Source organism: Phyllobates terribilis, unplaced genomic scaffold (assembly GCF_046119375.1).
Source record: "Phyllobates terribilis strain yellow unplaced genomic scaffold, ASM4611937v1 Scaffold_11__3_contigs__length_659146591, whole genome shotgun sequence".
NCBI classification, from domain to species: domain Eukaryota; kingdom Metazoa; phylum Chordata; class Amphibia; order Anura; family Dendrobatidae; genus Phyllobates; species Phyllobates terribilis.
The window spans coordinates 97,248,384-97,320,472 of record NW_027362771.1 but is presented as its reverse complement, the minus strand read 5'-3'; positions in this window follow the sequence as shown (position 1 = coordinate 97,320,472).

Below are 72,089 nucleotides of genomic sequence, written 5' to 3'. Positions count from 1 at the left end.
TGGAAGGCGGAGACAACACTGGGAGAAATAGTGGCGGCTGGTCACCGAGTATGGACACCCAGCTGCCGCTATGAGGATTTGAAAAGCTCCCGTCTCCACGAGCCTAAAAGGCCACATTTCAAGTGCAAGCAGCTGCCCAGAAATCTGGCAGTTTACTATTGTGGCCTGTGGGTGGATGGGTGGCTGGCAGCATACTTGCGCTTGCATTCCAAGGAATGGGGTACGGTCAACTGAGCGCTGCGCTGGGAAAAGGACGTGGGTGGTCATTGTTGCAAGTCTGCAACGACAGGTGCATGGCGTTAGGCATCTTCGTATGTGCCAAGGATCACTTTTGATGGGTACACTTTTAGCCAGTGACCTGGGAGTCAGAGATGCTTCCAGGGGTCTTCCCATGATGTTCCCATGTCTTTTCAGCACTGTATGCATGTGTCTTATGATGTGTCACACACCACATGGCCAGATAAGGTTGTAAAATGTTAAAATTACATTTCCCAGTGAATGCATTTGTCTTGGTTGAAAGCAATGCAAAAGTGCAAAAACACATCAAAAACGCTAGGTGTGAACATAGCCCAAGGTGTTGAGGAGCATTTTTGTTTCTCTTTATTTATTTTGCCTTATATTCAAATCATTACCCTTGAAAGGAAGTTCCTTAACATATTTCCCAGGAAAATCTATTTTGGTTTCAATTTTGCACGTTTTATTGTGAGTCCGTAAAAGTGGTGTAATACCTCTGACAACATTGTTGATAGCAGTGACTTGAGCAACAGAAATGCTTCCAGGGGTCTTCCCCATCCTGATCCCATGTCATTTGAGCACTGTTCCCATCGATTTGGGCAATTTTTAGACCTTCTGCAGATCGCCGGGGGGAGTCCCCTGAAAAATGCTCACGTTTCTCAAAGACTTACATTGGGCTCATTATTCGGTCCGTGTAGTGATGATCAAGCATGCTCGTTTCTCGAGAGTTAAGAGCATGCTCGGGCGAGCACCTATTATCTTCAGCGAGCTCTGCCGTTAAGTTTTCGTCATGAACATGATTTTGCGACTGTTTGACAGCTTTAATTCATGTGAGAAATGCCTGTTTTTCAGCATTCCTCACATTAAAGCAGTCAAATCATGTTCACGGAGCAACGAAAACTTAACGGCAGAGCACGCTGAAGATAATAGGTGCTCGCCCGAGCATGCTCATAAATGTCGAGCAACTAGCATGCTCGAATATCACTAGGTCCGAGCACTCGAGCATTCCAATTTGCTCGACTCGAACAACGAGTTTCTGAGCATTTTAGTGCTCACTCATCACTACTAGGGACTATAAAGGTTCCATAAATTCTTGGAATCCTGGGGTAACGTTATTCAGGGCGACCACTGATTGTAGCTTCCACAGTCAGGAGATGCATTAGCATTCAGGCACAGACACGCTGACAGAGTCTTAGAGAATAGTTAAACGGTTGTTTAATGAAGGTGCAAGTCCAGCACATAAAACAAGTCTTTTTTGCATCAGGCTTTCAATTAAATTATGAGTCTCTTCACAGGGGCACAGTATTTACACAGTATGCTTTACCCTGCAGTGAGATGAAGGGGGAGGTTTGTTGAGGGAAATGATTTCTGTGTGACAATCTTCCCAATCTCTTATCTTCCAGTCAAAGAATCTGATTCCCAGCTGCCAGTACAGGGTCTCTGACCTTAGCCCAGTTTAACTCTCTACTTGAATCTTGTTAACTTCACTTGCCTGGATTTTTGTGAGATTTAGATAACACTAATCCTTCCGGCTGCTCCCAGGACAATAAACTGCTTCCCCACAATCCCCTTGGGGTTCTGCTAACCCATGTCTCCTGTTGCTGTATTAACCCCTTTAGTCCCTGCATGCTTTTGAAACACATATATATGTGACTGACATGTTTCTATCTATCTAATCTATGTGTGAAGCTCTATTCTTTCTGTTCTAAATTGTTGGGTACCGCTGCTGAATTGCCGGCCGGCTTTTTTAAAGAGACGGTGCATGAAAACACTATTATTTTTTTTAATAAATCCTTTAACTAAATGACAAGTACAGTAAGCAACACTGTCACTGTACTTCATATATATGTGACTGACATGTTTCTATCTATCTAATCTATGTGTGATTCTCTATTCCTTCTATTCTAAATTGTTGGGTACCGCTGCTGAATTGCCGGCCGGCTTTTTTAAAGAGACGGTGCATGAAAACACTATTATTTTTTTTAATAAATCCTTTACACTAAATGACAAGTACAGTAAGCAACACTGTCACTGTACTTCATATATATGTGACTGACATGTTTCTATCTATCTAATCTATGTGTGATTCTCTATTCTTTCTGTTCTAATTTGTCGGGTACCGGTGTATGCCGCTGCTGAATTGCCGGCTTTTCATGTTTCACTGTGAGCACTGTTCCCATCGATTTGGGCAATCACTGTAATGCCACAACCAACATGGTTGTGGCATTACAGTAAGTGGCAGACAATCCCTGCATGATTGATGCTCTAAATAGCGCCAGACATGCAGGACACGCTTTTGGTGCACGAACAGTTATTGAACATAACCTCGAACAGCCGAATTTTTTGCAAATTGTTCGGGTTCGTCGAACAACTCGAACACCGCCCAAAACAGCTCGAATTTGAGATTGGCGAACAGTTCTAGTCGAACACTGCTCATCTCTAATCATATGTCAGCATCACTGGCCTCCTCACTTCTTGTGTTGACACCCTCCTGCTGGGTTGTTCCTGAGATACCATGGGTTATTCTGTCACAGGAGTTTCTTCCGCCACACTCAATTCCAGTACTTCCTCAGATGCCCTTGGAACTGCTTCTGTAAGTTCCCGTCCTTCTCTTGAATCGTCCATTTTTGCACAGTCTGGTAATTCCGCTACTCCTAAGTGTCGATCAGTCTCTTCAGCGACTGGTGTTCGATCGTCAGATCTGAATTGGACTGCATCTGTATATCTTGGTACAAACTCTGGGGCTTTGGGGCTTAGTTCACTCTGCTGAGGGTGGTACATTATTCTCCTTGCCAGTCCGAGAATTACAACAATCTGCTTTTCTTCATCTGAACTCTCAAGGTCACTATCCACCTCCGGAGCTTCAGTCTGTGGTAGTCCCTTAACCGCTCTTGGTCGGTGTCGATCTCCCTCTGGGAAGTCTTTTTGTGGTGGGAGATAATCACAGGGTAGTAGTAAATTCCGATTGACTATTCTTGTTTTCTTGTCCCTCGTTTCCAGTCCGATTTCATACACTGGAATGTCATTGGCTGTCCTCTTTATAACCACATACACGTTGTCTTCCCAGTACGAACAAAGTTTTCCTGGACCACCTTTTTCACGTATGTTCTTGACCAGCACCCAACTTCGCGGTGTCAATTCTGCTCCATTATATTTTCGATCATAGTATTCCTTACCCTTGCTTTGCCCCTCCATGAACACTTTGAATGCTATGTTGTATGCCTCCGCCATCCGTTCCTTCCATTTCCGAACATACTCAGGTCTCTGACACCGGAGTATCGAACATTATGTTGATTGGCAATCTTGGCGATCGTCCATACAATAGGAAGAAAGGTGAATAACCTATTGCCTCTCTCTTTGCACAGTTGTAGGCATACACCACTTTTTACAGAGAACTCTTCCAGTATTTCATCTCGTCAGCTGTTAAAGTGCACAACATCAACAATAATGTCCGGTTGAAACGATCGACTTGTCCATTACCTTCTGGGTGACAGGCTGTTTTGTGGAATCTCTGAATTCTACAGTACTTCTCTAGCTTGGCAAAGAACTGGTTCTCACATTCTCTTCCTTGGTTGTAGTGTAACCTCATAGGGAACCCAAACTTCAAAGTGAAATCATTGAGGATCTTCTCTTCCACTGTCATACCAAATATATTGGTGGTGACATATTCTTGAGCAAATAGAGTAAAATGGTCCATCACTACCTAAATTTATTGGTAACCCCCCTTGCATGTCTCAAGATGTAGAAAGTCTATTGAGACCATCTCAAATGGGTAGGTAGTTTAGATGTTGCCCATAGGTGCCCGGGTTGACATATTGGGACATATATCTTTCAGACAAACACCTCTCAATATCTCTCTCCATGTACGGCCAGAAGAAATGAATGGTTCTCGAACCAAGCTCATTGTTCTTTCCACTCCCAGATGCCTCATGTTTTCATGGAGTTCTTTGAAGACCGACCTATGGAATACTCTGGGTAGTACCAACTGTTGGTTTTGTCCTCCTTTACGATACAGGACTTCGGCCAAGTCTGAGGTCCAGAGCACTCTGGAAGAGGTTTTCATCCAGGATATCTCTGTACTTGGCCACATTCATGTTTCCTTCAATTGCAACCCATTATCCTGTCCCTGCAGCTGAAAAACACCTCCGTAGCATGATGCTGCCACCACCATGTTTCACTGTTGGGATTGTATTGGGCAGGTGATGACCAGTGCCTGGTTTTCTCCACACATACCACTTAGAATTATCACTAAAAAGTTCTATCTTCATCTCATCAGACCAGAGAATCTTATTTCTCATAATCTGGGAGCCCTACATGTGATTTTGAGCAAACTGTATGCGGGCTTTCATATGTCTTGCACTGAGGAGAGGCTTCCGTCGGGCCACTCTGCCTTAAAGGCCCGACAGGTGGAGGGCTGCAGTGATAGTTGACTTTGTGTAACTTTCTCCCATCTCCCTACTGCATCTCTGGAGCTCAGCCACAGTGATCTTGAGGTTCTTCTTTACCTCTCTCACCAAGGCTCTTCTCCCACGATTGCTCAGTTTGGCTGGACCGCCAAGTCTAGGAAGACTTCTGGTGGTCCCAAACTTCCATTTAAGGATTATGGAGGCCACTGTGCTCTTAGGAACCTTGAGTAATGCAGAATCCTTTTTTTCAGTCAAGATGGGATGCAGAGTGTACTTTAATGAGAAAAAAAATATCTTTTTAGAATTTACCAAATGGCTGCAATGAAACAAAGAGAGAAAAATTTAAAGGGGTCTGAATACTTTCCATACCCACTTTATTTCCTCATAAATAGGAGTCATTAAAAGCAAAACATTTTATCAAAATTTGTATAACGGGAATGTATACTGTTCATTTTATGATTGAATAGACTAATGTTCTTTTCTCTGCAAATATTGTACTGTAAGGTGCAATTGGTTCAGTTGACCTTTTAGGTATATGTTTTTATTTATGTTCCTTTGTCCCCCCTTTTTGTTTCACCCTTTCCTTTTCATCCCATTTTTCTTGTTACATATACTATTTCTATGTATATTTCCTTATGTGTCTATTGTAACCCTTTCCTTAAAAAGTAATAATTAATAATTTGAAGAAGAAATAGAGTACAGACCAAAAATTTGGACACACCTTCTCATTTAAAGATTTTTCTGTATTTTCATGACTATGAAAATTGTACATTCACACTGAAGGCATCAAAACTATGAATTAACACATGTGGAATTATATACTTAACAAAAAAGTGTGAAACAACTGAAAATATGTCTTATATTCTAGGTTCTTCAAAGTAGCCACCTTTGGCTTTGATGAGTGCTTTGCACACTCTTGGCATTCTCTTGATGAGCTTCAAGAGGTAGTCACCGGAAATGGTTTTCACTTCACAGGTGTGCCCTGTCAGGTTTAATAAGTGGGATTTCTTGCCTTATAAATGGGAGTGGGACCATCAGTTGTGTTGTGCAGAAGTCTGGTGGATACACAGCTGATAGCCCTACTGAATAGACTGTTAGAATTTGTATTATGGCAAGAAAAAAGCAGTTAAGTAAAGAAAAACGAGTGGCCATCATTACTTTAAGAAATGAAGGTTAGTCAGTCCGAAAAATTGGGCAAACTTTGAAAGTGTCCCCAAGTGCAGTTGCAAAAACCATCAAGCGCTACAAAGAACCTGGCTCACATGAGGACTGCCCCAGGAAAGGAAGACCAAGAGTCAACTCTGCTTCTGAGGATAAGTTTACCCGAGTCACCAGCCTCAGAAATCGCAGGTTAACAGCAGCTCAGATTAGAGACCAGGTCAATGCCACACAGAGTTCTAGCTGCAGACACATCTCTACAACAACTGTTAAGAGGAGACTTTGTGTAGCAGGCCTTCATGGTAAAATAGCTGCTAGGAAACCACTGCTAAGGACAGGCAACAAGCAGAAGAGACTTGTTTGGGCTAAAGAACACAAGGAATGGACAATAGACCAGTGGAAATCTGTGCTTTGGTCTGATGAGTCCAAATTTGAGATCTTTGGTTCCAGCCACCGTGTCTTTGTGCGACGCAGAAAAGGTGAGCGGATGGACTCTACATGCCTGGATCCCACCGTGAAGCATGGAGGAGAAGGTGTGATGGTGTGGGGGTGCTTTGCTGGTGACACTGTTTGGGATTTTTTCAAAATTGAAGGCATAATGAACCAGCATGGCTACCACAGCATCTTGCAGCGGCATGCTATTCCATCCAGTTTGCGTTTAGTTGAACCATCATTTATTTTTCAAAAGGACAATGACCCCAACACACCTCCAGGCTGTGTAAGGGCTATTTGACCAAGAAGGAGAGTGATGGGGTGCTATGGCAGATGACCTGGCCTCCACGGTCACCAGACCTGAACCCAATTGAGATGGTTTGGGGTGAGCTGGACCGCAGAGTGAAGGCAAAAGGGCCAACAAGTGCTAAGCATCTCTGGGAAGTCCTTCAAGATTGTTGGAAGACCATTTCCGGTGACTACCTCTTGAAGCTCATCAAGAGAATGCCAAGAGTGTGCAAAGCAGTCATCAAAGCAAAAGGTGGCTACTTTGAAGAACCTAGAATATAAGACATATTTTCAGTTGTTTCACACTTTTTTGTTAAGCATATATTTTTCCACATGTGTTAATTAATAATTTGATGCCTTCAGTGTGAATGTACAATTTTCATAGTCATGAAAATACAGAAAATCTTTAAATGAGGTGTATCCAAACTTTTGGTCTGTACTGTACATTGCCAGAATATTAAATGTTTTTTGAAAAACCTAACAGAACCTAAGTGTTGACATTTTGGAAATGTTAAGAACATATGGGCCTAAAGTGCCTGAGGAAAGGTCTTGCCCATGAGGATGCTCTAAATTTGACTATGTGTGTTTATACTGTACCGTGTGTTTATATCATTTGATACCTGAAGACAAATAAAATAAACATATACAATATCTGATTATTTTCATTGTATTAAGACTTAGTACTGTGGGACCAATTTAAGCCATGGTGTCATCATTCAATTGTATTTGTGGACAACATCATAATTTTTAAAGCAGTACTGTATTTGTTGGCAGCAACCTTGGCTGCGTGACTCAGGGTATGTAGGCCAACAATAATAGTCCCAGCATTAAAGCATTATATGTCTGACCTTGGCAGGGGCAAGAAATTGTCATGGATGGTCAAAAACAAGTAGAAAGCTTTGATTCCTCATTGTGTTTAAAGAAACAGTGGAGAGAACACTTCAAAAAGTTAAAATAATACAAAGGGGTAGTATTGGGTAATTTTTGGCATATGCAGAGTTAACAATACCAGGCAGCACCTGCCTGGTCACATAATGGTAGATACATGTATTTTTGTGAAATATGCAATATACTACGGGTAACAAATCTAATTCCTCTTTCACTTTAAAGCTAAAAATAGCATTTAAACATACACTTAACACATTGAAAAAGCCAAAAACATAGTTATGCATAAAGGGCAAAAATCTGAGGCATCACTATACATTTAGTACAATGCAATATTAATAGCTGGAAGAAATTCTAGCAGTAAGTTACAAGGCCGTTCAGGTTTAATCTGAACAATATTGCAGTTTGTGTTGGTCAAAATATTGTAAGAGTTCTGTGCATATACATACACACATACTGTATGTGCACATGGCAGCTAAGTATCCCTTTATTAAACATTAATGCCCTAACACTTTATTATAAGTTTTGTATTTAAAGGCTGTAAATAACACTGGCATGCTAAGATGCCAACATATCAGCTATAAAATCAGGCCACAGACACACTGCATTGTATATTACATGTTAAAAGCAAGGTTGGTTACTAACAATGCTATTTTTTAAAGCAAATTGGGCTTGGAAACAGAGTGATCACATTAATATATTTGTCATTAATTAGACATGGTAATTTGCTTAACCTACAAAGAATCTTAACATGTCAGGTAATGTGTGTGTTGTTTAGACATTTAACATAACAAAGCAAAGAGCACAATGACCATCCTATTTATGTTTTAAAAAAGTCCCTTTTGGTATGATAAAGGAACAGCTATGGGCTAACTTACCAAACTTTGCCTGCTTGGCTGGTAAATATGTGGCCCATCCTAGTCTTGGGAAGAGCTGTGCAGATACAGCAAGCCAAGCCAGCTCTGTTGTCAGCCTGTCATGGTATCCCTCTGTTCTGGTGTCCCAAAGCTCAGGGTGCTGCTCCACAAGACCTATTAGCCGTGCTGTGTCCACTTTGGGGGCCATTCTGTTGAATAATTTCACCACACTTCCAAAACACCATCACTCTCCTACTACTCCAGTTTCACCTCACACAGAATGCTGCCAAGATTAGCCAAAAGTTTGAGACAATCAAGGTCTAGACGCCTGGCTAAAATTGAAACCATTTGTTTCTATGTTAACCCTATAACCTTAAAAAATGCATGTGGATAGCACAGAGATAGCACACAGATGTCATCTCTGTGCGGTTCATGTTTACACGGACCCATTGACTTGAATGGGAACGTGTGACCCGTGCTGTCATCACAAAATGGACACGTCTCCGTGTGGGCAATACGGACACATGGTCCGTGAAAATACACTGACATGTGCACAAAACCGATTGACTACAACACATCTGCGTGTGTCAGTGTCTCCAGTACATGTGAAAACTGTCTCCACACGTACCGGAAATACTGACATGTGAAAAAGCCCTAACTATAGTCCAATTACAGCTGACTCCGGCAATGGAGAACATAGAGAAATTACTTTCTTCATCTCCTCTGCACATGTGCTGCGATTCTCTTATGCGAGAGAATCGGAGCCCAGCGAACTGACACTTGGCTCAAACTCTGACAGAGTTTGAGCTGAGCGTCATTTGCATAATTGCATGAGAAAATCGATGGTGGTGTGACAAAGGCAGGTGTGACAAATGCATTAAAGAGGTTATCAATAATAATTGAAGGCAGACGCGAAGAGGTATTCTATGAGTGGCAGCAGATAAGGCTGCTATTTTAAGACAGGCAGGGCCAGTTTTAGACAAAGTAGGGCCCTGGGCAACAGTTTAAAAGGTCTCTTAATGCTAACATATTGCACCATCACACTCAAATTTTAGGGTCATACAGACACAGGCATACAAAGAGGACATACAAACTGACACATTTATACCTACCAGGAGGTCATACATTCTAATGTTTTCACTAATACAGTATATACCACCAGGAGCCCAGATATTCTGATGTCCTCAATAATATCTACCACCAGCCTAGAATGTATGGACTCCTGGTAGGTATATATTAGTGAAGACATTAGAATGGAAGGTGATAAGTTTTCTTCAATGGACAACTCCTTTAAGTGTATTATTGGTGTAGGTTTATGAAACATTCTGCTGTTCTATAATATCTTGTGCATGGTCGTGTGCCCATTAACATGCCCATCCTTTTTAGTGAAGCTGGTAGAGATGTAAAATATATCTTTTTATAAATAGCAAACTATTTGTAAACAGGTCCCTGGATGCAACACAGAAACAAGGACTAGGCGGAAGTAACCACTTAACTATTTATTTTCCTAAGTCGGAAGTGGTATAGGGTGTTTCTTTAACAGTAGGGAAGGGGTATGATCATAGAGTATTTACAGCATACATTCAATATACAATTCTGTTTTGAGGCACCATATAGCTTTTATGTCCCGCTCTCTATGGTATCCGACTAACTTCTGCTAAGTGCAGCTTTAAAAATCTCCAGGGTGTGAAAGGCAGGTTTCTCTCTCTTAATCACAGACCCTAGAGGGGGTTTCCGGTTTTCCCCACTATGCCACAAGTCCTTCTGACAAAATCCATCAGCGCTCTCTGGGCGAAGCCTCACTCTTGTGGCCCCAGTGGCTCCCGGTACCCGTTATACTACTGCTAAATGAGACAGTTGTAGTGTGGTAGTAGATTTATTCCATTGTGTTCTGAGTTAGGGGATATAATATATTGCATTCTAAATTGTACTTTCATTGCATTGTAAATTTGTACTTTCCTGCCATCTACCGATCAATGTGTGTATATGAAAGTAAGTGATTCATCTCCACACAACAAGCTGCCATAGCAACGGGTGGGAGGAGTCACCCAGCTCAGGGCACACACTGACTGAACGCTGGTACAAACCAGTTGTGGGCGGTTCCAGCTGCCTAAGGAAAAGATAGGAGAGACACTATTCTCTCAGAGAAGTGTTTTCAATGCCAGTCTATGCTGAGGGGAAATTTTTCCTCACATAATCTCCTTCACAAAAAGAGTGACGTTTCTTCTAGTCAGGAGAGATAATACTGTACATGGACTCTCCTGCTCTCGGGTTATTCTGATAATTTCTAGCCAGGACCAGATCCACGTGGCTGTCACTCCACCGACTTTGATTAAACCTACCCCCTGCCAGAGGGAACGGTGGGCTAAAAACTGTGAGTACAACCACACTTCAGTGTGTTTCCACAGAGAGACAATCTGTGAAGGTCCCTCCATCAGTGTAACATTTCCTGGACTGTGCATAGCATTTCCTGTACTAGCAAGGGAAGAGAACTCTGCTCCAGCCACCCTTAGAGACCATAACCTCGCTTGTCTCATGAGGAGAGAACCATTATTCTCATATGCACAATATACTGTGAACTTTGCCTGTAAGAGAGCCTGTACTCTGTTACCTTCTTCAGCAAAAAAATGATATGTTTACAAGTTCATCTGTGTGTCTGGCTGCTTGAGATTGCACAAACATCAAAGGCACTCCAAAACCTGCACCCAGACACTACTGCTACAGGTGTGCCCCCGGGGGGTCCTATACCATCCACAAGTGCCACCTCCAACTTTTGAAATTGTTGTGGACACGAGGAGTGTTGAGGGGTCCAGCGACACACTTCAGCTACCGTGACATCATTATCTGCTGCCAGTGAGACCAAACAACCCAGCTGGCCCTTCTACAACATCTGGCACCTCCCCAGTGGCCCACCACACTCTGGCCAGTCCCCGTCCCATCTGCTGCACCACCCCAGACTGAACCCTGTACCGATTATCAGAGCTGGAAGTGACGATCCATGTTAGTTTTGACTCCGGTCAACCACGGTGGACGTCCACTTCCGGATCAGCATCTTCATTACGTCTTCATTGCTTTACCTGCGATGGTGATCTATTGAGCCTGGACGAATGAGGGCTGGGCTCCGAGCCTTGACTGGTATAGTCTGGTTCATGGACCTTGACTTGCGTGGATCTAGGCTTTCGGTCTTGACCTGCGTCATCTGATTCACGGATCTTAACTGGCTTCACCTGAACCCTGCTCACAGGCATGCAACAACATGCTGATTCGGCTCTCCTGGCAATCTCTGGTGTCTCGACCTCAACATCCTTTTTTGCGTGATTCCCGCTCATCTCACTCATTGTCATCAAATCTGTTCCCGCTTTGCCTCTTCAGCTTCTTACATCAGGGAACTGCATCACATAGGTCACCTGACCCACTTCTTCGTCTAGACCAGTGTTTCCCAAACTCCAGTCCTCATGGCCCCCACAGGTCACGTTTTCAGGATTTCCTTAGTGTTACACAGGCGATGGAAGTATCATCAAGGCATCAGGAATTCTCTCATCTGTGCAACACTATGGAAATCCTGAAAACGTGACCTGTGGGGGCCGTGAGGACTGGAGTTTGGGAAACACTGGTCTAGACTCTTCCTTTTGAAATCCTCCCCCTTTCTGTTGGTTCCAAAGGGTCCTGCTTGGTCAGCAGATGGCAGTCTTCAGACATACATGCCACCCAGCGCTAAGGAATCTCATCTTCTACGGCATACCCTCTTACATATTCACCATGTAATTCAAGATTCAAGTTTAAAATAACAAGACTACATTTATTTGCAACAGCAATTCCAAGTGGTTTCCCAAATTTGACAGGCAGACAAGTAAATAGGTGATATCAGTATTCTCTTCACTAATATATATCTACCAAGAGCCAATATATTCTAAGCTCAACCACACACACACAGAGACAGATACAAAGACAGACAGAGACATATGCAGTGGAGAAAAAAAGTATTTAGTCAGCCACCAATTGTGCGAGTTCTCCCACTTTAAAGATGAGAGAGACCTGTAATTGACATCATAAGTAGACCTCAACTGTGAGATACAAAATGAGAAAACAAATCCTGAAAATCACATGGTCTGATTTTGCAAGAATTTTTTTTTCAAATTTTGGTGGAAAATAAGTATTTGGTCAATTTGCACAATTGGTGGCTGACTAAATATTTTTTTTCTCCACTGTACACACAGACAATAGAAGGACTTACCACCAGTTCATCTTCTCTTCAATTCTTCCAACTCCCACACAGTACAGGACCTGTGGTGACATCACTGTCACATGGGCAAGTTTGTGGACCAAAAAAAAAATAATGGGGAGAAGCTCCTTTAATAACCACTTTATTGGAAATTGTGGATTTGTGCTCCCACCTGGGAATTGATCGGGTCCGGTGCTATGCTACTATGGTCATAAGCGCTGCCATTGTTCTGACCCTGGAGGCGGAGCTGCCACGCACACAGGGAAACTGTCCCAATCTCATGGAGCATTGTGTTCTGGAGTAGTAGAAGGGAGACCTGATAATTTCCTTCAGCATTTGGCGGGCATTTTCATTACCCCCGGGTTCACCCAAATTCTCATCATTGGATGAATTTTTAAAGGCTATAGGGCAGATTCATGATGGACCAGACTGGGTGGCTTTAGTTGAATGTTACCTTACGTCATTGTGCCAGTAGGACCTCAGTGCGGAGGACTACTGCTCCCAGTTTCATAGGTGGGCCATAGAGACTTTCCCCTTGGTCTTTTTAGGCTGCCATGACATTAGCTGTGTGACTTGCTTGGAGAAGATGGGAGCTATGTCGGGAGAAATTTTCCCTCAGGCGGAGTTCATCCATACCCTCCGCCGGTCTTGAGGCTGATGCAGAACCCATGCAGTTTGGTGCAGTTGCCAGCTATTGAGAGTTAAGGCAGCAAAGATGGGGACAGTGTCCTCTCGCGACCTGGTTTGTGAATGTCCATGTTTGGAGCATGGGCGTACAAAGGAATCATGGTGCCCTATAGCAGAAGTTGTTATTGGGCACCCCCCCCCGAAAAAAAGATCCCTCTTTCATTGCCCCATAAAGTGTGATGCCAACAAAAGTGTCCGCCAAACACAGTATGACACCCCCATGGTGAATTCCTTCACATGCACAGTATAATGACCCTACTGTAACCCACCTCGACTCCCAGGGCAAAGTATGCTCACCCCAACATAGTATGACCCCCCACCTGTGACCACTTAGAGCTAGAGAGGATGGTACGTAATAAGGGAGGGTGTTATACATAATAAAAGATGAAACTATATAACTAAGGACGGCGCTATACATAATAAGTGAGTACACTATATACTAAGGGACTGTGCTATAGATAATAAATGAGTACACTATATACTAAGGTTGTATGCTATACATAATACAGCTACATTCCGGCATCTGTGTGCAGTGTCGGTGTGCTGCCCTGTTTTACAGACGCATTGAGCATGTCCTATTCTGATCCTCAAAATCGGATCAGAACAGGACATTCTCTGACCCTCACAGATCTCATTCTCAGATCCGTGATTTTCATGGATGTAGGAATGAATCTATAAAACTCTATGACTCGAGGACCATCGGATAAAAAAATCGGCCAGACCACGGACATTTCACACAAATGTGAGAATGCAGCCTATGGGATTTTACAAATAACATTATCACTCCAAGTCACACAGTGCAGATACAGAATAATATTTACATCAGGCACTTACCGTTGACGTATCATCTGATCAGAGTGAGTTTCTGCTGCTTCTCCATCTGGTCAGACCTTATGTCGACATCTCCCAGCCATGACTCGTCTTGTCAAGATGATCTCCAGCCTAGAAAATAACAAGGTCACATATATTGTATATATACATGTGTCTCCCCCACACTGCGCCCCTGGCTACAGATATGTACCCCCCCCCCATTAATATACTATTAGCCACTTAGTAATCAAAGTATAAAGTGATAGCAGCACTGTGACCCCATTAACTATAATCTCCACCGGCTAATAATATAAATTATTCAGTCTTTGTGACTCTCCCCAATTACCTGTTAGGCTATGTGCACACAGAAAATATACAAGGCTTTACAGTACAAGCAAAGAGACCCCCATCATTGCTCTCTCCCAGCACCCCCATCATTGGTCTGCCCCAGCACCTCCATCATTGCTCTCCCCAGCCCCACCATCCCTATCATTGCTCTCCTCATCCCCACCATCCCCATCATTGCTCTCCCCAGCTCCATCATTGCTCTCCCCAGCCCCATCAGCCCCACCATCCCCATCATTGCTCTTCCCAGCCCCATCATTGCTGTCCCTAGCCCCATAAGCCCCATCATTGCTCTCCCCAGCCCCATCAGTTTCAGAAAAAAAAAAACGTAACCTCTCAGCCTGCTCCCCTGCAGCATCCTCCTCGCGTTGCCGGCAGCTTCCTCCATTACCCAGGCGCCCGTTGCATGATGATGTCATCAAGAAGCGTGTGCCTGTGTGAGGGAGGAAGCGGCGGGCTGGAAGCAGAGGATGGATCCCTCCAGCTCCACTGCCATTCTCTCCTGTCAGCAGTGGGGTTTTGGATGGACCTCGAGAAGTAGCAGGCGGTGTTGGAGTGGGCACAAGATGTTAACCTCAATGCATTGCAGAGTTTTTTTGGGTTTTGTCAATTATAATCAGAAGTTTATTAAGGGCTTTTCTAGGGTGGTGAAACCTGTCACTGATCTTACTCATAAGAGAGCAGATGTGTGTAATTGGGGACGGGAAGCCATTAAAGCCTTTAGTACACTTAAGAAGGTCTTTTCCTCCGCTCTAGTTTTGGTCCAGCCTGATGTCAATAAGCCTTTTGTGGTGGAAATGGATTCCTCTGAGGTAGGGGTAGGGGCTGGGCTCTCCCAGGGTTCCACCACCCTAACATATTTGAGGCCTTGTGCATTTATTTCTCGAAAATTCTCTCCTCCAGAGCTCAATTATGACATCGGCAATCATGAACTTCTTGCCACCAATTTAGCTCTTGCATAGTGGAGTCATCTCCTTGAGCGAGCTATGGTCGATAAGCACCCATTCATTCACGGCGCTTACTGACCATAAGAATTTGTTTCTTTTAGAGAATGCTAAGAGATTGCACCATCCAGTACACCTCACAATAAATTATTCGCTCCAGTGCAGTTACGGTTGGGCTTACTCAGATGGTGTCATGACTCGGTCTCTGCGGACTACCCGGGCATTAAGGGGACTGTTGAGCAGAAAGTATTGGTGACCGTCCATGGGTAAGAATGTTGAGGCCTATTTTAAGGTATGCAAGATCTGTACTAGGAACAAGGTGCCTGGCATCGTCCTGACAGGGAAATTTCTCCTTTTGATCATTCCTGTAAGTCCTTAGTCCCACAAATCCATGGACTTCATTACAAATCTTGTTACCTCCAAGGGTTTGACTACGGTGTGGGTTATTGTAGACTGATTTTCTAAACAATGCCATTTTTTCATTTGGCTCAGTTGCCCAGTTCTCAGGACTTGGTAAATTTTTTCCTTGTTAAGGTGGTAAGATTACATTGGATTCTTATGAATATTGTCTCCCATCGTAGGTACCAGTTTATTTTCAAATTCTGGAGGGCTTTCTGTAAATGCCTCGGGTCAGAACTCTCGTTTTTATCCTCGCACTGTCTTTAAACTAATGGGCAAATGCAGCGAATCAACCAGTGTATGGAGTCCTATTTAATATGTTTTTGCTCCCATAATCAGCATGGTTGGAGATCATACTTAGCCTTGGCAGAGTTCTCCTTAAACAATAGACACCACGAGGGCTTGGGAATGTCTCCCTTCTTCTGTAATCTAGAATTTAATTCTAGGTCTCCATGTTTGAGGGAGGGTCGATGTACTTCTGGCAGTCTCTGCAACTATCCATTGCATCCAGAATGTCTGGAGGAAGGCCAGAATCCATCTCAAGAAAGCAGGGGAGAGCATGAAGAGGAAGGCTGGTAAGTGTTGTCTGCAAGGTTGCAAACTGACAGTAGGAGACAGAGTTTGGGTGTCTACTAATGATCCCAAGATCAAGGTACCATCTCCTAAGCTCGCACCCAGGTTTATAGGACCATTTCACATCATCGAGGTTGTCAATAAGGTGACTTTTCAGGTAAGTCTGACTTCTTCTATGCGAGTTCCCAATGTTTTTCATAAGACATTATTAAAGAAGGTGGTTACTCCGCTTGTGACCCAGGATCCTCCTCCTCCAATTCTGGTAGATGTTACTGATGTTTTTGAGATAGAAAATATTGTGGACTCTCATAGAGTTGAGAACTCCATTCAGTATTTGATTAATTGGAAGGGGTACGGTCCTAAGGAGAGGTCCTGGGTCTCGAGAGGTAATATGCATACCAACCGTCTCATCGCTGAGTTCCATAGTAGGTTTCCAAACAAAGTGGGTGATGAGAGCCCGGATGTTTCTCTTAGGGAGTGGGGGTAATGTTATGAATTGTGGTTCTGTGCTCCCACCTGGGAATGGATCATGTCCGGTGCTACGCTACGCTGGTCGCAAGCGCCACCATTGTCCTGACCCTGGAGGTGGAGCTACCACAAACACAGGGAAACAGTCCCAATCTCCTGAAGCATTGTGTTCTGGAGTAATAGAATGTGTGCGCACACGGGATGCAGTGTGTTCCACCGAATTTCACTGACCAGGGAATATGGGATGCTGTGTTACCCGGTTATCAGGCTACGCAAGATGCTGCTTTGTCTGCCACTAGGCAGTAGTGTGGTTGAGTCCATTCTGCTGTGCAAGTTAGCAGGGAGTGGTTGTCTGGGAATGATTGGTAGATATTCAACACCTGATCATTTCCTTAAGCATTAGGCGGGCTATTTAACCCTGCTCCAAGCTCAGGCCTTTTCTGTTTATTGCAATTCCTATGTGCTGTGGTGGTGAGTGGAGCTAGCAATAGTGTTGCTAACTTTCCAGGGTTTTTCTTAGGAGTTTTCTCCTCTCTTCTTGCTACACTTCCAGGGGTTCCAGGTACCCACTGAATTTTTGACTAGGCACTGGCCGCATCACCAGATGCCAGCTGCACGGCGACAGTGGACCTGTTTACAGGGGGCTGGATGAAGAGTATTCCCGGCCATCAAGGGCTCGCCCAGCTGGACAGCTTGCCAGTCTTGCTGGGTCTCTCTGCATTAGCACATAACACAGTTCAACCTTTCCAAACTTTTGAATGCATAGATCAAATGGTTATAACTTTTTTTCAATATATTTAGATCACTTATCTGCTAATTTAAAAAAAATAGGGCTTATTGTGTTACAAGTTTGTACCAAACATTTGAATTGGTGGTCACAGGTCATAAAAGAGGTTTTCTCAAGATCATGAATGGATGCAATTTCAAAGTGTTTAAATATACAAAAGTGTCTAAATAAACAAGCAATTATGCAACATGCACCAAGAATAAAAAGGATTTTTAGTTTTATAGTGTATACCCCGTTGCCTAGATTACCTACAACCCTATAATACCAGCCTGGTTGATTACCTAGGCAAGGAGCATGTGGCATGAGTAAACTCTATGCTTCACAGACTGCTCGCCCTGCTCTAAAGTTGGCCGGATCAGTGGATTTGACCAAGCTCAGTGCCCCTACACTTCATTCATTCTGCAGAGGCAATGTTGCTACTACTAGCAAACAGTCTGGGAGAGATCCCTGGTCAGCAGCAGCACAACAAATCTGCTGGTATAATCTTTCTATCTTCAGATGTGCAAAGCAGAAAGTCGGGGGCAGGAGCAGTGTGCTCTTGAAGCTGCACCCTGAGACAACCCCTTTAAACGATTAATATTGGTTGCACTTGTAAGTGATAAAAAACTATATTTTTGTAAACCCTTCTAACTTAAATATTGAGTCAATTAGTGGCTGCTGAAGGGCCAATTTTCTCTCACTGATTTTGGATGAAAATTACATCTGGAAGTGACAGCTGCTACTGACTTCTCAAAATTCTTCCTTTAAGGGACTTTAAGGCAATCTGATGAAATTATGATTCAAGTTACCCTTTTAGAAATTGCACAGTGAAAACAGTAACTTGATTATGAAAAATAATAATAGATTGAAAAAATAGCAAAACATTTCATATTTTTAGAAGAGACAAAATTCCACTCATTACTTCAGGATATGGAAGTTTAAATACAATAAAGCTACGTTCCCATTAACAGTGTTTTTTGAGTTCTTGACAATGCAGAAATTTCTGCACCATTTCTGCACCTATTATGTAATTTAGGTTAATGTGTTTTTTCATTGTGTTTTTGAGTACATTTTTTGTTACATGTGTTTTTATCACGTTTTTTACCTTGCGTTGTTTACGCTTCATTTTTTGTCTCTGGTGTGTCATGCTTTAAAGATGTGCAAAGATAGAGATAGATAGACACGTAGATATAGTGTAAATAAATAGATAGATAGGTAGATAGATAGATATGGTGTAAATATATAGACAGATATGGGGTACATAGATATCCGTGAGATATATGATTAGTGTCTTGTGTGTGTAGCTTACTGTATATGTATTAATCTTATAAATAAATAAATAAATGAAAAAAATAATTTGAGGCCCTTTGTATTTTTGATAACCAGCAAAGTTAAAGGAGACAGCTAAACCCACTGCTGCCCAACTCACAGTTGTCTGCTTCACCTTTGCTGGTTATCAAAAATATACACTGTTTTTTTCATTTATTTATTTATTTATTTATTAGCTTAATAAATGCACAGTGAACTACAGAATATTTCTACCTCATGTCTATGTATTTATCGATCTATCTACCTATCTATCTGTCTCTCTATCCTACTCTTTTTTTTACATATCTTTAATCCTGCTTTTTTTGCTTTGACAAAACTTTATTGACATACTTAGGTGCGCATTACATGCGCTTTTTATGTGTTTCCGCCACGTAAAAGTTCTAAATACGTATTCCCATTTTTTTACCTGCAAAATCTCTGAATCTAATGCAAGTCTATAGGGAAAATCCGCAGAGAAGACTCAGCATACCCACAAGAGAAATTGGCATGCTGCAGATTTGAAAAACGCACCGCAAGGGAGTTATGCAGTGCTAAAAAGAAGCACAGTGGCCATGAGATTTTTATAAATCCCATCTACTTTCCTGGTACTGTAAAATACTGCATTTTTGCCGTGTAATATTTAAAACTAAAAAAGAGTTGAAGAGAGTTTTGTTTATATTCTTGCCCATTATTAATTAGTAAAACTTTCTTAATAAGTTATATACTTAAAATGATGCCTCTGAAAAATAGAAATCGTTGCAAAAAAACAGGACCTCATACATCTACACTGTAAAAAAAAAAGAAATGTCTCTTTTAAGTCGACAATAAAAAAGTAAAAAAAATGCTTTGGTGTAAAGGCCAAAAATCCCTTTGGAAGTCTTGGAAGTAAAACGTCTATGATACTTAAATAAATATTTGATTGGAATTATATGTATATATGATATAGGAAATTGTAATCTTCTGGCATCAAAACACATGCATGAAAAAGAATACCACTGCGTCATATGTTCTTATGACAGGAAATTTGAGAGGCATCAAAATGGTAAATTTATGACAAATGGGAACATTTCATAACCTTGGCTGATGTAAAGATCATGTTTAATGTCAGTGGGTGGAGACAAAGGTCTCATTCAAAGGTATTAATACAATGAGTCCTCAACATTGTCCACACCATTCCCAAGAAATCTTCAGATATTCCTTCTGAATAACCTACATTGACCATCATCCATAATGAAGATTGCAATTGCCTTTGCATTGGTGGCTCTGAGCTGCCTCTTTGGTAAGTACTTTTCTTAAACAGCAGGGATTCTTCTAGCATTACAATGTTGGAGAATCCTATGATATATTCTTAGTGGAAATTTAGCCAAGATATAAACACTGATATGAACCTATTTTTCATATTAAATAATGCCACCAAATAATATAGTCTATATATTAATATTTTATGTAAAAATAAAACTCAACAAAATATGTTTAACATCTGTTGTGTAGATTCAGGAAATGCAATCCTCCCTGCTGGTGGAAAGAAAGGTGAGTAATGACTTCAATGAGATATTCTTATTTAGGTTTACAATTAGAAATTTTGTTTTATTTTTTTGTGGATTTTAAGCCTAAGGCAGGAAGGGCAGTTAGTGGGAGGAGAATGATAGTTTAAAGCTTGATTTATATATATATATATATATATATATATATATATATATATATATGTATATATATATATATATATATATATATATTTATGACTTTGTCATACATCGTAATTAATTATGCTTCCCTAATCTTCTGAATATATTAATTACTTAAATAAAGACCTGCGTGTCTAGCTTTCTTGAAAAGGAAAAAGCATTAAAAATAGACAACGTACATAAGAAGCTAATGCTTGTTTGGAAGGCCGTGCCCTGTAATTTGTAACACCGTTTCTAAAGTTCCTCCTATCCGTTACTCCGTTTTCCAAGCACAGTGACATGGGGAGTTTAGTGGTAAGTCTAAGCCAAGCCTTCCTTGGCTTTCCTGTGATGGGGGATGTAAAAGCAGAGAAAGTGTGGGTTAGACTTAACAATGAAATCTACATGCTGCTGTGGTGACCATCTTGAAAGCAGTAGGAAAGGAAAGCTGGTCTGAGTGGAGGCCGCAGCAGAGACCAACAGAGGCCAATAAGAAGGGTGACGATACATGAGAAATGTATACTTACTTTGTAGTCCCAAGGTTGAGGAAGGCTTTAAGGCTCACATTTTTAGATACTCGCATGTTTCATATATCAAAACAGATAATATTTTTTGTCCAGTAACCAGAGTGATCCCTTTTCCTTATCTAAGAATAAATAAAGCAAGGTAAAAGGATGGACAATGGAACTATTTGCATATATACAGTATGTATTCTATTCTTTTATTTATTACATCTTATTTTGCTGTTTCATCAAAAGGGCCCATTATCCCAAGAGATTGTCTTAAAGACTTAATTACTGTAAGTATTTAAAAGCGTAACCTTATTTTCTCACATGCCTTAAAAATTTAAAGAGGTTGTCTGGGCGTGTGATATTGATGAGTTATTTAGTGGATAGGTCAGTAGTATTAGATCAGTGAGAATCTGCCATCTGCCTCCCACACTAATCAGCTTATCCAGTAGCTTCCGGATGTAAATATTGTATTATGCTGAAAAATGTATCCATTTCAGAAGCCTAAAGCTAAGTGCCCATGATGCAGAAATACTCCGGATTTTTCCTGAACGTTTCTGCATCTCCCTGGCAGAAAAAACGCATGCGGATTGTACATGCGGATTGTACATGCGGATTGTGCATGCGTTTTTCCTGCCAAGGACAAGCATAAGTGAAGCGTTTTTCACATGCATTTCCGCATGCGGGTTGACAACCACTTTCCAAGCGATTTTAGCATCACTTGGAAAGTGCTTGACAACTTGGTCACACTATATAAATCCATGCAACCGACATAGATTTATATAGTGTGACCAAGTTAATAGTTGAAAAAAAAGATTAAAAATGGTAAAAAAAAAACCCACTATACTTACCTTCTGATGGCCCCCGGTCTTTTCTCCGCTGCGTCCGGTCTTTATACGGCTCGCTGTGATGTGAAAGGACCTTCCATGACGTCATTTACTCATGTGACAGGTCATCAACATCAGCGGTCGCGTGACCCATCACATGACGAAATGACGTCATGGCAGGTCCTTTTAGACCATCGCGAGCCGTACAAGAGACCGGACGCAGCGGTGAAAAGACTGGGGGCCATCAGAAGGTAAGTATAAGGTATATTTTTTATTTTAATTCTTTTTTTTTTAAAAGATACTATGGTACCCAGGTCTGTAGGAGAGTCTCCTATTCTCCAGACCCGGGTACCATCTGCACATTGAATCGCTTAACATCCGCATGACTACATGTGCACATGTGGATATTAAGCGATTCAATGCAAGTCAATGGCGGCGAAAACGCCGCGATTACACAAAATAATTGGTAGTGCTGCGGACGTTTCCACAATGATAATCCGCAGCGGAAATTTCCGCAGCATGTGCACAGCACATGCTGATTATCATTGGGGAACATGGCAGACCTTCTACCAAGCATTTTTTAAGCGTTTCTGCAGCAGAATTGCCGCTGCGGAAACGCTTAAAAAACGCATAGTGGGCACACAGCCTAACGGGGGTATACAAATCATAGCTAGTAATATAGATATAATCCGTGAATGTCCAACACCGATTACCTCTGCCAATCACCTAAATGAAGGGACAGCAGCCCCAATATGTCCATATAGTTGGGGCCCACTAATCAGGAATTGATGGTTTACCAGATACCGCCTCACTTCTAATGGTGGAGAACTTCTTTTAATGATGAAAGTCTAGTATTAACCAGCTTCATGTCATGTAGTTTGTACACTGCAAGATGATTATAATGTCTTTCTACTAATATGTATCATTATTTTTAATAGAAATCTCTACCCAAGTCCCTTTGGAGGCTCCAAGAATTGCTTTGCTTGTTCATGAGTGGGAGGGTATGTGATTTAAACACATCATCATAACATCAGCATTATATATCTTAAAAATGGTCACTTGTAACAGACATGCTAGAAAATAGACAATCTAGGTGTCTAAAAACAATTTTTTTGTATATTTTATTAGCTCTTATTAAAGTTTTTTTCTCACAGCTTCTTCTTTGGGGAAATCCCATTAATTTGAGTACATTCACATGTTGTTACTATGCAAAAAACAATGAAAGTCAATAGGTAGAATGTATCAAAGCTAAGCATAGAAAAAGTCCAGCAATGCAGAATTAATCCCAGAAGACTTAATGGGAACCTAACCTAATGGAAATAAGATGCTGAAAGCCTATGCAGGGGATCATGTTGTCCCCGAGGACCTGTGTCTAATCAAAGGCACATGTGACTATATTTAGTCTTCTATGAGGACAATGTTAAAGTTCAGCAGAGCCATATTGAGATAGTATGTTGCCATATTGAGATCGCATGTCGCCATATTCAGATAGCATGTCGCCATATTGAGATCGCATGTCGCCATATTGAGATACAATGTTGCCATATTGAGATAGCATGGCGTCATTTTGAGATATCATGGTGTCATATTGAGATAGTATGGTGTCATATTCAGATAGCATGTCGCCATATTGAGATAGTATGGTGTCATATTGAGATAGCATGTCGCCATATTGAGATAGCATGGCGTCCTATTGAGATGGCATGGCATCATATTGACATAACATTAACATGACATATATAATTGAATCGTTTTGAATTATGTTTCCCGTTATACCACAAGAAAAGTAAAACCTACAAATCAAACTTTCTTGTGGTGCAATAATAGTAATAATATTGCAATAATATATATTTAATATATAATAATATATGTTAATTAATAATAATAATAATAATAATAATGTTTAAGTAAAAAAAAAATGTCATTTGATATGTCATAGTAAAATCTATATTCTTATATTTTTTATATAATCTTTATCTGATGATTATGATGATGACCATGATTATGTTTTTAAGAAAATATATTTTTCCCTTTTTTGCAGAAAACTCAAAATAAAGAACTATACAAGAAGTTCTTATGTGAACTGCACCAAGCTCTGGTGATGTTCTTTAATATTAATATATTATTTTTCATGATAAGTTGCACGACATAAAATGATGTAACAACTCTTTATTATACTTTTCCAGATCGATACAGGTTGTGCCGCTGATCAAATCCTGAGCCTTCCCCAATTCCTGGTATTTCAGTTACAAGCAATATCATGATTATTATTGTTATTGTTTTAATAGTAGCAGTTGAAAGTATAAGTAAATCTTGCTCATCATAATCACTTTCACCATATTAATATTAGTTTAATTGCTTTTTTTGTTTATTTTTTTCTTTTAGGAAAAAGTTGGTGATGAAGTCGGAGAACTAGCAGAACAGATTGGATGTGAAATCTTTAAACTATTGGTAAGGTTTTACGAATATGATTTACTGATTAATGTTTATGTAATGAAGCAAGCATATGGTTATAGTATAATTATCCAACTAAATGAAGATGCTTTCATTATAATTATCTATATAACATGACAGGTTTCTTGTGAAGGTAATATTTTACCTATATGCTGCCACATAATACATACAGTGTTTCTCCCCTCCCTGACATTAGCTGTCCATGTATGCCGCTGGTCAGTGGCTTGTGTATATAGGGAGATATATTCCCAGCAGATGACGGCTGTAACCATTGGCATCTAATGACTCAGACAGGACTCCCGCTATCATTCATCTGAGATGTGATCGCTTGATGCTTATAGCTTATCAAGGGTCATGGTATCTGGGGCTTATTGCCTACATGTCGGCCAATGTTGTGCTCTTAGGTCATAGTAACATAGTAACATAGGTTGAATAAAGACCTCGGTCCATCCAGTTCAACCTTTCTCCCCCAATTGTACTTCCTACACTAACATACTAACTTACTGGGACTAGGCTTCACAAATGTATTATTACCATTTTTATTATGTCTGCACTATTACAATTAAAAATGAACAAGGTTATCATTTTTAATCAGTTTTATATTTTGCATTACTCTTATGATTCTAGTAATAGTATTACTAAAATCCCTATGCCTAAATCTGTTGATCCAGAAGAAGACAAAAACCCCAGGAAACATTCAGCCAATTTGCATCACGGGGAAATATTCCTTCTTGACCCGAGAAAAGGCGATCAGTCCTAGAACCCTGGATCAAACCTAATTATGATACTAGTTATGTAATTACTATTATCGTGCTAAATGTACTAATATAGGTGTAATATTTTGTCTAATTTCACTGTAGCCCACAATGTTATGTGTATCGAGGAAATTGTCCTGCCCTTTTTTGAAAACTCTTATAGTGTCTGCCATTACTACCTCTTGGGGTCGGGTATTCCACAGCCTGACTGCTCTGACTGTAAAGAACCCTTTCCTGTTTAGGTGCCGGAATCACCTTTCTTCCATCCATAATGAGTGCCCCCTGGACCTTAGTATGGTATTTGGAAGGAATAAGTCATGTGCTAGTCCTTTGTACTGACCACACATATATTTATACATGTAAATGAGAACCCCTCTGAGGCGTCGTTTTTCTAAGCTAAACAGACACAACTTTTCCAACCTCTCATCATATGAGGCCTTCCATCCCTTGTAATAATCTAGTTTACCGCTTTTTTGACTCTAACTTCTGAATATCCTTTTTAAAATGTGGAGCCCAAAACTGGATCCCATATTCCAGATTTGGCCTCACCAGTGATTTATAAAGGGGTAACAGTACCTTGGGGTTGCGGGATTTTATTTCTCTTTTTACACATCCTAAAATCTTGTTTGCTTTTGCGGCTGCTGCTTGATATTGAGTACTGCTGCTCAGCTTACTTGTAACCAGAATACCCAAGTCCTTCTCCTGTTCTGTAGTCCCGAGTATACTCCCATTTAATGTATATGTAGCAATATAATTTCTCCATCCTAGTTGCATTACTCCACATTTATCTACAGTAAACCTCATTTGCCAAGTGCTTGCCCATTCAGTCATCTTATCCAGATCGTTCTGCAATATTGTAACGTCAAGATCAGATTTTAATATCCTACATAGTTTGGTGTCATCAGCAAAGACTGACACTTTACTCTTAATCCCATCCACTAAGTCACTAATAAAGAGGTTAAAAAGAATCAGTCGTATGACAGATCCCTGCGGTACCCCACTGCTGACTATATCCCATTTAGAGATCGTACCATTTATGATAACTCTTTATTTCCTATCATTTAGCTAATTCCTTACCCATTTGCATATACAGTGGGTACGGAAAGTATTCAGACCCCTTTATATTTTTCCCTCTTTGTTTCATTGCAGCCAATTGGTAGATTCTGAAAAGTTCATTTTTTTCACATTAAAGTACACTCTGCACCCCATCTTGACTGAAAAAAAAGAGAAATGTTGAAATTTTTGCAAATTTATTAAAAAAGAAAAACTAAAATATCACATGGTCATAAGTATTCAGACCCTTTGCTCAGTATTGAGTAGAAGCACCCTTTTGAGCTAGTACAGCCATGAGTCTTCTTGTGAATGATGCAACAAGTTTTTCACACATGGATTTGGGGATCCTCTGCCATTTTTTCTTGCAAATCCTCTCCAGTTCTGTCAGGTTGGATGGTGAACGTTGGTGAACAACCATTTTCAGGTCTCTCCAGAGATACTCAATTGGGTTTAGGTCAGGGTTCTGGCTGGGCCAGTCAAGAATGGTCACAGAGTTGTTCTGAAGCCACTCCTTTGTTATTTTAGCTGTATGCTTAGGGTCATTGTCTTGTTGAAAGGTGAACTTTTGGCCAAGTCTGAGGTGCAGAGCACTCTGGAAGAGGTTTTCATCCAGGATATCTCTGTACTTGGCCGCATTCATGTTTCCTTCAATTGCAACCAGTCATCCTGTCCCTGCAGCTGAAAAACACCCCCATAGCATCATGCTACCACTACCATGTTTCACTGTTGGGATTGTATTGTGGCAGGTGATGAGCAGTGCCTGGTTTTCTCCACATATACCGCTTAGAATTATCACCAAAAAGTTCTATCTTCGTCTCATCAGACCAGAGAATCTTATTTCTCATAGTCTGGGAGTCCTTCATGTGTTTTTGAGCAAACTCTACGCGAGCTTTCATATGTCTTGCACTGAGGAGAGGCTTCCGTCGAGCCACTCTGTCATAAAGGCCCGACTAGTGGAGGGCTGCAGTGATAGTTGACTTTGTGGAACTTTCTCCAATTGCCCTACTGCATCTCTGGAGCTCAGCCACAGTGATCTTGGGGTTCTTCTTTACCTCTCTCATCAAGGCTCTCCTCCCACGATTGCTCAGTTTGGCTGGACGGCCAGGTCTAGGAAGACTTCTGGTGGTCCAAAACTTCTTCCATTAAAGGATTATGGAGGCCAATGTGCTCTTAGGAACCTTGAGAAATGCAGAAATCCTTTTGCAACCTTGGCCAGATCTATGTCTTGCCACAATTCTGTCTCTGAGCTCCTTGGGCAGTTCCTTTGAGCTCCTGATTCTCATTTGGTCTGACATTATTATTATTATTATTATTAATAATTTATAAAGCGCCATTGATTCCATAGCGCTGTAAATAAGGGGTTACATACAAAATAAGAATATCACTACAGTAAACAGACTAACAAAGATAGACTGGTACGGAGGGAAGAGAACCCTGCCCTTGCGGGCTTACATTCTACAGACATGAACTGTGAGCTGTGAGGTTTTATATAGACATGTGTGTGCCTTTCCAAATCAAGTCTTATCAGTTTATTTAAACACAGCTGGACTCCAATGAAGGAGTAGAACCATCACAAGGAGGATCACAAGGAAATTGACAGCATGTGACATCAGTATGAGTGTCTGAGCAAAGGGTCTGAATACTTATGACCATGTGATATTTCAGTTTTTCTTTTTTAATAAATTTCCTAAAATTTTGACATTTCAGTTTTTATTCAGTCAAGATGGGGTGCAGAGTGTACTTTAATGAGAAAAAAAATGAACTTTATAGAATTTACCAAATGGCTGCAATGAAACAAAGAGTGAAAATTTAAAGGGGTCTGAATACTTTCCATTCCCACTGTAGTTCCCCCAAGTTCTTGCTTCTGTAGCTTCAGTATAAGGCTGTTATGTGGTACAGTATCAAATGCCTTTGCAAAGTCCAGATAAATCACATCAGCCGCATTATCAACATCCAGATTTGCACTTACCTCCTCATAGAACCCAAACATGTTGGTTAGACATTACCTATTTTTCATGAATCCATGTTGATTATCATTTATTACATTATTCTCTGTGATATAACTCTGCAGGTCATCTCTTATGATGCTTTCAAAAACTTTGCACACTACTGATGTCAGACTTACCGGGCGGTAGTTACCTGGATCCACCTTTTTACCTTTCTTAGATATTGATACTACATCGGCTATCCTCCAATCCTGTAGCGCTACCCCTGTTACCAGAGAGTCTAAGAATACGAGATACAGCGGTTTGTCAATTACTGAACTTAATTCCCTCAGTATCCGTGGATGAATGCCATCTGGGCCGGGGGATTTGTCAATGTTTAATTTGCTCAGTCGCAGGCGTACTTCTTTTTGTGTTAAACTAGTCATCTTGCCTCACATAAAAATGGAGAGAAAAGCAATCAAAAAGTTGTATGTATATCAAAATAGAAGCCATAAAAATTAGAGACTGCCCCTGACACAGCTCCATTGACTGAAGAAAAAAAAAAGTTATGGGTCTCAAAATAGGGCAATACAAACCACATTTCTATGATTTTTTTTTTACGTAAAATGCTGTATGAATATTGTATATAACATATAGGTTGTGTTCACATGTCGCATTTTGCAGCTTTTTGTCAATTCCTTCAGCGGTTTGCAAAGAAAAAAAAATTGAAATAAAAGGGCAGGCATTTTTGCTGCTGTTCTGTAGACAAATGACACACATAATCCTCACCAAAAAGCAGCAAAAATGCATCAAAAAACTTGCAAAAATGCAGCAAAACCTGCCAAAAAGAGAACAGATTTTAGATGGCAAAAAAAATTCTTCACAAACATAACGTGTGAACAGCCGAAATGTGTCACATCTAAGCAACAACAGCAGAATTGTGTTTTCTCTCCATTCCACCCCACAAAGAATATTTTCCCATTTTTCAGTGCATTATATGGTAAATTAAATTGTGGCATTCTGAGGCTCTAAGAATACTGAGAGGGAAGATCGAAAGCAGAAAAGCTGAATTAGATGAGGCGTTATAGGAGTAAATCACTCTTCGATCCCTACATAGACAGCATGCACATCACTGAGCTGTGGGAACAGAATTTCTGGATGGCTTATGCTTCATATATTGCCATATGATGCTCTGTATACATAATGTTATGGACATAGGGCTCATGTATATGGATATATTTTAGCTCTGTTTTAGATTGTGACATGGGACTACAATTGAGGTTTCATATTGATTTACATGTAATTTTTTTCCTCTTCAAGTAAAGAAAACATTTTTGCCATGTTCCTCCGTATGCCATATGGAACAAATAAATGCTTCTAAGGGAGAGTATGTATGTAGGCATGGCGTCTGACAATACCTGCGTGGCAATACACTCTTTGTGGTGCTGTAATAAGGGGCCAGGCTGGGTCAGTGCACGAGTCCATATGCTCCCATAGAAAAAAGTCTTCTAGAGGAAAAGATCTGCACGGTATAATTTAGCATTCAATCATGTCACCTTTTTCTTATTCCTTAGTATGCAAAGGCCTGAAGAGGTAAAATGGAGCCCCATAGATTTCTATGGGCACAATATCATGGCACTCTTTCACTTAGAGGTAGCACTGGGGTTTAAAACAGTAGTATGCATAATGAACAGAATAGGAAGGGGACATGTGCTCGTATAAACTACCTCCTATTCTGCCACGAATGGTGGCTTCCTATCAGGCCATCAGGACAAACATATGAGTGATTATATTAGAAAGTTTAGGTAGATCAGGGATGTTTTTTAATACCCAGTGTGCATTTTTATTGAATATTTAATAAAAGTTACATTTTATAGTCTTTAGTGAGGGGTATTATATTGGGTTTCCCCACTTGGTAAATATTACCAGTCCAGTTACCACACAAGTTTAGTGATAGAAAATATCACAGAAAACGTCTTACCCATAGTAATAGTGGAGATTAGAACTTTGCGGTTACGTTCCCTAATGCGCGTTTCGCGACCAATGACTTCATCAATTCTACATAATTGTATTATAATGTGTCCTATTGAATATTATATTAATTTCATTAAAATAAAGCTGATATACACACTACAGCACACCGTTCTTTTATTATCTATCATTATTATTATTATTTTCATCACCACTGTAGTATATAACATAAATGACTCAATCACATGCTGTAAATTTAAAAAATGTTTCCATTGGCTTCCAGGAGGATCTAGGAGTAAGCAAATTAGTGCTGAATACTTTATGTGATCTTTTGGTAAGTTATTATCAATAACATGAAAACATTTGCAGTGTAAATATAAATGACCATCTTATTTGCAATCAGGTTAATTATTGTTTTAATTGGATATATGTATACATTTCTAGGGAGAAACACTTTTAACCTTGAGCCAGTCTCTGGTAAGTAAGACATTCATTTAAATCTTAAGAAAATGCAAAAACTACAAAATTAGTGTTCATGATTCTGGTCTACAGACCTGTAATTTTTTCAAGCAATTTACACTGCATGTTATATCTTTCTTAACAAAATGTCGGCTAATTAGGATTCTACTCTAATCCAGCCCTGTAAGAACGCATGATATAGCTGACTTACTGTACACTAAGTGTAATTAATCAGAGCCATCACTGAAGCTTCAGCATTTTGACTTATTACAACTTAAACCAACTTTTTTACTCATTCATTATAAAATAAAAGTTAATGAAAAATGGCAAAAAGAGACAATAAATTGTATTTATATAGTTGAAGTTAAACTCTTAAGGGAGATACCATACATTAATATAGGCTATGATTAAATTCTAGAAGTAAAAAAGAAACTAAAGAAATGAACTGGAATGTAAATTGGTGTACATGTAGCTTTTAAGAGCATGTTCACATCTGGCCACTAAACAGAAAAGAAAACAAAGACTGAAACACAAAAGACTGAAACACATTAAGCAAATAGCCTGCAATAAATAAACAGTAATAGTGCATGAAAATAATATAGGGCACTTAGTTAATATAATTTTGATCAAAATAATGCAAAAGACATCCCACCACGTCACGGTGACCCTATTCGGGACAGTCCTATCTCTAATATGTAAAACCTCACCATTTGTCAAGTGACATGCATGTGGATAAGGGCTGAAAGACTGATCCCGGCTAGTAGACACACAGCCATAGTGAAGAAGATGAATAGAATTTCCAGCTGAAGGAGAAGGCAGGCCACACCTTTATATGCACTTGGTGCACACTAACTGAAAAAAAAAAAAAAATTAACTAGGATGTAAATTGGTGTGCATACAGCATGTAAGTGCATGTTCACACCTTGCCCCTAAACATAAAAAACAAGGACAGAAACACAATAAGCAAATACCCTGCAAAAAAACAAATAAACAGCAATAGTGCTTGTCTAAGTATCCTATATTACTTTCATGCACTATTGCTGTTTATTTATTGCAGGGTATTTCTGTGTTTATTCTTTAAATTCTAGAAGTGTCAAAACAATGTAAACAATGTAACCCCTTATTTACTGCCAATATGTCTTTTCACAGTTGTCATTTAGAGTCACTATTCCTCAGCACCACCCTTGTATTGTGCTGAGAAATAATGGAATAGTGTCCCCCATGTCTGAGGATATAGTGAGTGTCAGCCTTGTATTACAAATGACACACTGCTATGAAGGCCACACTTGATGCAAGCACCAATCATGGTTGTATAACTCTCTAGATCCTACTTTCAATAATGATGGAAGCATCTACAGGGTTAACAGAGGGAGGGATTGCCCCCTTCCACCACACTGGTGTGCTTATGGTGGTGGTAAAAAACCATGGCCAAGCATTGACTTTAGGGATTACCAGCTATGGTAGCCTGTTAAGCCCTGTCGACCACAGTTTTGCTCTTGTCTTAAGAGACGGGACAAAAAAGAGGCTAAAGTGTCTGAATACTTTTTTGGGGATACTAGACAGAAATCTATGGTAAATGCGCGGCATGGAGCACAGAATAAATGTGAACCTGGCTTTATAAGTTATCAAAAAGTGTTATATACCAAAAATGGTACCAGTAAAGCATCAAATAATCCCCACTCAGGTCCATTAGCTGTAAACAGAAAAATGGGGTTACTGGTAGCACAATGGCTCTGTATAAATGACATTGCTTCCCTCAAAAATGTCTCCTGCCCTTCTCAGCCCTGCAGTGTGCTTGAACTACAGCGAACATCCACATGTATGCCATTATTTTAGGGAGGAGATACGCATAACAATTTGTGGGTGGGGGTGATGTCTCCAGAAGCACTTACTAGGCACAACATATAGGGCACAAAAATGACACATTTGCATTTTTACTTTGCATCATCCACTCCATGCTTACTTTTGGAAATCGAATTAGTCCACCCACATCTGCGCTCCAAAAGTCAAATAGTTCTCAAACAGTAGTTTTTGCCCATATGTGGGTTAATACCGCATTCAGGAGAAAATCTGTAACAAATATTGGGGTTAATTTTTTCCTATTATCCCATGTGAGAATGAAAAATTTGGAGCTAAAGCAATAATTTAGTGTTAATATTTTTGTGTTAATCCCTATGAAACAACTGAAGAGTTAAACTTCCTGATAACAGTTTTGATTACTTTGAGGGGTACAATTTTTAAAATATTATCACAGTTTGGGGTTTTCCAATATATAGGTCGCTCTTTTTTACTTTAATTGTGAATGGTTCCCTTAAATTTGCTGCTTAAAGGGGTTGTCCGGTCAAACCTGATAAACTCAGAGTGACTGCAGACTTATGAATCTGCCCACCACATGCACTGTGCACTGCAGGGATTCGCCGATTTCAGACCCAGGAACAGAGGGCATGTACGTGTTATATATACTCCAGGCCAGTGGGCGCAGCCTCGCTTCATATACTTGTATTAAGCCAAGGCTGTGCCCTGCCCAGTGATGCGGATGGCCAGTAGACGTGTCCGACTAGAGGGCGTGGCCTCATTGCATACAAGTGTATGCAGAGCGAAGCTGCTCCCACTGGCCGGGGATATGTATATACCCTCCGTTACCGGGTCTGACACTGGCAAATCCCCGCAGCACACAGTGCGTGTGCTGGGTGGATTCATAAGTCTGCAGTCACACAGAGTGACTGTAGACTTATTGGTTTTGACCGGACAACCACTTTAACTTTTAGGCCTTTTATCATCCTAAAAAAATTAAAGCGATATAAAAAAAATAATTCTTATCTAAAGTAGACATTTGGTAAATATTAGATATTAGCTGTTTTGTGCTGTATGACTATCTAGTTTAATAGTATTAAAATAAAAAATATAATTTTCAACATTTTCATCAAATTTCAGATCTTTAAATATATATAAAGAAATTATATCGATTTCAAGTTACGATTAACATAAAGTACAATGTGTCATAAAAAAACATTTTCAGAATTACTGAGATAGAAACTTTCCAAAGTTAATAGAAAGACTTGACATATCAGATTTGGTACTTGGTCACAAAGGCCTAAACTAGCTCTGTCACTAAGAGGTTAAGTTTATTGCTTAGTTGTTGTTTGCATCAATCTGAAATTAAAATTTGATAAAATGATGTGAGAATCATGAAGACTGGAATCTTCACAAATACTGCTAAAAATGGACTATTATTTTACTTTATAATTCAACTCTTATCTTTTTCATTTAACATTATTTATTATTATTTTATGTAACTAAGGCTGGCTTGAACGTGGGAGGTGATATCTTGAAAAAAATACCGATAGTTGGATAAAAAAAACTTCATGTGAGTACCTTATCTTGTATTGTATTGTATTGTATTGTACAGATATAACTTAAAACAGGACTTGGGCAATTTTCAAATTGTTTTTTTATGTTTATGTATTTGATAATGAACTCCTTAATATAATCTAAAAAAATGGAAAAAAGACATAAATCTTTAAGAGATATAAAAAAGTATTCTACTAATTTATAATATACATTATTATTAGTTAAAGTAACAAGCCCTAATGGTAGTTACCATCCAATGACGTCTCCCCAGAATTTCTGTGTTAATATTAAAGAAGCACTCCCATCAAAGTTTTTATCTTAATGTATTGCAATCATCATTATATGGCACTGTGTAGAAACAAGAACTATCTTTCCCATGCATTTATCATTCCTCTCTTCAACTCTTGACCCAGCTCCTCGCTCCTCCCCCTGCCAGGGACTTTTGCAGTGACTTATGACTCATACAGGGAAAATGTACTTCCTTTGTCTATAAAGAACTTAGAAGGATTCAGCTAGTCAGTTGCTAATCATGTGATGTTATAGACCTAGTGGAAAAGAGAAGAATTAGCTGGGTAGAAGGGCCAAATGAGCAATTGTAAGTGCCATATAATATGATGAATGCAATATATTAAGAGGATAAAAATTTTGATGGGAGGAGTGCTTCTTAAATGTAAGTGTAAAATCAATGTCATATGTATTTCTATGTATGTTCTGTAAATGTACATTTTGTAAATATATAAATGTATTTTTTTTGTTAGATTAATATTATTCTTCATATTAACACTCATAATAATTCCCAAATTATTTTTTTTATTAGATTCCAGATTTCACCTGAAAAATAAAAGTTCAATAAAAAAAAACAAGTGATTACTATTGATAAAACACCAATAATTGATTGTGATTTGTTATCTTTAATAAATTTAGCATGCATTATATAATGTCTGACTCCTTCTTTGCATTTACATATATATTTCTATATGATTTACATGTAATTTTTGCAAAAAAAAACATAACCTTTGATTTTAGTAAAATAATAAGCTTCTGCAAGCTCACCAAAAACAACAGCAACAGATAAGACCCTCACAACATTAGACTAAAGTCAGCTGAGCCCACTGATATCAGCCCACAATCTAATTTGTATGAGAGCCTCTGGGCTCTCCCCTCAACAGAAGATTTTGTGGGCTACAATCATCCTGCTTGTTAGATTTCATTTGACCAAACCTTTTGATAAGTCACCACAACCAAATGAGTTTGACTGCAGTTCTCTTATAGACTACAAAGGAATGCTAAGAAGAGTATACCTTTATATGGGGGAGAATCAGAAGAGATATCTATGCGTTGAATAATTGTTCATCTGACTCCTATGTAATGCTTATGGAGGCTCTTACACTTAGAAGTCATAAATGCAGATTTCAATTATGGAACAGCTGTAGTGGCCGGTTTATTTATTTTACTCATTTCTACTGTATAGTGCCATTAATATCACAGCACTTTACAGACATTATGAGCACTGTTCCCATTGGGGCTCACAATCTAAATTCTCTATCAGTATGTCTTTGGAGTGCAGGAGGAAACCCACACGCAAACACGTGTATGTTCCTTCAACATACAAACTACTTGAAGATGTTATCCTTGGTGGGATTTGAACCCAGGACCCCAGCGCTGCAAAGCTGCAGTGCTATCCACTGAACCACCGCAGTTTCTAATTTTTTGATAACACCTTCCCTTTCACCATTGAGCCATATTTCAATGTTAATATCCTTCAACAGTGGCGTAACTACAGTCTGATGGTCACTTGTGCAAGATTTGGTCCGTTCTCCCCTATCCTATCCTGATTGTGTATATATAAATATATATATATATATGTATATATATATATATATATATGTATATGTATATATACAATATATATATATATATATATATATATATATATAAAAAAATAGGAAACAGCACAAAAAGTATTTTTGGTGCAAAAAAAAGCCCCTCAGGTACATACCAGTCCTTTAAATATCCATGCAAAAATATGGAGGCAGCACACAGAGTAGAATAAAGTGATAAGGTTTAATAGCCCATACGGCAACGTTTCGGTCCAAAATTGTTGACCTTTCTCAAGCATTCTGCCGTTGTTCTTTAATGTATAGAAAAAATTAGCATCATAGACACCAAGGGCTACATAAAATTCACGGGGTCCTATAGCAGAAATATAATGCACCCCCCAGAGTCCTCCACAGTGAATAATGCACCCACATAGTCCTCCATACAGTATAATGCTTCCCCCAGAGTCCTTCATATAGTATAATGCATCCCCCAGAGTCCTCCATATAGTATAATGTGCTCCCCATAGTCCTCCAGATAGTATAATGCACCCCCATAGTCCTCCATACAGTACAATGCATCCCCCATAGTCCTTCATATAGTATAAGGAGCACCTCATAGTCCTCCATATAATATTATGCATCCCATAGTCCTCCATATAGTTTAATGGACTCCATAGTACTCTATATAGTATAATGCACCCCCAGTCCTCCATATAATATAATGCACAGCCCATAGTCCTTCATATATAATGCACCCCCCATATTCCTCCATATAGCATAATGCACTTCCTATATAATGCACAGCTCATAGTCTTCCATATTAGTATAATACACAGCCCATATCCGTCATATAATATAATGCACAGCCCATAGTGCTCCCTATTCACTGACGAGAAAAGGGATAACAATGAGCAAAAGAGTAACAATGCAGTGACACAAGAATCTGCATAACTAATCATATGCAATAAAGTTGCAAGTCAAATTTATATATGAGATAGCCAAGATGATTGTCTATAAAAGGATGGCAGTCTCATGTTCAAAGCTGTAGTGGATGGTGAGATATGGAGCCTGAATGTCAAAAGTTCAAAACATTGCTACGCTTTAGCTCATCAGTGTAGCATAATGCACAGCACATATCCTTCATATAGTATAAGGCACAGCCCATAGTCATACATATAGTATAATGCACCTCCATATATAATGCTCAGCCCATAGTTATCCATGTAGTATAATGCACGGCCCATAGTCATCCATGTAGTATAATCCACAGCCCACTTTTATCCATGTAGTATAATGCACTGTTCATAGTCATCCATGTAGTGTAATGCACAGCCCATAGTCATTCATGTAGTAGAATGACCACCGTGTACATACTGATAAAAAAAAGAATACTCACCTTCCATCCGCTCCTCCGCTACGCGGCATCCTCTTCTGAAGCCGGCAGGTGACTTTGGCGTGCAGGCGACAGGAGCGCTTGAAGTCACTGCTATGCTCCCCCAGTCAAGTGCACGCCGACGTCAGCTGCAGGCCTCTGATTGGCTGGCAGCATGTATTGCCGCACACGTACCCGATGGGTCTGTGCACTGCAATACCATTCTGCTGAATGTCTGTCCGAGGACGCACATCCAGCTGAAGTATTTTGGCGTTGGAGGGCTCCTCACCTGCCAGGCCCGGTCTCAGCAGCTACAGCTGCAACTGCAGTAATTGCACCCCTATCCTTCAATAAGAACACTGCCATGAGCCAATAAAATCAAAACAACATTTTCACTGAGTGTTGTTTTTAGATATTATATCATCTGCTTAATTTCTTGTAATTTCACGGTAACTTAGTGTGGAGCGTGAGTGTATAAAAATATAATCATTTATTCCCTTACACTTGGGAAAGCACTTTCATTTCATACCCAGGAATTAAAGTAACTAACCTGGGAAGTAAATAATTGAGGTAAATTCATCAGAAATTCATGAAGAAATTCAGGACAATGTCACTAATATTTAAAAGAATGAATTTTCAGGGCTACGGAAAATATCTTATATAAAATGGGCATCCTCCTGAAAGTACAATGTATATTTCGAGCCATTCCACTACTCCAGGGGCACACACATTTTTTTTGTCAAAGGGCCACATTGCCATACTGAACCATCCCCAAAGGCCAACATTTTTTTAAAGGAGTACTTATATGAATACATCACTTGAACTACCATCAGTACATTAATACATCACCAGAACCAAGATTTCAGTATTTGAGGAGTATTTGGAAAGTTTCTGCTCCAAGAAAAAATCAGTATGAATACACACAAATTAAACTGAATTTTTTGCAGCTCGCCAAATCCTCCTCATAATCTCAAATCTCTAAAGTTTGAGGATTTTTAAATTTTAACATAGTCATGAAGCACAATATGGATAGTTACATGTACAAGATCAGAACCACTGCCAGCACATGTTTCCGGTGCCAGAACCACCATCAGTACATGAATGCAGTGCCAGAACTACTGTCAGTAAATGTATACAGCGCCAAGCTTAGTACAGCGATAAATTGAAATGTCAGGTCAGCCCCATATGTAATTGTATTGCTTGAAATTGGAATTCCCAATATGTCCTTAACAATGGTAAGGAGATGCTAGATGTTATTACCAGCCATCATCAGACAGCTACCATACATGATCCACAGCACTGAATACACTTAGTCAGTATCAAAGATAAATGTTTGCATCCAGGTACCTAATAGGAGACATCTTCTCTGATTCAAGTCATTCCCATTCCTTTTGTCTCCATGTAGTACAGATGTCATAATTAGTAGTGATGAGCGAGCACTAAATTGCTTGGCTACTCATTGCTCGGGTCGAGCTAATTGGAATGCTCGAGTGGTCGGTCCGAGTAACGATCACAATGTAAGTCTAAGGGAAACTCGAGCATTTTTTCCCCGCAGTCTGCAGAGGGCCTAAAAATTGCCCAAATCGATGGGAACAGTGCTCAATGTTATGATCTGCTACAAGCACTAAGGAAAGACAGGAGATCTGTCCCTACAATAGAACTAAGCTAGATCCCTACGATGTAACGGGGAACCTGATTCTGCGATCAGACCCGCTAAAGTCCTCAGCTAGTCTGAACGAAGACCTATAGATGTGAGGGAGGGATCCCTACAAGAACTAGGGACTGGGAGAAAGATGGACACCTCCTAGCAGAAATTGTAGCAGTAAAAAGACAAACAAACCACAAAGAACATAGAGGTCAAAAGACCTAGCTAAACTGACAGAGAAAGGTTACAAAGCACCTGGCTAGTTTAAGAGTAGAAATTACAATGAAGTCCAGCATGGCCAGAAGGGCGGATCAGGATTAAATAGGCAAAAAAGGTCATGTGACCAGCAAAATAGAAAAAACCTAACAGGAGAGTTCTAACAGTACCCCCTCTTCTATGAGGATCCTGCGGATCCCCTAGGCCCAGGCTTATCAGGAAACCTCTTGTGAAACGCTCTGAAACGTCTGGAAGCAGAAACATCATCCGCCCTCACCCATGAGTTATCCTCGGGACCGAAACCCTTCCAAGCGACGAGATACTGCAAACTCCCCCTATACCGTCTAGAATTAAGGATGAGGGAAATTTCATATTCCCTGTCCTCCACCACCGGAGGAACAGTGGCAGTGGCGTCTCTATCTGATACATCAGCTTTTTTCAATAGAGAAACATGAAACACCGGATTAATCTACCAGGAGGTAGGAACTAGAGATGAGCGGTGTTCGACTAGAACTGTTCGCCAATCTCAAATTCGAGCTGTTTTGGGCGGTGCTCGAGCTGTTCGACGAACCCGAACGATTTGCAAAAAATTCGGCTGTTCGAGGTTATGTTCGATAACTGTTCGTGCACGAAAAGCGTGTCCTGCATGTCTGGCGCTATTTAGAGCACCAATCATGCAGGGATTGTCTGCCACTCACTGTAATGCCACAGCCATGGTGGTTGTGGCATTACAGTGATTGCCCAAATCGATGGGAACAGTGCCAACAGTGAAACATGAAAAGCCGGCAATTCAGCAGCGGCATACACCTGTACCCGACAATTTAGAACCGAAAGAATAGAGCTTCACACATAGATTAGATAGATATAAACATGTCAGCCACATAGATACGAAGTACAGTGAAAGTGCTGCTTACTGTACTTGTCATTTAGCGTAAAGGATTTATCAAAAAAAATAATAGTGTTTTCATGCACCGTCTCTTTAAAAAAGCGGGCCGGCAATTCAGCAGCGGTACCCGACAATTTAGAATAGAAGGAATAGAGAATCACACATAGATTAGATAGATAGAAACATGTCAGTCACATATATAAGAAGTGCAGTGACAGTGTTGATTACTGTACTTGTCATTTAGTGTAAAGGATTTATTTAAAAAAATAATAGTGTTTTCATGCACTGTCTCTTTAAAAAAGCCGGCCGGCAATTCAGCAGCGGTACCCGACAGTTTATAACAGACAGAATAGAGCATCATACATAGATTAGATAGATAGAAACATGTCAGCCACATATATACGAAGTACAGTGACAGTGTTGCTTACTGTACTTGTCATTTAGCGTAAAGGATTTATCAAAAAAAATAATAGTGTTTTCATGCACCGTCTCTTTAAAAAAGCCGGCCGGCAATTCAGCAGCGGTACCCGACAATTTATAACAGACAGAATAGAGCTTCACACATAGATTAGATAGATAGAAACATGTCAGTCACATATATATGAAGTACAGTGATAGTGTTGGTTACTGTACTTGTCATTTAGTATTAAAATAAAGGATTTATTATTAAAAAAATTGGCGTGGGGTTCCCCTTAATTTTAGGCTCTAGCGGAGGTTAAGCAGACGGCTGGGGCAGATGTTTGAAGCCTGGGAAGGGGGTAATACCCACGGAGCTTCCCAGGCTACTAATATCAGCCCCCAGCTGAATACATAGCCTTTACTAGCTATTAAAATGGGGGACCCCCCAAAAAAAATGACGTGGGGTCCCCCCTAATTTAATAGCTAGCAAAGGCTAGGCAGACAGCTGGGGGCTGATATTAATAGCCCAGGAAGGGAGCCATGAATATTGGCCCCCTCCCAGGCTAGAAACACCAGCCGTCAGCCGCCCCAGAAATGGCGCATTCATAGGATGCGCCAATTCTGGCACTTAGCCTCGCTCTTCCACGCTGCCCTGGTGCGGTGGCAGGGGGTAATAGGGTTGGGGTTGATGTCAGCTTATAATGCCAGCTGACATCAAGCCCAGGTTAGTAATGGAGAGGCGTCTATAAGACACCCCCATTACTAACCCCATAGTCAAAGTTAAAAAAAACACAAACACCCAGAATAAAGTCCTTTAATTGAAATAAAGACACAATCCTTTATTGTTCTAAATTAAACCATACTTACCGTCACGCCCATTCCAGCTGAAGCCAACGATCTCCTGCAATAAAAGAAAAATAATAAAGCAACCTCATCCTTACCTTTCCATGGTTCCCACGACAGCTTCAGCTCTGCTACATCGAGATGACAGGCTGGACCGCAGCAGAACGCTGCCATCCAGCCTCTCATCCCGCAGACACTGAGAAGCGCAGGCTTGCTTGCGCTGCTCAGCGTCTCTCTGTGACGACATCCAGATGAGCCGAGTTCATGTCCAATGAACTCGGCTCACCTCATGCACGTCACTGACAGCGTGGGAAAATTCTCAAGCTGAAGCGGTGAGTGCGGGAGAATTCTCCCACGCTGTCAGTGACGTGCATAAGGTGAGCTCATGTCCAATGAACTCAGCTCACCTCCTGCACGTCACTGACAGCGTGGGAGAATTCTCCTGCACTCAGCGCTTCAGCGTGAGAATTCTCCCGCTGAAGCGCTGAGTGCAGGAGAATTTTCCCACGCTGTCAGTGACGTGCATAAGGTGAGCTCATGTCCAATGAACTCAGCTCACCTCCTGCACGTCACTGACAGCGTGGGAGAATTCTCCTGCACTCAGCGCTTCAGTGTGAGAATTCTCCCACGCTGAAGCGCTGAGTGCAGGAGAATTTTCCCACGCTGTCAGTGACGTGCATGAGGTGAGCCGAGTTCATTGGACATTAACTCGGCTCATCTGGATGCCCTCACAGAGAGACACTGTGGAGCGCAAGCAAGCCTGCGCTTCTCAGTGTCTGCGGGATGACAGGCTGGATGGCAGCGTTCTGCTGCGGTCCAGCCTGTCATCTCGATGTAGCAGAGCTGAAGCTGTCATGGGAACCATGGAAAGGTAAGGATGATGTTGCTTTATTATTTTTCTTTTATTTCAGGAGATCGTTGGCTTCAGCTGGAATGGGCGTGATGGTAAGTATGGTTTAATTTAGAACAATAAAGAATTGTGTGTTTATTTCAATTAAAGGACTTTTTTCTGGGTGTTGTGTTTTTTTTAAATACTTTACTAGAAATTCATGGTGGTCATGTCTAATATTGGCGTGACCCCATGAATTTCGGGCTTAGGGCCAGCTGATAATGCCAAGCTGGCCCTAACCCCTTTATTACCCAGTGAGCCACCGCATCAGGGCCCTGGATGAGTTAGGTACAGCGCCAGAAGATGGCGCTTCTATGAACGCGCCATTTTCCGGGGTGGCTGCGGACTGCAATTTGCAGCGGGGGTGGCCCAGAAAGCTTGGGCCTCCCTGCGCTGCGGATTCCAGCCCCCAGCTGCCTAGTTGTACCTGGCTGGACACAAAAACAGGGCGAAGCCCCACGTCAATTTTCTTTAAATTATTTCATGAAATAATTAAGAAAAAAAGGGCTTCCCTATATTGTTGTGTCCGGCCAGGTACAAATAGGCAGCTGGTGGTTGGGGGCAGCCCGTTCCTGCCTGCTGTACCTGGCTGGACACAAATATAGTGCGAAGCCCCACGTCAATTTTTTTTAAATTATTTCATGAATTTCCTGAAATAATTAAAAAAAATTGAAGTGGGGCTTCGCACTATATTTGTGTCCAGCCAGGTACAGCAGGCAGGAACGGGCTGCCCCCATCCACCAGCTGCCTATTTGTACCTGGCCGGACACAACAATATAGGGAAGCCCTTTTTTTCTTAATTATTTCATGAATTTCATGAAATAATTAAAAAAAATTGAAGTGGGGCTTCGCACTATATTTGTGTCCAGCCAGGTACAGCAGGCAGGAACGGGCTGCCCCCAACCACCAGCTGCCTATTTGTACCTGGCCGGACACAACAATATAGGGAAGGCCTTTTTTTCTTAATTATTTCATGAATTTCATGAAATAATTAAAAAAAAAGTACGTGGGGCTTCGCCCTATTTTTGTGTCCAGCCAGGTACAACTAGGCAGCTGGGGGCTGGAATCTGCAGCGCAGGGAGGCCCAAGCTTTCTGGGCCCCCCCCCCCGCTACAAATTGCAGTCCGCAGCCACCCCGGAAAATGGCGCGTTCATAGAAGCGCCATCTTCTGGCGCTGTACCCAACTCATCCAGGGCCCTGGTGCGGTGGCTCACTGGGTAATAAAGGGGTTAGGGCCAGCTTGGTATTATCAGCTGGCCCCAAGCCCAAAATTCATGGGGTCACGCCAGTATTAGACATGACCGCCATGAATTTCTAGTAAAGTATTTAAAAAAAACACAACACCCAGAATAAAGTCCTTTAATTGAAATAAAGACACAATTCTTTATTGTTCTAAATTAAACCATACTTACCATCACACCCATTCCAGCTGAAGCCAACGATCTCCTGCAATAAAAGAAAAATAATAAAGCAACCTCATCCTTATCTTTCCATGGTTCCCACGACAGCTTCAGCTCTGCTACATCGAGATGACTGGCTGGACCGCAGCAGAACGCTGCCATCTAGTCTGTCATCCCGCAGACACTGAGAAGCGCAGGCATGCTTGCGCTCCTCACTGTCTCGCTGTGACGGCATCCAGATGAGCCGAGGTCATGTCCAATGAACTCGGCTCACCTCATGCACGTCACTGACAGCGTGGGAAAATTCTCACGCTGAAGTGCTGAGTGCAGAAGAATTCTCCCACGCTGTCAGTGATGTGCATGAGGTGAGCTCATGTCCAATGAACTCAGCTCACCTCCTGCACGTCACTGACAGCGTGGGAAAATTCTCCTGCAATTAGCGCTTCAGCGTGAGAATTTTCCCACGCTGTCAGTGACGTGCATGAGGTGAGCCGAGTTCATTGGACATGAACTCGGCTCATCTGGATGTCGTCACAGAGAGACGCTGAGCAGCGCAAGCAAGCCTGCGCTCCTCAGTGTCTGCGGGATGACACGCTAGATGGCAGCGTTCTGCTGCGGTCCAGCCTGTCATCTCGATGTAGCAGAGCTGAAGCTGTCGTGGGAACCATGGAAAGGTAAGGATGAGGTTGCTTTATTATTTTTCTTTTATTGCAGGAGATCGTTGGCTTCAGCTGGAATGGGCGTGATGGTAAGTATGGTTTAATTTAGAACAATAAAGGATTGTGTCTTTATTTCAATTAAAGGACTTTATTCTGGGTGTTTGTGTTTTTTTTAACTTTGACTATGGGGTTAGTAATGGGGGTGTCTTATAGACGCCTCTCCATTACTAACCTGGGCTTGATGTCAGCTGGCATTATAAGCTGACATCAACCCCAACCCTATTACCCCCTGCCACCGCACCAGGGCAGCGTGGAAGAGCGAGGCTAAGTGCCAGAATTGGCGCATCCTATGAATGCGCCATTTCTGGGGCGGCTGACGGCTGGTGTTTCTAGCCTGGGAGGGGGCCAATATTCATGGCTCCCTTCCTGGGCTATTAATATCAGCCCCCAGCTGTCTGCCTAGCCTTTGCTAGCTATTAAATTAGGGGGGACCCCACGTCATTTTTTTTGGGGGGTCCCCCATTTTAATAGCTAGTAAAGGCTATGTATTCAGCTGGGGGCTGATATTAGTAGCCTGGGAAGCTCCGTGGGTATTACCCCCTTCCCAGGCTTCAAACATCTGCCCCAGCCGTCTGCTTAACCTCCGCTAGAGCCTAAAATTAAGGGGAACCCCACGCCAATTTTTTTAATAATAAATCCTTTATTTTAATACTAAATGACAAGTACAGTAACCAACACTATCACTGTACTTCATATATATGTGACTGACATGTTTCTATCTATCTAATCTATGTGTGATGCTCTATCTTTCTGTTCTAAATTGTCGGGTACCGCTGCTGAATTGCCGGCCGGCTTTTTTAAAGAGACAGTGCATGAAAACACTATTATTTTTTTAAATAAATCCTTTACACTAAATGACAAGTACAGTAAGCAACACTATCACTGTACTTATTATATATGTGACTGACATGTTTCTATCTATCTAATCTATGTGTGAAGCTCTATTCTTTCTGTTCTAAATTGTCGGGTACAGATGCTGAATTGCCGGCCGGCTTTTTTAAAGAGACGGTGCATGAAAACACTAATATTTTTTTTAATAAATCCTTTACACTAAATGACAAGTGCAGTAACCAACACTGTCACTGTGCTTCTTATATGTGTGACTGACATGTTTCTATCTATCTAATCTATGTGTGATGCTCTATTCCTTCTTGTCTAAATTGTCGGGTACCGGTGTATGCCGCTGCTGAATTTGCCGGCCGGCTTTTTTAAAGAGAGTGTCTTCTGAGCAGTTTGTCAGCTTTTGGACACCTTAGCAGGTGTTTTCTATGTGTTTCTGTGTGTTTTTGTTTGCCTGCCATTGGTTTTAACGGTGTTCGACGGTGTTCTAAGGCAGGGTTCCCCAACTCCAGTCCTCAAGGCCCACCAACAGGTCATGTTTTCAGGATTTCCTTAGTATTGCACAGGTGATGGAATTATTGCCTGTGCAGGTGATGGAATTATCACCTGTGCAATACTAAGGAAATCCTGAAAACATGACCTGTTGGTGGGCCTTGAGGACTGGAGTTGGGGAACCCTGTTCTAAGGTGTTCGACGAACAGTTCGACGAACAGTTCCTCGAACATCCCGGTGTTCGACGAACCGAACCGAACCCGAACACTACGGGGGTGGCTCAACACTAGTAGGAACCTCCAACCTAACAGCAGATTGGTTAACAACCTGAAGCACCTTCAAGGGCCCTACAAACTTGGGACCCAATTTTTTAGAAGGAATCCTCAACCACAGATTCTTAGAGGACAACAAAACCATGTCACCAACCGTAAACAAAACCTCTTGACGTTTCCTGTCAAAGTACCTCTTATATTTTTTGTTAGCCTCCTGAAGATTACCACGCACATCCGTCCAAACTCTCTCCAAATCACCGGAAAAACTCTCCTACTCAGGCACAGCCGATACCAATTTGGAGAATGACCCAAAAGACGGATGTCTCCCAGAACAACAAAAAAAAGGTGAACACCCAACAGAAGAGGATGTATGGTTGTTAAGAGCAAATTCAGTTAGCGGCAGAAACTCAGACCACCCTTCTTGATTGTCTGCCACAAAACAACGCAAGAACTGCTCAACATCCTGATTCTTCCTTTCACAAAAGGCACGCCAAAAACGAGCCACGAACTGAGGTCCCCTATCAGAAACAATGTCAGTAGGAACACCATGGAGTCTGACAATTTCCTTGACAAAGGCCTTAGCGAGTGTCTTAGCGCAGGGCAGTTTGATGAAGGGAACCAAGTGACAAATCTTGCTAAAACGGTCCACGGCCACCCAGATGACCGTGAAACCCTCAGAGGAGGGAAGGTCAGTAATAAAGTCCATAGCCAGATGTGTCCAAGGTGCACTAGGAACCTCCAGAGGGCAAAGCAACCCCGCAGCAGGAGTATGTGAAGACTTAGATCTAGCATACACAGTACATTGACGCACCCACTTAATGACTTCCTTCTGCCATCCAGGCCACCAAAAACTGCGACCCACAAGTCTCTTGGTCTCAGAAATTCCTGGATGACCTGCCAACAGAGACTCATGACACTCAAACAAATCTCTCCTAAAGGTCCTAGGCACAAACAACCTCCCATGGGGAGTGTTAGATGGGGCATTCTCCTGTGCTTTAAGAATCTCATCTTCCAAAACGGAGTCCAATGCAGCAATCACAACACCTTCTTGTAAAATGCTCTCCTCCTCCTCAGCACCGACGATGGGAGAAAAGCTGCGAGACAAAGCATCAGCTTTAACATTCTTGGTACCCGGGATGTAAGTTACGGAAAAATTAAACCGCGAAAAAAAAAGTGCCCACCTAGCCTGACGGGCATTCAAGCTTGGCAGCATCAAGATAGATCAGATTTTTATGATCAGTGAAAACCTGAATGGGAAATTCAGCACCTTCTAAGAGATGACCCCAGTGTTCAAATGCAAGTTTAATAGCCAGCAATTCCTGATTACCAATATCGTAATTAAGTTCAGTCTCAGAAAATTTTTTTGAAAAAAAGGCACAGGGATGTACTCCATCCTTGTTTTCCTGAGACAACACCGCACCGACCCCCACAGAAGAAGCATCAACCTCAACCAAAAACGACTTAGTCACATCAGGCTGCATAAGGATGGGGGCAGAGCTGAACCTCTCCTTTAGAAACACAAAAGCTTTAATGGCCTCAGTAGTCCACTGAACCATATTAGCACCTTTCCTGGTGAGATCGGTCAGTGGTTTAACAATAATAGAAACATTTTTAATGAATTTTCTGTAATAATTGGCGAAACCCAAAAACACCTGTATCGATTTCAAACTTATAGGCCTAGACCATTCCTGCACAGCCTGAACCTTCACCGGGTCCATCTCAAGGCCCTCGCTGGAGATAATGTAGCCCAAAAAACTAATTCTATGTACAGCGAACTCACATTTCTCTAGCTTAGCAAAAAGCGAATTGTCAATTAATAACTGTAATACCTCACGTACGCTCCGCCAATGAGACTCCAGATCCGGCGAATAAATCAAAATGTCATCCAAATACACAACCACATTTTTGCCGATCAAAGGTCTAAGGATGTCATTAATAAGATTCTGAAAAAATGCTGGAGCATTGGTAAGACCAAAAGGCATAACCAGATTCTCAAAATGACCCACAGGAGTGTTAAAAGCAGTCTTACATTCATCACCCTCCTTCATGCGCAACAAATTGTATGCGTCCCGGAGATCAATTTTAGAGAACCACTTGGCCCCCACTAACTGGTTAAACAAATCAGGAATCAATGGCAGTGGGTAGGGATTGCGTACAGTAATTGTATTAATCTCGCGAAAGTCCAGACAAGGATGTAAACTGCCGTCCTTTATTTTTAACAAAAAAAAAATCCAACAGCCACAGACGACTTAGAGGGTCTGATGTGACCGACGGCCAAGCTTGTCTGTATTTATTCCTCCAAAGCCTTTCTCTCAGGAATAGTAAGATTAAATAAACGACTTTTAGGAAGAGTCGCTCCAGGGACAAATTCAATGGTACAATCATAGTCTCTATGGGGAGGCAAAATTTGCGATTCCTCCTCAGAAAAAACTTTCCAAAAATCCTGAATAGGTACAGGTAATTCCCCTTTATCCACAGCAGCAATGTGCCCGTTACAACACTTGTCATAACACTTAGGGCTCCAGGACTTAATTTCATTAGTAGACCAATCCAGTACAGGATTGTGCAATTTTAACCAGGGTATCCCCAAAACTACTGGAGAATGCAAATTATTTAATACCACCAAATCCAAATTTTCTTGGTGAATACCATTAATAGTGAGGGGAAATTCATAAACCTTGTGAGTAACACATTTCAAGGGAGAGCCATCGACAGAAACCACGGCAATAGGGGATGACAAAGGTTTAGGTTTTAATTTAAGTTTTTTCAAGAATCCCCCATCAATCACATTCAGAGTAGAACCACAATCCACAAATACCCGAAATTCAATTAATTCTTCCTGAGGTGCAGTAGTAGCAGAAATAAATACCCCCTTAGTGTTTAAACAGGCTATACGGGCGTAACTAACCTTTTTTTTTTCTTTGTTCATACAAAGCACACAGTTCTTAATGAAATGGTCAGATTTTCCGCAATAAAAGCACAAACCTTCAGAAAACCTGCAGTCTTTTTCCTGAGAGCGGGGTGACATCGCCCCAATCTTCATCGGCTCTCCAATGTCAGTACAGACCCTCTCAAGACTAGGAGCTGACATGGATTTGCTCTCATTAACCCTTGCACACAGTCTCCTGTTCACCCGTATAGCTAATTGCATTGCCTCCTGCAAGTTTCCAGGTGTAGGATAAGCAATAAGCAGATCCTTAACCCTTTCACCTAGCCCAGCAAGAAATAAACTTTTCAGAGCTGAATCGTTCCACCCCACCTGAGCAGACCACCGACGGAAGTGAGTACAATAATTTTCCACATTACCTGATCCCTGCCTCAAAAGTCTCAATTCCGTCTCAGCTGATGAGACACGATCAGGATCATCATACAACAACCCCAAAGCAGAAAAAAAACTATCCACTGATCTAAAGCACGGATCACTAGGTTGGAGAAAAAAAGGCCCATCCCTGAGGTTCTTTGCGCAAAAGTGACATTATGAACCCTATGCGCTGTGATTCATCACCAGAGGATCTGGGTCTCAAACAAAAATACAATAAACAAGCATTTTTAAAGGAAAAAAAAAATCTTGTTGTTTACCAAAAAATAAATCAGGCAATCGCACCTTTGGCTCCACAAAATGCGCTCCAGAACAGCTACTCACGTGTTGTTGGAGCTCAGCCGCCTCCAAAGAGAGTCCCTGCAGGCGTAGAGCCAAATCCTGAACCGACACCATGATGGAAACTGGAAGTCTTTCCTTAGAGATATTTTTGGCTGGACTTACTGTTATGATCTGCTACAAGCACTAAGGAAAGACAGGAGATCTGTCCCTACAATAGAACTAAGCTAGATCCCTACGATGTAACGGGGAACCTGATCCTGCGATCAGACCCGCTAAAGTCCTCAGCTAGTCTGAACGAAGACCTATAGATGTGAGGGAGGGTCCCTACAAGAACTAGGGACTGGGAAAAAGATGGACACCTCCTAGCAGAAATTGTAGCAGTAAAAAGACAAACAAACCACATAGAACATAGAGGTCAAAAGACCTAGCTAAACTGACAGAGAAAGGTTACAAAGCACCTGGCTAGCTTAAGAGTAGAAATTACAATGAAGTCCAGCATGGCCAGAAGGACGGAGCAGGATTTAATAGGCAAAAAAGGTCATGTGACCAGCAAAATAGAAAAAAACTAACAGGAGAGTTCTAACACTCAAATAACATGAGGATAGCATGGGGAAGACCCCTGGGAGCATTTCTGACTTCCAGGTCACTGTTGTCAACAATGTTGTCAGAGGTATTTTGCCACTTTTACGGACTCACAATAAAAAATACAAAAACTAAACCAAAATGGAATTTCCTGGGAAATATGTTAATGAACATCATTTCCAGGGTAATGACTTGTATATAAGGCAAAAAAAATAACCAAAACCAAAAATGTTCCTCCACATCTTGGGCTATGTTCACAAGGAGCATTTTTGATGCGTTTTTGCACTTTTGCATTGCTTTCAACTGTGAAAAATGCATTCACCAGGAAATGTCATTTTAACATTTTACTACTAGTGATGAGCGAGCATGCTTGCTACTGCTCGGTGCTTGCCCGAGCATCTCACTGCTCGAGATGCTCGGCGCTCGGCAAGTATTTCCGGGGTTGCTTGGCGGGAGCTTGGTTCCCCTTCCTTCATGTTTGGCGCCATGTTTTAGAGCGCCAATCCACAAGAAAAGATGGTCTGCCACACACTGTAATGCCGCAGCCATGTTGGTTGTGGCATTACAGTGATTGGCTGGCCGCACAGCGTTATCAGGTCTATATCAGACCTGGCGCCACCATGCTCATCACAGTCACTCCAGAATCAGACAGTGTAGGGAGAGCTGCTGCTGAGCTAGGGAGAGATTTCCTTGTTTCTAGTTAGTGTAGGTATACCAGACTATATTAGAGACACATATCCATCTCAGCTAACAGTCCTTCTGATGACTAATCCAGCTGCAGAGATATCAGTGCTAGGCAGGCAGGCACGGTATATAGCAGACTGCAATGCACATTGCAAGAGGGTCCATTCCAGTTCAGTCTGCTTTTACAGATATTTGTAGAAATAGCCCCAGCTATCAGGGGCTAGGAATATTTTTATTTTATTTTAATCCTGATTATTTGCTTAAAAAGCAATCCAGAGAACACTGTTTTTCTGTGCCATTTGCTTGTTGGCACTGCAGAATACAGCCAGGTCCTTTCCATATTGCAGCGCTAAAAATCCAGCTATTTATAACTGGTTTGTCCATCACACGGATCACATATAATTGTGCTGAAAATATTGCCATTTCTGGCCTCCATTGAAATTTTGTTTCAGTGTGTCAGTGAAGCTATTGACACCAGTTTGCTGATAAAAATAGTTACCTACAGGCCAGCTATTTAAAACTGTGGTTTGTCTGTCACACGAATCACATATAATTGTGCTGAAAATATTGCCATTTCTGGCCTCCACTGAAATATTGATTCAGTGTGTCAGTGAAGGTATTGACACCAGTTTTCTGTTAAAAAGTTACCTACAGGTCAGCTATTTAAAACTGTGTTTTTTCCATCACATGGATCACATATAATTGCGCTGAAAATATTGCCATTTCTGGCCTCCATTGAAATTTTGTTTCAGTGTGTCAGTGAAGCTATTGACACCAGTTTGCTGATAAAAATAGTTACCTACAGGCCAGCTATTTAAAACTGTGGTTTGTCTGTCACACGAATCACATATAATTGTGCTGAAAATATTGCCATTTCTGGCCTCCACTGGAATATTGATTCAGTGTGTCAGTGAAGGTATTGACACCAGTTTTCTGTTAAAAAGTTACCTACAGGTCAGCTATTTAAAACTGTGTTTTTTCCATCACATGGATCACATATAATTGCGCTGAAAATATTGCCATTTCTGGCCTCCAATGAAATTTTGTTTCAGTGTGTCAGTGAAGCTATTGATACCAGTTTGCTGTTAAAAATAGTTACCTGCAGGCCAGCTATTTAAAACTGTGGTTTGTCCGTCACACGAATCACATAAAAGTTCGCTCCAAATTCAGCCATTTGTAGTGAGCGTGGAAGATATTGTCCTCCATTTAAAATGGGCAAGGCACATGGCAAGGGACAGGGAACTGGACGTGATGGTGATGGTGCATGCAGAGACTGAGGTCGTGGGCAGGCTGAAATTGTGCCACAACAAACACCCACATCTTCTCGCTCGACCTTCCTGTCCCATTTAATAGGAGACCGCAGAACACCAATATTGAACACAGAGCAGTGTCAAAAGGTTATTGATTGGATAGCAAATAATGCTTCCAGTCACCTAGCCACCACCACCCTGTCTTCCACACGGTCAAGTCTCAGTAGCCATGAGTCTAGACCGCATATTCCTCACCCTGATCCTCCTTCCTCCCACCATTCCGAGTACCCAGAGACAACTGATCCCACACTTGGACACTCCGAAGAGCTATTCACTTTTCCATTTATAGATTCGGGCCTCTTGCCTGGCCCTCTTGAAGCGGGGCAAGAGGAGAACGCATGAAGCGATGCCCAAATATTTGAGCAGCCACGGTCATACGGTGGGAAAGTGTCACAAAAGGTGGACGATGACGAGACACAATTACCAGAAAGTCAGGAGGAGGATCAGGGTGCGGAAGTGGAAGACGAGGTGGTGGATGATATAGTAACTGACCCAACCTGGCAGGAGGACATGCAGAGCGAGGACAGCAGCACACAGGGGGAGGGAGGCGCAGCATCCCAACAGGCAGGAAGAAGCAGTGTGGTGGCCACAGACAGAAGTCGAGCAACCTTCCCCGTAACACCAACATGACGGAAGTTGCCAGTACAACTATTAGGTCTTCCTAATCTGGTTGTTTTTTAAAGACTCTGCCAATAATCCCAAAAAGGCCATTTGCACCACCTGCCAGGCTAGCATCAGCAGGGTTAGCAAAACTACCAGCCTGATCACCACCAGCATGATCAGGCACATGGCAGCAAAGCAGCCAACTTTGTGGGCCAAACCCCAGGGTCCATGAACAGTGTCTGCGGGTGACACCACTATTTCTTCCGCTCTTGTGAGTGCAAGCGAATCCCCTCTCCATAGTGCATGCGCAGATGCATCCTGCCTTACACCTGTCGTTGCACACTCTCAACTCGCACTATCAGCAAGCATGTCCTTGTCCCAGCACAGCGTTCAGTTGTCCATACTCCAGTCCTTGGAACACAAGCACAAATATGCAGCCAACGCCCCACAGGCCACACTGCTAAATTCCCACATTTCGCGACTGCTTGCGCTTGAAATGTTACCTTTTAGGCTTGTAGAGACGGAAGCATTCCACAACCTGATGGCGGCAGCCACCCAGCGGTACTCGGTCCCCAGCTGCCACTATTTCTCCCGCTGTGCCGTCCCCGCATTACTCAAACACGTGCCCTCAACAAAGCAGTTACAGGGAATGTCCACCTAACCGTGGACATGTGGACAAGTGCTTGTGGGCAGGGACGGTACATCTCGCTGACGGCACACTGGGTTAACATAGTGGAAGCCGGGACCCAGTTGGACCTTGGGATGGAACACATCCTCCCAACACTGAGGATTGCGGGCCCTAGGTCAATCAGGGTTGCCCCCACAGTCTACAGCTCCTGCACCTCATCCTCCTCAGCCTCCTACTCCTTTTCAGCCTCCATCTCCGAAATGACCACATCAGTCACAAGCTGGAAGCACTGCAGCACTGCCTCAGCCAAGCTGCAACAGGCTGTGCTGAAACGAATATGCTTAGGTGACAAACCACACAATGCTGAAGAGTTGTGGGCAGCTCTAAAAGAGCAGGCAGATCTGTGGCTGACATCGCTGAACCTACAGCCAGGTATGGTCGTGTGTGACAATGGCCGGAACCTGGTGGCGGCTCTGAGGCGAGGCGAGTTCACACATGCACCATGCCTGGCCCATGTGCTTAACCTCATGGTTCAGCAGTTTCTCAAAACCACCCGGAGCTGCCGGATCTGCTTGTCAAAGTACACCGCCTGTGTGCTCATTTTAGAAAGTCAGCTACAGCTTCCGCCACCCTTGCCATACTACAGCAGCTTTTGCAGCTTCCGGCTCACCGACTGGTGAGTGATGTCCCCACGCATTGGAACTCTAAATTGCAGATGTTGGGAATGATTTGTGAGCAGAATAGGGCAGTTGTTGTCTTCCAGCATCAACAAGGCCATCGGTATTCAGTTCAGACTCCACACATAAGACCTCAGGAGTGGACATGGATGTCAGACATCTGTACCGTCCTTCAAAACTTTGAGGACTCCACCAAGATGGTGAGCGGTGATGACACCATAATTAGCGTCACCATCCTGCTTCTCTGTCTTCTGAAATGCTCTCTGCTCACAATCAAAGAGGATACATTGAGCATGATGAGATGTATCAAGGAACCATACAGGGTGATTACACACAGCCCAGCCTCATCTCATCCCAATGTGGATTGGGTGGCAATGAGGAAGAGGAGGAGGAAGAAGAACAGGAGCTAGTTTCATGAGCTACAGATGGTACTACCTGCACAACCATCATACCATCTGTTCAGCGTGGATGGCCTGTTGACAGGGTGGAGGAGGAGAGCGTAGTCAATCATCCTATTGGTGAGGACATGGAAGTCTTGCCTGTTAGCAGTCTGGCACGCATGGCTGAGTTTATGTTACGCTGCCTTTCCCATGACCTTCGAGTTCTCAAAATTTTAGGTGACACTCATTACTGGTTGGTGACGCTTCTAGACCCACGCTGCAAGGAGGACTTTATATCTCTTATTCCTGAGGCAGACAGGTCTACAAAAATGGGGCAGTACCAGAAGGCCCTTGTTGCATAACTATTAAAAAAATTCCCATTTGAAAACGGTGGCGGCAGAGGTCACAGTTCATTGGACAACCAAGGAGTACAGCTGAGAGAGACACAACTCCAATCCAGCAGAGGCAGGGAAACACTGTCAAAGTTCTGGGAGAGTTTTCTCAGCCCGTCCCATCGCACAGGCCGTGAGGCGTGGGGTACTCTCACAAGGAGTGCAAAGTTTAGGAAGATGCTGAGGGAGTACTTTGCCGACCGTACCAACGTCCTCCGTGATTCCTCTGTGCCTTATAATTATTGTATATCCAAGCTGGACACGTGGAATGACCTGGCTCTCTACGCCTTGGAGGTCCTGGCCTGCCATGCCGATAGAGTCTTTTCAGAGCGGGTTTTTAGTGCCGCTGGTGGAATAAAAATCAGATAAGCTCATCCGCCCGTCAACTGAACATGCTGACAAGCTGACTCTTATAAAAATGAACAAGGGCTGGATTGGGCCAGACTTCTCACCACCACCACCACCACCACAGAGTAACATAAACTCAAATCCAGTGTCTTTTTCTGGGAGGTGTATTCCCATGCACCTTTTCACACCCACACATGGGTATACGCTTCCTGATTTTGGCTATTTGCTCTTGTCCTCCTCCTTCTCCTCATCCTCATCATCCACCACCATATCACAAGGGTCTGTGATTCAACACCCACATAATTTTTTAAAAGGGTGTTTATGATGCCCTCTGACCTTCACGTCTCTTCCAAGGGGCATTGGAGTGCCTCCAAATTTTTGGCAACCCTTGCATGCACTGCATAGGCAAACACAATGGGAGACCCACTTCCTAATAATGGGAACATTGGTTTCAGGAGGCCCTCTGACTTTCACGTCTCTTCCACGGGGCATTGGAGTGCCTCCAAATTTTTGGCAACCCTTGCATTCATTGCATAGGCAAACACAATGGGAGATCCACTTCCTAATAATGGGAAAATTGTTTTCAGGAGGCCCTCTGACCTCCACGTCTCTTCCAAGGGGCATTGGAGTGCCTCCAAATTTTTGGCAACCCTTGCATTCATTGCATAGGCAAACACAATGGAAGACCCACTTCCTAATAATGGGAACATTGTTTTCAGGAGGCCCTCTGACCTCCACGTCTCTTCCAAGGGGCTTTGGAGTGCCTCCCAATATTTGGCAGCCCTTGCATTCACTGTATAGGCAAACACTATGGGAGACCCACTTCCTAATAATGGGAACATTGTTTTCAGGAGGCCCTCCTCTAAGTCTCTTCAAAGGGGTATTTGGGTGCATCCAAATTAAGGGCAGCCCTGCCACTCACTGCATACGCAATAACAGTATAGGAGACCCATTCTTTAGTAATGGGAACAACAAAGCATAGCTGGCTGATGGCTCTCTAAGAATAGTGAGGGCCGACTGCTGGCCCTTTAAGAATAGTAAAGGCCACTTGATGGCCCTATAAAAAAAGGCTTTGTGACTTTCAGAGTACTTCCTTCATAAATGAAACAGGATGCGTCTGATGATGTGTCACACCCCACATGGCCAGATAAGGTTGTAAAATGTTAAAATGACTTCTCCCGGTGAATGCATTTGTCATGGTTGAAAGCAATGCAAAAGTGCAAAAACGCAAGAAAAATGCTACGTGTGAACATAGCCCAAGGTGTGGAGGAGTATTTTTGACTTTTGGTTATTTATTTTGCCTTATATACAAGTCATTACCGTGGAAAGTATGTTCCTTAACATATTTACCAGGAAAATCCATTTTGGTTTAATTTTTGTATGTTTTATTGTGAGTCCATAAAAGCGGCGCAATACCTCTGACAACGTTGTTCACAGAAGTGACCTGGGAGTCAGAAATGCTTCCAGGGGTCTTTTCCATGCTGTTCCCATGTCATTTGAGCACTGTTCCATTCAATTTGGGCAATTTTTAGGCCCTCTGCACACCGCCGGGGCAGCCGCCTGAAAAATGCTTGAGTTTCCCATAGATTTACATTGAGCTCGTTGCTTGGGCCGAGCACCCGAGCATTCCAATTTGCTTGGCCCAAGCATAGAGCACCCGAGCATTTTAGTGCTCGCCCATCACTATTTACTACCTTATCTGGCCATGTAGTATGTGAGATGGGAGCATCTCTGACTCCCAGGGCACTGCCTAAAACTGTGGTCATCTCATCATATGTGATACTATATTACTGCGGTAATAATACAGACATTTTTGGCAACGTGACAAATCTTAAACTCCATTTAAAATGGGCAAGGTGGGGAAGATAAAACTGTGCCCGCTGAGGGAGCACAACAAACACCCACGTCATGTTGAACTACCTTCCTGTCCCACTTTTTAGGGGGCCACGGAAAACAACAATTGAAGCCAGAGCAGTGTGAAAATGTTGTTGGTTGGATAGCAGATAAAGTTTCCAGTCAGTTTGCCACCACCATCACCCTGTGTTCCACATGGTCCAGTCTCAGTAGATGTGAGTCTGGACCACACTATTATTAAATTCGGGCCTTTCGAAAGGCCAGCTTTGAGCAGGGCAACAGAAGATTGCATGTAGCAATTTGAGCAGCCATGGTCACCCGAAGGTGATGGTGAGAAAGAGCTATTACTGTCGCAAGAGGTGGATAATGATAAGACACAATGGACAGAAAGTCCAGGGTGCGGAAGTGGAAAATGAAGCGGTGGACGATGAAGTCACTTACCCCAACCTGACAAGGGGACATGTAGAGCGAGGACAGCAGCATACAGGGGGAGGGAGGTGTAGCACCACAACAGGCAGAAACAAGCAGAGTGGTAGCCACAGACCCAAGGCAGGCAACTGCTCCCTGGAACACCAACAGAACGGAAGCTGCCAGTACAACTGTTAGGTCTTCCCAAGTCTTGTTATTTTTTAAAGACTGTTTAGATAACCCCAAAAAGGCCATTTGCAACATCTGCCAGGCCAGCATCAGCAAGAGCACCAAAACTACCAGCCTGACCACCACCATCATGCTCAGGCACATGACAGCAAAGCACCCGACTAGCTGGGCTAAACACCAAGGTCCAGAAACAGTGTCTGCGGGTGAGACAACTGCCTCTTTCGCTGTTGTGCGTGAACGCCAATCCCCTGTCTATGGCGCATGCGAAGATGCCTCCCGCCCAGCAACTGTCATTGCAGACTTGCAACCATCACCATTCACGTCCTTGTCCCTTTGCAGCGTTCAGTTGTCCCTACCACAGTCTTTGGAATGCAAGTGCAAGTATGCAGCCACCCACAGGCCACAATAGTAAACTGACAGATTTCTGGGCAGCTGCTTGCACTTGAAATGTGGCCTTTTAGGCTCATGGAGGCGGGAGCTTTTCACATCCTCATAGCGGCAGCTGGGTGTCCATACTCGGTGACCAGCCGCCACTATTTCTCCCAGTGTCATCTCTGCCTTCCACAAGCACAGGTCCCACAACATTACCTGTGCCCTCCCCAGTGCACTTACTGGGAAGCACCGCCTAACCACAAACACGTGGACAGGTGAATGTGGCCAGGGATGGTACAGAGCCAGTCCACAGTTAAAAAAAACAGCCATAGAGTGTCCAGGAACCTTCCCACACACTTTTCTTAGCCGGGGCTGCTTCTCGGCAGGGTTGGACGGGCCCACCAGGCAATAGGAGAATCCTTCGGTGGGCCCTGGCTTTTAATTCAGGAGAGTTCATAGCGCACACCTTTCAGGTTGTGATGATGATGAGGACACCATCTCCTTAGTTTTCTGTTACTTGGAATGCAAGCGCAAGTATGCAGCCAACCACCCACCCACCCACAGGCCGAAATACTAAAGTGCCACATTTCTGGACTGCTTGCAGTTGAAATGTTGCCTTTTAGGCTCGTGGAGGCAGAAGCTTTCCACAACCTCATGGCGGTGGTGGCCGGGTGTCCATGCACAGTGGGACCCTCCGCAGAGGATTTCGGTCCTTGGGTCAATCGTGGTTGCCGCTACATTCTACAGCTCCTGCACCACCTTCTCCTCCTCTTCAGCCTCCATCTTCATCACTTGATTCATCTTTTCAGGACATCTTCCAGATTATTTACTTAAACTTCGTGTGTGCCAATAACAATAAGCAGTACTGTGACAAACCGCACACCTTTGCAGAGTTGTTGAAAGCTGTATCTGAGAACCTGGTGGCCGCTCTTAAGCTAGGCAAGAGGAGGGGTGATACACAGAAATGAGGGAAGAGATATAGGCTGAATATAGGCCAGAACTGTGGACAGCTTGGTCGGTGAGAGAGATGAGTTTGTATTGTATTCTGTAGTGATACGTCGGTGAAGTAGCTTGATAGAAATACGACCCTGGCTGCTGCATTCAGAAGGGATTGGAGAGGAGACAGTTTGTTTAGAAGAGAGTTGCACTAGTGAATAAGAGCGATAGTAAGAGTTTTTGCAGTATCAAAGGTGAGAAAAGGTCGACTTCTGGAGAAGTTTTTAAGTTGCAGGTGTCACGAGCGAGTGAGTGATTTTCCACGTTGAATAAAGGAAAGTTGTGTGTCAAATATGACTCCAAGATAGCAGGCGTGCCGAGTGGGAATTATGGTGGCAGAATGGTGAAGAATTATAACAAAAAAAAAATCCCATCTGACAATGCTGGCGGCAGAGGTCATAGTCAGACAGTTCATTGGACAACCAAGGAATACAAGCGAGGGAGACACAAACCAGATGGCAGAGGCAGGAGAATGCTGTTAAAGGTCTGGGACAGTTTTCTCAGAACCTCCCAGCTCCCAGACTCTGATACACGGGGTACTCTGTCAAGCAGGGAAAAGTTTTGGAAGATGCAAGCTGGAGACGTGGCATGAGCTGTCTTTCTTTGCCTTGGAGGTCCTGGCCGCTAGCATTTTGTCAGAGATGTTTTTTAGTGTCGCTGGGGGCATTATAACTGCTAAAATTGATAGGCGCATCCACCTGTCAACTGAAAATGCTGACACTCATAAAAATGAACAAGGGCTGCATTGGGCCAGACTTCTCTACACCACCAGATGATACAGTAGCATCAAACAAACTCAAATCCAGTGTTTCTTTTGGGGGGTGTCTATTCCCATGCACCCCTTCACACCCAGACATGGGTATACCCTTCAGGAATTGTTCTATTTTATGTCGCCCTCCTCCTTCTTCTCATCCTCCACCACCTTATCACCAGGGAGACTGTGATGCAACACCCACAGAATTTTTTTAAGGATGTTTATGATTAGAGACCAGCAAATATTTCAATATTCGTTTCGGATTACAATCGCCGTTTTTGCAATATTCGCCAATGTAATTGTCGAATATTCGCCAAACATTGCCGAACGCCATTGGATTCAATTGGTGCAAAAACCAAACATATATGTGACACCCCAGGGGTCTGGTTGCCACAGTGATAGAGATATTACGTCTGAGAGCAGGTGGGAGGTCTCTTGGTCAGGGATCCTATGCATGCCACACCTCCTGCCCAGTCCTGGGAGGGGAAGAACTTCCCCTATATAAACCTAGGGCTGAGGCAGGGTTAGGGAGTAGAGAAGAAGTAGAGACAGAGAAAACAAGCAAATATAGGAACAGAACATCAGGAGCTCTGTGGGAGCAGTGTTACAAGGAGTCAGGGGCTGGCAGCTGCAGAGCTCGCCCTGACTGAGAAGATTTCTTACCGGACCCGGAGTCCGAGTCTGTGGGGACTAACTCCTACCCAGCAGCAGAATCCGTCAGGCAGGGGATTCCAGGTCCTCTGGCCAAGAAACCCGAAGGCACGGTCACACGCATGGGACCAGCACCGCCGTCGTGGAGCGGAAGCTACTAGAAGGCCCCGAGTCACCGGCCATACGGGTGAGCACCACACGGTACACTCAGGGACGTGGGCTACTTATACCCGCCTCTAGCAAGGTAGCCAGAAGAGTACAGTTAGTTTGGGAGGCCTACAACTCCGCCTGGCCAGGGGAGATCCCATCTGCTCAAGGACTGACCAGGCCCCAATCGCTAGCCAGTACTCCGGGAGGGTCTATCTTTGTCACCAGTAAAGACCCTGAACTACACCGTACCGTCTCCGAGTGGTTCCTGCTACCCCCATCATCCACGTCGGCTGCCCTGAGGCCATACCCCCCCCCTTTGGGAGTTATACTAACACGCTGCACAATCCTACCACCGGCCTCAGCGGTCTGCCCTGCAGCAGCAGCTCCTTAGCTGTACTCAACGGGTGGCGTAGTCGTCCAACATCTACCGCTGATACATCGCCGCTCAGTTTGACTCCCTGGGCACGGACCGGGTCACCGCCACGAGACTACAACCCTCAACAGATCCGGCTCCGGGTAAGCTCCCGCGTGCGCAACGCAGCGCGACACAGGCCCAGGGGCGCGTCAACTTTTGGCGTAGTCGGCAGGATTTCGTGCCCGCAACCACCGGGTACTGCGTGCCTGAAAAAGACTGTTCAAACTTACCTGTGGTGAAGATTCCCGCCATCCGGCGCCATCTTCCGCTTCCTTCCCGCCATCGGTGGAGTTTTCCCGCCATCCGGCGCCATCTTCAGCCTTCTTCCCGCCATACGTGGAGTTTTCCCGCCATTGGACGCCATCTTGAGGACGCCGCGCGGGAAGAAGAGGGGCGTGGACTCCGAAAGCGCGCGAGAACTGAAGCCCCGCCTCACGTCCGGACGTTGCGTAAGGTCCTGGAAGGAGCCCAGCAGACGCCGACGTCACAGGAGCGCGACGGAAGGTCCTCAACCCTGACGATCCACTGCGGAGCCGCGGCCTACGGAAGAGGATCATCGCAAGGTAGGCCACGGTCCACTAGGGGGGAGAAGGATGTCTGATACGGAGGAGAGCTTCACCGCTTCAACCCCCGCCAGCGCCACCGCTGTTGCGGTCATGCCTTTCACCATGCCCTATATCCCGGGGGCAGCCTGGCTACCCCAGTACTCAGGGGAATCGCATACCCTGCATGACTTTAGAGAAAAGCTGGATAGCCTCTTCCAGGTGTACCCCCTTACAGAAGAGCAAAAAGTGAGCATCCTGGTGGCCCAATTAACCGGGGCAGCCCAAAGGGAGGTAAAGTCCTGGCCACCTGGGGGGAGGACTGTCGCAGGGATACTGGCCCGGTTGAGGGACACCTTTGATACCCGCACCTCAGCCGAGATCAAGCTTAGATTCTACGGGTGCAAACAGCGGGCACATGAGAGTATAAGGGACTATGCATTAAACCTACAAGAAGCCCTGAGAGCCATTAAGCAGACCGACCCTGACGGCGTGGGAGACGAGGACAGGCTGTTGACTGAACAATTTATAGAGGGTTTATATTGCAATGCCCACCGAACCCAGTTGCGGGCAATGGCCTTACAGGACCCTCATCTGGGATTTGCACAGTTCAAGGACAGAGCCATCCGGGTGCTCCGAGAACCGGCACCAGGTGGCGTTGTGACCCACAGACGCCCCACTACTACTTACCACCAGGAGGCGGCGCCCTTGTCGGCAGGGCCTGTGGGAGCTGATGCGCAGGCTTTGAGCAATGACCCGGCTCCAGACCTGCACCATCAGGTCCAAGAGCTAGCTAAAAGCGTTGCTGCGCTAACCCGAACTGTGCAGTCTTTACAGGTTTCTACTCCAGGGAAGATCCAGCTGGCATCCGGACCGGAGGACATCCCGTGGCGTCGACCAAGGAGGACCCCACCAGCCAGAGGAAGACCCAGCGACCGATACAACGAGGACGGACGACCCATCTGCCGCCGCTGTAATCAACCCGTACATATGGCAAGGTACTGTCCTTTAAACTGGCACAACCTAGGGTAGAGGGCCAACCCCTAGGAAAAAGATCATCAGGCCCATCGAACTGGCGCGACAAATATGTGGGAGGACGTCCAGTCTTGCCTGTGGTACTGGATGGCATTCCTATGAGTGCCCTACTGGACACCGGGTCACAGGTCACCACCATTCCGTACGTGCTCTTCAAGTAGTACTGGAATGACTCGGATATTACCCGCTACCCTGACGACGACTTGAGTATCATCGCCAGCAATGGTCAGCCCATGCCACAGATCGGATTTAAAGAGGTGACCATTAAAATTGGTGGAGTTGAACTGGCAGCACAGGGACTGATCATTGTAGACATTGACAAACACGAGAGTCACCCAAAGATAACTCTAGGAACTAATGTAATTGAAAATTGTCTTGCAGAGGTGATTTTCCTTTTACAGCAGGTTGCCAAGAACGCCAGCTCCGGCGAGCAGCGAGTGCTCCAAAAAGAGATCCGGGCACTGATGCGACGGCAACAGGTGGAACTCTCCGGCGGTGAGATTGGTAGCGTGAGAATGTGTGACCCTTTCCCTATTGCCATGCCCCCAAAAAGTGAAATGATGATTTGGTGCCGGGCAGCTATTGGTCTGAGAGGTAGAGATTACCAGGCAATGGTAGAACCAGTTTACTCAGACAGTAGGCCCACCATCTTGACAGCACGGGGGGTGGTTAATGTACGCCATGGGAGGGTGCCCGTTCGCATAATCAATATCGGGAAGAGGGAAGTGTACCTGCCCCGGTATGCCACGCTAGCCAAATTATATACCATTAACCAAAATGCTATACAATCTGTGGAACCCTTGCCTCCATCTCACCCGGAGGAAGGTAACGGCTCTAAGAAAACAATGGAGGACTGGTGTCAGCAACTACATTTGGGTACTGACTCCACTCCCTCACACCAGAAACAGGGAGTCTATCGGGTGGTTCAAGAGTATGAGAGAGTGTTTAGTAAACACCCGTTAGACTTCGGGCGAGTCAAGGGGGTAGAACACCACATCCCCACGGGAGACCATCCTCCCATAAAAGAGAGGTATCGACCCGTACCCCCTGCACACTACCAACACGCCAAGGGGATGCTTAGAGACATGAAGGAGGCTGGGGTGATCAGGGATAGCTGTAGCCCCTGGGCAGCTCCACTAGTCTTAGTCAAAAAGAAAGACAACACCATGAGGATGTGTGTAGATTACCGGAAAATCAACCGTATCACACACAAGGATGCGTACCCCTTACCAAGGATAGAGGAGTCTTTGGCTGCTTTAAGATCTGCTAACTTCTTCTCTACCTTGGATCTCACTAGTGGGTACTGGCAGGTTCCTGTAGCAGAGGCGGACCGGGAGAAGACCGCATTCACCACCCCGATGGGACTTAGCGAGTTTACCTGTATGCCGTTCGGACTCTGCAACGCACCAGGAACCTTCCAACGATTAATGGAGTGCTGTCTGGGCCACAGAAACTTCGAGACGGTCCTGTTGTACCTGGACGATGTCATCGTATATTCTAAGACTTATGAGGACCACCTGAAACACCTGGCGGAAGTGTTCGAAGCTCTGGCAAGCTACGGCCTAAAGGTGAAACCCTCCAAGTGTCACCTCCTGAAACCAAAGGTGCAGTACCTGGGACACGTGGTGAGCGCTGACGGAGTGGCTCCCGACCCTGATAAGATCACCGCAATTAAGGAATGGCCAAGTCCCTCCAGTGTAAAGGAAGTGCGGCAGTTCCTCGGGTTGGTAGGCTACTACCGCAGGTTCATCCCCGGTTTCACCAAAAAGGCAGCTCCTATGCAGGACCTCCTGATAGGCCAGTCCCGGAAGGCCAAGAACCAGAAGCCGCCCTTCAGATGGGAGAAGTTGGAAGAAGAGTCCTTCCGCCAGCTGAAGATGGCCCTCACGGGGGATGAAATCCTGGCGTACCCGGATTACAGCCAGCCCTTTATCCTCTACACCGACGCAAGTAACATCGGGCTAGGAGCCGTGCTGTCCCAGATCCAGCAGGGGAAAGAGCGAGTAATCGCTTACGCCAGCCGAAAACTGCGACCCACCGAAAGAAACCCTGAGAATTACAGCTCATTTAAGCTAGAGTTCCTGGCAGTGGTGTGGGCAGTCACCGAACGCTTTAAGCACTACCTCGCTTCTTCCCGGTTCGTCGTGTACACGGATAACAACCCGTTGACACACCTGGACACGGCAAGACTCGGTGCCCTAGAGCAGAGATGGATGGCCCGCCTGTCCAACTACGAGTTCACCATCAAATACCGGGCAGGACGCTCCAATACCAACGCGGACGCCCTGTCCAGGATGCCAAACCTACCGGACGTAGGAGAAGATCCAGAGGGACTGGAAGAAGTCGAACTCCCCGCGTTTCACCGTCATGGGACTATCCAGTATTCCCATCGGGTAAGGAGTAAGCAAGGCGCTACGCTTAACCCCTTACCTCACTACAACTGGGCGGAAACGCAAGACAGTGACCCTGCCGTCCGGCTGGTGAAGGAGATGCTGACTCGGCCAGAGGCTCGCCTTGACCCAGACGCTCCAGAGGAAGCCAAGCAACTGTGGGCAGAAAAGAGTAGACTGTTCCTTTACAAGGGGAAGTTGTGCCGCAGGATGGTTAACTCCCGGACGCATGAACTAATCTGGCAAGTAGTGGTGCCACGACGAGACGCAGCCATGGTGATGGAGGCATACCACGATGGAGCTGGGCATTTCGGATGGAAGAAGCTGGAGTTCCTGCTGCGCGGGCGGTTCCATTGGGTAGGCATGAGGGGAACCATCGAGAGGTGGTGCAGAGACTGTGGCCCGTGCAACCTGAGGAGGAAGGACCGTGCCAGCCAGAAGACTCCCCTGCAGTCCATCGTCACCCGGCAGCCTTTGGAACTGGTAGCCTTGGATCATGTAAAACTGACCCCAAGCCGAAGTGGCTACGTCTACGCGTTAACCATCGTGGATCATTACTCCCGGTTCTTGGTTGTCGTCCCCGTCAAGGACTTAATGGCTCAAACAGCAGCTAGAGCCTTCCAGCAGCACTTCTGCCGTCCACACGGGTACCCGGACCAAGTGCTGACGGACCAGGGACCTGCCTTTGAAGCGGAGGTCTTCCAGGAATTCTGCAATCTGTATGGCTGCCGGAAGATAAGGACGACACCCTATCATCCGCAAACTAATGGACTTTGTGAGAAAATGAACCAGGTGGTAATGGATCTTCTGAAAACGTTGCCCCTGGAAGAACGCAGTCTGTGGCCTGAGAAGCTGCCCGATCTGGTGGACCTATACAACCACATCCCGGTAGGTTCCACCAACTGTACCCCGGCTTACCTAATGAGGGCGAGACCTGGTAAGTTACCTGTTGACCTGGAAATGGGAGTCCTGACACCCGAGGACACTTCACCAGAAGCAGACTGGGACACAGAGAGGCAGCAGCAGTACCGGAAAGTACAGGAGAGCGTGGAGCGAAGTCTCTGTCAGGCTAGGGAGAGACAAGAGAAAACTTACAACCAGTATGCTCCCGCTGTTCCCCTGGTGCCCGGAGAGCAGGTCTTGAAGAGGAAAAGACGGCTCCACAAGTTGGACGACCAGTGGGAGAAGGACCCGTACACCGTACTGCCCTCAAGCCACGAGAACCCGAAGGTCTGTACCATCAGTAAAGACGGAGGGGAGACCACAGCCATTGTATCCCGGGATCACCTGAAGAAGTGTCCTGAACAGCTACGGAACCCTGAAGAGGAACAAGAAGACCATCGACCCGTAGAGGAAAGGGAAGATATGGTTAGTACTGTGCTCGGAGACTTCCCTCGGTCTTGGACTCAAGTCAATGGTGCAGTTGTGGTACCCGTACTCACCTTCCTCCAACCAGCATCCCAAGCACCTACGGAGCAACAGGTAGAGCTGGAAGAACAGCCGGTCCAGGAGGCAGAAGACCCCACACCAGCAGATCAGGAGGATCAACCCTCTGCTTGCAGTGAGCCTGCCATATCCCTAGTGAGCCAAAGGGCCCGTAGACAGCTGCCCAATTTACCCTTGACAGCTCCTACACCCTGTAGTTCAGGGCCAGACAGTCAGCTCCGTAGGTCCACTAGGGCCACTAGAGGCCAGTTACCCGCACGTTGGAGGATTTGAAGTGTATAAATTGTTTTATTTGTGGTTACCTGTTTTTCTTGTTGCTTGTGTATAATTATGTGTTTCTAGTTGTTTATAGGAGTCTTTGGTGGATTTACCGGGAATCCTGTGTACATAGTTGGAGCGTAACCCAGGACGGACTAAAGACTGTTAAGGACTCGGGGCAGGACAGACCCCTACCTGGTTACGTCTCCCTGTTTTGGTGAAATGGACACCTTGCTTTTCTTCAAAACTGCACCCGGTTGCGGACACGCCGTAACCATCTTTATGTGTTTTTCTTATTGTATTATTATTGTTTATACCTTGTTATGTTTTTCTAAAAATATGTTTAGTCCCGGAGTACTAAATTTCACTAGGGGGGAATGTGACACCCCAGGGGTCTGGTTGCCACAGTGATAGAGATATTACGTCTGAGAGCAGGTGGGAGGTCTCTTGGTCAGGGATCCTATGCATGCCACACCTCCTGCCCAGTCCTGGGAGGGGAAGAACTTCCCCTATATAAACCTAGGGCTGAGGCAGGGTTAGGGAGTAGAGAAGAAGTAGAGACAGAGAAAAGAAGCAAATATAGGAACAGAACATCAGGAGCTCTGTGGGAGCAGTGTTACAAGGAGTCAGGGGCTGGCAGCTGCAGAGCTCGCCCTGACTGAGAAGATTTCTTACCGGACCCGGAGTCCGAGGCTGTGGGGACTAACTCCTACCCAGCAGCAGAATCCGTCAGGCAGGGGATTCCAGGTCCTCTGGCCAAGAAACCCGAAGGCACGGTCACACGCATGGGACCAGCACCACCGTCGTGGAGCGGAAGCTACTAGAAGGCCCCGAGTCACCGGCCATACGGGTGAGCACCACACGGTACACTCAGGGACGTGGGCTACTTATACCCGCCTCTAGCAAGGTAGCCAGAAGAGTACAGTTAGTTTGGGAGGCCTACAACTCCGCCTGGCCAGGGGAGATCCCATCTGCTCAAGGACTGACCAGGCCCCAATCGCTAGCCAGTACTCCGGGAGGGTCTATCTTTGTCACCAGTAAAGACCCTGAACTACACCGTACCGTCTCCGAGTGGTTCCTGCTACCCCCATCATCCACGTCGGCTGCCCTGAGGCCATACCCCTCCCGTTGGGGGTTATACTATCACGCTGCACAATCCTACCACCGGCCTCAGCGGTCTGCCCTGCAGCAGCAGCTCCTTAGCTGTACTCAACGGGTGGCGTAGTCGTCCAACATCTACCGCTGATACATCGCCGCTCAGTTTGACTCCCTGGGCACGGACCGGGTCACCGCCACGAGACTACAACCCTCAACAGATCCGGCTCCGGGTAAGCTCCCGCGTGCGCAACGCAACGCGACACAGGCCCAGGGGCGCGTCATATACACAACACCTTTAAACGGGACCAAAAGCTACCAAAACACATCAATTTAGAGACAGTCACCAGGAAGGTGCCATCAACTGACCCAGAGTACAAGTAGTATAATTATTATTATTTATTATTATAGCGCCATTTATTCCATTGCGCTTTACATGTGAAAAGAAGTCACTGACTGGTACAAGAGCAGAGAAGACCCTTCCTGTGAGAGCGCACGAACAGTCTATAAGGGATGGGTAGGATACAGTAGGTGAGGGTACAGCTGTTCGTGCAACAGTATGGTGGAGCGAGGGTTACTGCAGGTTGTAGGCTTGTCGAAAGAGGTGTGTCTTCAGCTTCCTTTTAAAGGTTTCAACAGTAGGCAAGAGTCTGAAATGTTGGGGTATAGAGTTCAAGAGTAGAAAGGATGCACGGGAAAAATCTTGTATGTGATTGTGGGAAAAGGAGAGAAGACAGGAGTAGAGAAGGAAATCTTGTGAGGATTTGAGGTTGCGTGCAGGTATGTACCAGGACACTAGGTCACAGATATATGGAGCAGACAGGTTGTGGATGGCTTTGCATGTCATGGTTAGGGTTTTGAACTGAAGTCTCTGGCCAATGGGGAGCCAGTGAAGGGATCATATATTGCAATCTTATAGATTGCTGGAGCCAGTCCACAGTAAAAAAAAAAGCAGCCATAGAGTGTCCAGGAACATTTCCACAGACTTTTCTCAGCTAGTTCTAGTGTTGAGCCACCCCCGTAGTGTTCGAGTTCGGTTCGGTTCGTCGAACACCCGTGTGTTCGCCGAACTGTTCGTCGAACTGTTCGTCGAACACCTTCGAACACCGTTAAAACCAATGGCAGGCAAACAAAAACACATAGAAACACATAGAAAACACCTTCAAAGGTGTCCAAAAGCTGACAAACTGCTCAGAAGACACAACTAACACATGGAAAAGTGACAAGTACATATAGTCATGCGAAAAGAAAAGAGGTGGAGGAGTAAAAGGAGGGGGAGACACAGATATAGGCATGTCATGCCCTTCTAAAATCCAAAAAGTGAGAAGCCGAGACGGCCAGTCCGCTCCTGCCCGTGCCACCTCCGTGTCGCCGGGTTTGTGCCAGAGCCGCGGTGAACCCTGATGGCCAGCCCCCCTCTCCCAATACTGGTGCCTGTCCGCTGGTGGGTCGAGAGAGCCCCCCTGTGGTGGAGGCAGCTCTAAGCTTTTTAATTTAAATTGTCCCTCTAATTTGAATGAATACACTTTAAATCCATTTACAAGGATCTATTGGAGGGCAAGTCTCATGCCAGCAGCCGCGTAATTCCAGCTCCAGTAGCGTCCACTAAAGCTGCTGCAGTTAAAAAGCTTTTATAAGGATCGAGCTCGGCTGTCCACCGCAAGGCATCCTAGTGCCAGTCCCAGCCCCTATGCCTTGGGGTGCCTCCTGATGCTCTTCACTAAGTATCCCGTGGTCCCGAAGCATTTCCTTTGAAAAAATTAAGTGTCCAAACTACAGGTGGTGTAGCTTGCTTAACAGCCGGGATAATCCGCTGACTAGCAGACACTGCTACTAGGCACAAAGTATTTCCTGGGCTAGATGCAGTTAAAAATTTGTAAGTAGATACTCTCGTTGGATGCTGAGAAAGCATTCCATAGAGTCTCCTGGCACGCCATATATGATTCTCTTAAAAAGCTTGGGGTAGGGGTCTAGGGGACCCTTTTATAGCCAAAATCACGGCCCTGTATCACAATACGTCACCTAGGCTGAAGATAAATGGAACTGTAGCACCGAGGGCTCGGTTGCTACAGACGTATTGCACCTCACCCAGAGGTGTGATATCTCACTCTCAGATAAGGATGGAGTGTGGATCAGGACCCGACACCTGCATGCATTACACCACATTGCCGTGGGGCAGGGCGACCAATATGCCCCTGAGATGGGCACGACAGTCCCTGTCCCTGGCTGGAGTGGGGGGAGGGAACACTGAGGAAGGGGAACCCTGCAGTGCAGGAGCAGGGAGGAAGCAGTTCCTGGGTGCATTGAGAAGGGAGTATAAAAGGTGGGCACCATCTTAGTTCAGTGCAGAGAAGTCTGAGCAGAAGTGGCAGGGAACAGGGGCTCTGCATGAGCTCTGCTCCGGAGGCAGGCCTAGTAACAGAGGCCCAGGCCTGCAAGAGGGAGAAGGAAGGAAGAGGAGCGGAGAAGGCTCCAGGAACGAGGAATGAAGGGATCCCAGGGGTGCGGACGGGCGAGTCGCCACCGCACGCCCGAATCCACCTGCGTGGAGGGGTCAGGCCAAAGGGGGAGACCGGTCCCCGAACTAGTGGAGGCAGGAAACGACCCTCAGCTAGAAACCGGAGGCTCTGACATTTTATGTGGCGCAGCCCCTTGCTCCACCCGCTAGGAAGGCACCACATAGGGTCAGGGAAACTGGCGCCAAGTTTACCAAGAGGAGGCCCGAGGCAGCGGACAGAAGTGTTGGTAAGAAAGGCCAGACAAAGGACACACAAAGGGGGTCCTGTGAAGCGCTCCAAAGTTATCTGGGAGTTGTCTGAGCCCCTCACCTGGTGAGCACAGTACGACGTGGGCAGCCGTTACCTGCAGACGTGGTCTGGATAATAAGAACTGTGAGTAAAGGCCCTGAACTGCATCACTGACTCCGTGTCGTTACTGCTGCTGCCCTGCACCATCACCCCCATCCTCCGCATACACTGCCCTGAGGCTATACTCCTCCCGTGGGGAGTTATGCTACGCTCTGCTGCACCCACAACACCAGCCTTAGCGGTCTGCCCTGTAGCGGCGGTTCACTCTGACCGCAATCCACGGGTGGCGTAGTCGGACATTTAAACATCAAAACCACATAAATAGTTCCGCCACTGGTTTGACCGCCCTGAGCCACGGAACCGGATCGCCGCCACGAAGACTACAACCACCAGCATCCACCAAAAAGGGTCCGGCTCCGGGTGTCCCAAGGCCCAGGGGGTGCGTCAGAACATTTTCATCACCTTTCACAATCACCAATGGGACAAGGCAGGGATGTCCTCTGTCCCCTCTCTTATACATCCTAGTGACGGAGCACCTGCTCTCATCAATTCGCCATAACCCCAATATTAGGTGGATTGAGGTGGGAGGCACCGAGTACAAGTGCTCTCTATTTGCTGATGATGTCCTAGTATATATCACTCAATCACATATATCCATCCCTGCTGTTATGGCTGAAATAGATCACTTTGTTACATGGTAAAATTTTAAAATCAATGCAGCGAAGTCTGAGGCCCTCGATGTCTCCCTCCCTAAATCCATATAGGATTCCATCCAGTCCAACTTTCCCTTTGCCTGGCCCTCACAGGGTATCAAATACTTAGGAATTCCTATTCATAGAGACCTCTCCCATCTATGTTATCTTAATTTTGGGCCCTTTATTGAACAATTCCATACAGACCACGGTTGGCAAGTTAGAACTGTAAGATTCACTACGTGAACCACTGGTGTTTTGTGGAAAAGCACATGTACACCGCGTTCCAAATTATTATGCAAAAAGTGTTTAGGAGTGATAAGGGAAGAATTTGTTTGTTTGTCAGTTAAACTCATTGATGGTGATGTGTGTCAGGGCTCTTTATATCACTGTAAGCAATTGCAGACACCTGTGCTAATTAGTTTGGCAGGTGTGTCCAATGAAAGGCAAGACTACTTAAGAAGGCTCTCTCACATTATTAAGCAGCCTACATTTTCTGCCAAAATAGGAAAGAAAAAGGATGTGTCGGCTGCTGAGAAGCAACAAATTGTGGAGTGTTTAGGTCAAGGCATGACTATAATCAACATTGTGCGATGATCAGGATGAAGTGTCTTGGCAATCAAGAAGTATGTAGCTGATTCACAGTACACACGTGTGCGTGCTGATAAGGGCAAATTGAGGACTCTTTCCTACAGGCAATTACGTCAGGTTGAAACAGCAGCGGCAAAAAAGCCTTGTCATAGCAGCAGACAAGTTTTTGAAGCTGCTTGTGCCTCCAACGTCCCCCGAACAACAAGATGCAGGGTCCTTCAGAGGTTTGCAGCTGTGCATATGCCATCCTGTCGACCTCCTCTATCCACTTCACACAAGCAGAAACGGCTCCAGTGGGCCAAACATTACATGAAGACTGATTTCAAAACTGTTTTGTTCACGGATGAGTGCCGTGCAGCGCTCGATGGTCCAGATGAATGGAGTGGAGGATGGCTGGTTGATGGACACCCCACGCAAACACGGCTACAGCGCCAACAAGGAGGAGGTGGAGTAATGTTTTGGGCTGGAATCATGGGGAGAGAGATTGTCGGCCCCTTTAGGATCCCTGAAGGCGCTAAAGATGAACTCCATAATGTATGTGGATTTTCTCAAGCAGCACTTCCTGCCATGGTTCAAGAAGAAGAACCGTGTATTTCACAGCAAGATCATTTTTCTGCATGATAATGCACCATCTCATGCTGCACATAAAACATCTGCATCTCTGGCTGATATGGGCATAAAAGGGGACAAACTTA